A 72089-nucleotide genomic window follows, 5' to 3' on the forward strand; every position below is an offset into this window, starting at 1 on the left:
ACCCTCAGTAGCGGTAGACACCAGATCAGCCAGGCCGTCACCAAACAAGACACTACCTTTGAAGGGGAGAGCTTCCATGTTTTTCTTGGAGTCGGTATCAGCATTCCATTGATGGATCCACAGCGCCCTCCTGGCCGAGACCGCCATGGCATTGGCTCTTGATCCCAAGAGGCCAAAATCTCTCGCCGCATCCTTTAGGTAATCTGCAGCGTCCTTGATATAACCAAGAGTCAAAAGAATATTATCTTTATCAAGGGTATCCATATCAGAAGCTAAATTATCAGCCCATTTAGCAATAGCACTACTCACCCATACCGACGCCACAGCAGGTCTGAGCAATGCACCAGTATTAATGAAAATGGCCTTCAAAGACGTCTCCAGCTTACGATCCGCCGGATCCTTGAGAGCAGCTGTGACAAACGGGATAAAGCCTTGTCGACATTCGGAGACGACTCCCATTGTTCCCTGTCATCAGAGGGGAAAGGATACGCCATAAAAATTCTCTTGGGAATCTGCCACCTCTTGTCTGGCGACTCCCAAGCTTTTTCACAAAGAGCATTCATTTCATGAGAGGGGGGAAACTTCACCTCAGGTTTTTTCCCTTTAAATAAGCAAATCCTTGTTTCCTGAACAGCAGGATCGTCAGAGATAAGTAAAACATCTTTAATAGCCACAATCATGTACTGAATACTCTTAACTACCCTTGGGTGTAAAGTAGTCCCATTAAAATCGACATCGGAATCAGAGTCCGTGTCGGCATCTGTATCTACCATCTGGGTAAATGAACGTTTTTGTGGCCCTGAGGGGGTCTGCACCTGAGCCAAAGCATCCTCCATGGACTTTCTCCATGTTTGCATCTGAGAATCAGATTTATCAAGCCTCTTAGACAACAAAGCCACATTAGCATTAAGTGTACTCAACATAGCAACCCAATCAGCAGTCGGCTGTGCCGACAGAGCCAATTCCAGCTCCTTTTCTGCGCCCCTAGTAACTACCTCCGGGGAGGAACACTCAGCCTCAGACATGCCGACACGAAGTACCGACACCCCCACACACACACTGGCCAAATAAAGGGGACAGCCTACAGGAAAGCCTGGAGAGAGAAACACAGAGGGAGTATGCCAGCCCACCCCCAGTGCCCATATACTACACCACTATAATATATGTGAGCAGCGCTGTAATAATAAGAAAAGCACCAAATTATCTGCGCCCCCCGTTTTGCTCCTTTTTACTTGTGAGGAGCTTGGGGGTCCGGGCCAGCGTTCTCTGTGTGATGTTAGTGTATTAGAATGCTTAGATTTGTAGACACTCCCTTACTAATCTGTGTAAGCCTGAATCTTCAGTGATTGTCCCTGGGACCAGGGGGATGCTGGGAAGTGGGTGGTCCAGTGTGTGTGTGTCTGGAGTGGGTGATGGAATAAACAGCACAGCAGTGAACTCACATGTCTCTGTGTCCTGATGACTGGATTTACAAACATATGAACAAAACATGGTGTCAGAAGAAGTTTAACTTGGACTGCTAGTGCTCTCAGAGTGTGAAAGAATCTTGCAGAAGTCTGTAAGGCTGTAATAATCAGTGTCTGCAAAGGCTGCCATGTGCTCCTATCTTCAAACAGTGAGTAACCATGGATAAACTAGCTCATCCAACCGGCATGCTGATGTCTGGTAACTTGTCTGAAAACTGAAAAAGATTTAAGCAAAGGTTTAATATATATCTTGCTGCATGTGGAGCTGATTCAGAGGCTGACAAAACGAAGGCATCCATTTTCCTCCATGAGATAGGAGAGGATGTCCTGGACATTTATAATAGTTTTCAGTTTGCTGAGGGGCAGAATATGGTGCTATCTTATATAATGCAAAAGTTTTAAGATTACTTTGTGCCAAGGAAAAATGTGACATATGAAAGATATAAGTTTTTCACATGTGATCAGAAGTCTGTAGATGGATTTGATCAGTATGTTACAGAGCTGCAATCACTCAGTAAAACCTGTGAGTTTGGTTATTTAAAGGATTCACTGATTAGAGATCGTATTGTCTGTGGAATACCTGATAATGGACTCAGAGAGAGACTGCTGAGAGAGCAAGACCTAACACTAGAAAAGGCAGTGACTATGTGTAGATCTACAGAAATAACTACATTTCAAGTCAAAAAGTTACACAAGTGCGCTGATGCTGCTGTATATGTAGTGCAGAAAACAGAGCAAAGCAAACCTCCATTCTTAATAATGAAGCAGTCTAAGCCACAGTCTAATAAGGAAATGTGTAGTAGATGAGGAAATGCTCACAATCCTAAAATATGCCCTGCTTATGGTAAAACCTGCATGAAATGTGGTAGACTTAATCACTTTACCAAATGCTGTAAAATTAAAAGTAAAACAACCAAAGTGCATGCTGTTAAACAAACAGATGAATTCTTTGTGGATTGCATTGCAATTTGCAGTGCAGATAAGAAAGAATGGATTGTCCCTTTAACTGTGAACGAGATTGTCATTCCCTTTAAGCTTGATACTGGCGCGCAGGTGAATTTAATATAATTTCAAGACTATAAGACTTTTAGAGTAAAACCTAAAATTCATCCAGCCAAAGTGAAAGTTACAGGGTACACTGGGGAGGAAATTCCTGTGAAAGGTATATGCTTAGTGACACTGAAAAATAAGGGACAACAGTTTAAAACATCTCTACTGATTGTGGATAAAAATGTGCAACCGATTCTAGGATAAAGTTCCTGTGAGAAACTAAGCTTGCTAAAGAAAGTTTTTATGGTGACATCACAAGTAGAAGATGACTGCAAATCGATGTTTACAGAATACAGAGACTTGTTTGAAGGTCTAGGTTGTTTGCCTGAAGAGCATAAAATAAATGTAGACACGCAAGTTTCTTCAGTGATACACCCCTGTAGAAAAGTTCCGTTTGCGATGAGAGAAAAACTGAAACAAGAGTTAAATCGCATGGAAGCCTTGGGTGTGATACAGAAAGTTGATGAGCCTACTGAATGTGTATGCTCCTTAGTAATTGTTGAAAAGAAAAATGGACAACTCAGAATATGTCTAGACCCCAGAGATTTAAACAAAGCTATTAAACGAGAACATTTCAAACTACCAACCAGAGATGAAATCATGTCGCAATTTGCGGGTGCAAAATGATTCAGTAAATTGGACGCATCTTCAGGATTCTGGCAAATAAAGCTAGATGAGGCCAGCTCAAAGCTTTGTACATTTAATACACCAGAAGGTCGATACAGATTTCTTAGACTACCATATGGAATTTTGTCTGCTACAGAAGTATATCACTAAAAGATACACATGATTTTTGAACATATTCCAGGTGTTGAAACAATGATGGATGACATTATTGTCTGGGGATCTACAAAGGAAGAACATGATTTTAGATTGAGACAAGTAATGTAACTTGTCAAGAAAGTGAATCTAAAGCTAAACTAGGACAAATGTGAATTTTGCGTGAATACACTTACCTTTATGGGCGACGTGGTCTCGGATCAAGTGGTCGTGATCAAGTGGCGACGTTGTCTCGGATCGGTGTAAAACCAGACCCAAGGAAAATATCAGCCATAGTGAACATGGAACGTCCTAACAACAAAGACGACGTCAGAAGATTCCTAGGAGTGATTACATACTTAGGAAAGTTTATTTCTCAACTCTCTGAACGAACAGCCTCTCTTAGATGGTTGTTGGACAAAGATAACGAGTGGATGTGGTCACATGAACAAGGAGAAAGTTGGCAAAACTTGAAACACATTATTACAGAGCAACTAGTGCTAAAATTCTTTGATCCTGCGAAAAGAATAAGAATTTCAGCAGATGCTTTGCAATTTGGCCTAGGCTCAGTGCTGTTACAAGAACATGAGGATACATGGCAACCAGAAATCTATGCATCAAGAGCACTGACAAATGCTGAAACAAGGTATGCTCAGATAGAAAAAGAACTTCTAGCGATCACATATGCATGTGAGCGATTTCATCAGTTTGTGTATGGTCAAACATTTACAGTGGAAACTGACCACAAGCCATTGGTAGCTATCATGACTAAATCATTGCACGACTGTCCCATGAGAATTCAACGAATGCTTATCAGACTACAGAAATATGATGTACACTTGCTGTACTGTCCCAGCAAATACATGTACATTGCTGATACACTTTCTCGTGCTGTGGACAAAAGTGAAGGTTCCAAAAGTCTGATGGATGAAGAGATAGAAGCCTATGTTAATTTGATCGTAGCTTCTCTACCAGTGTCTCTTGCAAGACAAGAACAGATTAGGAAAGAAACTGAGACAGATGACACAATGAAAGTGTTGAAAGATATCATTCTGAAAGGTTGGCCAGCAGAAAAACATGCGTGCCCGCTGTCTATTCATGATTATTGGATGTACCGCAGTGACCTTACAGTTGTCGATGGTATTATTTACAAAGGCAATAGGTTTCTCATACCTGCACGACTAAGAAAAAATATGCTGTGCAAGATACATGAAGGCCACTTAGGAGAAGAAAAATGTAAGCGGAGAGCGCGTGAAGTTATGTATTGTCCAAGAATGAACCAAGACATAGCACAGACTACAGCTACATGTGAATTATGTCTTATGTATAGACCAAAACAACAAGTCAAGCCACTGAGTCCTCAAGCAGTGCCAGAGAGGCCGTATCAGAAAGTTGGCGCAGATTTGTTTGATTGTAATGGGAAAACGTACATTGTCATGACTGATTATTACTCTAACTACCCTGAGGTGAATACACTACATACAACTACTAGTAAAGCCGTAATCAATTGCATGAAGTCAATCTTTGCAAGGCATGGTGTTCCTATGGAAGTGTTCACTGACAATGGTCCTTAGTTTTCCAGTGCTGAATTTAGACAATTTGCTGATGAGTGGGAATTTGTCCATACTACATCAAGTCCCCACTATCCACGCTCAAATGGGTTGGTGAAAGTTCAGTAAAAACTGTTAAGAGTCTCATGAAAAAAGCTCAAGAAGGTAAAGAAGATTTCTACAAAAGTCTTTTAATCTACCACAGTACACCTTTACAGAATGGACTTTCTCCTGCACAAATGCTGATGGGAAGGAGGATTAGAGCAAATCTCCCAATACATGATGAACTGCTTAATACACATAACTCAGCGTTGGTCAGACTGAGTAAGGAACGTCAACAGGCGAAACAGAAACTGTTCCATGACAGGCGAGCAAAAAGCTTATCTGATCTAAAATCAAGTGACCAAGTCCGTCTCAGAGATCACGAAAAGGTATTTGGGTGCAGAAGGGTATTGTGCAAGCACAAGTAGCACCAAGATCTTATACTATACGTACAGAGCGTGGAACGGAAGTAAGAAGAACTCGGGTGGATTTAAGATCTCAACCTAACCATAATGAAGACAACATGACTGAAGAATACCCTTCATCTGACATGTATGATGATCCTCATAATGGTGAACAAACCACGATTCTAGAAAGGTCCAACATGGTAGATGAAACTACAGACTGTGTATGAAAGACCCAAAAGGGAAATACGCAGACCTGAGAGACTCATTGAAACGTGTTAGATGATGTTCTTAATATGACGTTGTTAATTGTTGCATTGAAGCGTACAGGGCTTATCTTTAAAGAAAAGAGGATGTGATGTTAGTGTATTAGAATGCTTATATTTGTAGACACTCCCTTACTAATCTGTGTAAGCCTGAATCTTCAGTGATGGTCCCTGGGACCAGGGGGATGCTGGGAAGTGGGTGGTCCAGTGTGTGTGTCTGGAGTGGGTGATGGAATAAACAGCACAGCAGTGAACTCACATGTCTCTGTGTCCTGATGACTGGATTTACAAACATATGAACAAAACACTCTGCAGCGGCTGTGGAGAGAAGAAAATGGCGCTGGTGAGCTGTGCGGCTAAGCCCCGCCCCTTCCCGGCGCACTTCACTCGCGCTCAAATTTTAATTCTTTATACTGGCGGGGGTATTATATAAGGTGCCTGGGCACCGAATAAGCCTTTTGCCAGTCCCAATGACCTCAGTAACTGCTGCCCAGGGCGCCCCCCCCCCCCAGCGCCCTGCACCCTGTAAGTGCCGTTGGTGATATGTGTGGGAGCATGGAGCGCAGCGCTACCGCTGCGCTGTACCTCCGTTACTGAAGTCTTCTGCCGTCTGAAGTCTTCGGTTCTTCTAATACTCACCTGGCTTCTGTGAGGGGGGTGACGGCGCGGCTCCTGGAACAAGCAGCTAGGCGAACCAAGTGATCGAACCCTCTGAAACTAATGGTGTCCAGTAGCCTAAGAAGCAGAGCCTTTAACTAAGAAGAAGTAGGTCTGACTTCTCTCCCCTCAGTCCCTCGATGCAGGGAGCCTGTAGCCAGCAGGTCTCCCTGAAAATAAAAAACCTACCAAAAGTCTTTCTAGAGAAACTCTGTAGAGCTCCCCTAGTGTGTGTCCAGTCACTCCTGGGCACAAAGTCTACCTGAGGTCTGGGGGAGGGGCATAGAGGGAGGAGCCAGTTCACACCCAGTCAAAGTCTCTTTAGTGTGCCCAAGCTCCTGCGGATCCCGTCTATACCCCATGGTCCTTTTGGAGTCCCCAGCATCCTCTAGGACGTAAGAGAAATACTGGCTGCTTTATTTTTACACTGCGATTTAGATTTCAGTTTGAACACGCCCCACTAACTCTCTCTGCACATGTTATATCTGCCCCCCCCCGCAGTTCAAATTTGCTGCTGCAATCAGGTTTGAATTGCCCCCTTAGTTCCTAAACTTATGTGAAACATGCTAATTAAAGGCTAATTCTATAAAGGGGGTACACACGGAGCGATTTTTACTTAATTTCTAAACAATCTGAGTAGAAATCCGCTGAGCGGAAGGAGAGATGCGTGCTGAGAGGTTTGTGATAGATAGCTCAGCACACATCTCTACATGTGTACCCCCTGTAACAGTCTCATTAATGTCAATTATGTCTAAGCATAGGCCATTTCAAGCTAGCACATACTTTACCAAACAAAAGTAATAAAATATACAATAAAGAAAAAGGTAAAGCAGAAAAAAACTAGTATTACATGTAAAAGGTTTCCTTCAATAAGAAAGACGCTTCGCTCAGGTTGCTCTGTCAGATGGCTTCTTTATTACACACAAATCTTGTCACATCACATTTGTTCAGCAAACATGGCTTCGCTGACCAATAGCTGAGCCTAAACCGGCCCTCTCTGTCATCTGGCCACTAACTGGTGTCAGACGCCCCGCCCACTGGTTACCACAAACCTTTCTTTCTTCACACAACTAATTTGTCATAGCCATGTAGTGCAGCTGAGTGTATTACCTTTGCTGTAGCAAGGAGCAGTATTCTTAACCGGGATGCAGTTAATATCACGATGGACAGGATCCCAGCGGTTGAAGTACCGACGCCAGAATCCCGAAGGACGCCAGAAGCCCAGCTGAGCTTGGTGTCATGATGATGTCATCTCCAAGCACTATGGTCCCCCGCTAGCCAGCTCCTTTTAGGTATGACCCGAGTCATAAATCTTAGGGGGAGATGTATCAAATCTTCTAAAGAGAACAAGTGGACAGGTTGTTGATAGCTACCATTTACCTACTACATTCTATAAAATGAAAAGTAGAATCTGATTGGCCGCTATGGGCAACACTTCCACTTGCCCACCTTCAAAGGTTTGATACAGCTCTCCCTTAAATATGCATTTAATTACAGTCTAGAATTGATTGAAACCTCTAATAAAGCACACCTATCTGAAGAACAAGCTTGCACAATGCATTTAGAGGTACAGTATATATCAGTAGGGAATATGACTTATTTACATTTCCTTATTTTGCCCAAGATAATTTGCATATATTAAAAAGATATTGGGTCTGGTTCTACATTTCTGGGACCATGAGTCTCAATTGGTCCTGTGTGAGTATTGGCATGGTGTGCTGCTCAGAGTCAGGCCATTATCTAGACAGTGACACAGAGGTACAGTCAGAACGCCACGCCAGGTACAGTCAAAACGCTATGAGGCCACGCCAAAAATATGGGCGTGGCCTCATAGGGAATGGGCGTGGCCACAGTTATGGCCCATGTAGCTGTGCCCCCAGTAGATTTGCCCTCAGTAGCTGTGCCCCCTGTAGTTGTGCCCCCTGTAGCTGTGCCCCTAGATGTGCCCCCAGTAGATTTGACCCCAGTAGTTGTGCCCCCAGTAGTTGTGCCCCCTGCAGCTGTGCCCCTAGATGTGCCCCCAGTAGATTTGACCCCAGTAGTTGTGCCCCCTGTAGTTGTACCCCCAGTAGCGCCGCTTACAAACACACAAAAAAACAACAACATACAATACTTACCAGCCTCGCTCCTGCTTCCCGACAGCTGCTGCGCTGCCCTCCGTCAATTATGACATCTTGCGTCTGACAGTGGCGCGTGCTGCAGTGGGCGACCACACAGCCCACGGGGCCTGCTGCAGCCAGGGAGCGGGATGCGGGAGGGCGGCGTGCGCCTGCAGGGTGACTGCGGCCACCCCGGGCGCCCGCCCTGCTTGCCCGTGCCTAGAACCGCTCCTGGGTACAGTATAGTAGCAACAGTTAAACGGACAATGAATACATTGCAAGCAATTTTATATGGCTCAAACATTTCTCATTGCAGAAACATGTGATCCCAGCAAAGTGACAGGAGAGTGACCTGAGGACGAGCAGCATTTGGGAAATGGGTCATATTATGTTATGATGATGAGAACGTTGTTACAGTATATCTCCTAGGGTGTAACATGGACAATTTCTGATCTAAATAAATATCTTTATAAAAAGTGACTGGAGTCTGTAAATAGTGTTAAAAGTCTTTTTATCATTGACTGAAAGTGTTCAGCTACTGTACACCCCAGGGGGGTAAGTTCATACTAGGAGGCCAGAGGCGAGATAGTTGTTGGTGCCCTCCCCTCCACTCATAGGGCCTAATTCAGACCTGATCGTAGCCCTGCAAAATTCTGCAGGGCTACGATCAGGCACACTGACATGCGGGGGGACGCCCAGCACAGGGCTAGTCCGCCCCTCATGTCAGGCCTGCTCCTCCCACAGAAGTACAAAAGCATTGCACAGCGGCGATACTTTTGCACTTCAGGAGTAGCTCCCGCCCAGCGCAGCTTTTGCGTGCTGGCCGGGAGCTCCTCGACGCTGCCCGGGTTGCGGTGGCTAAATGTGATGTCACGCAGCTGCTGCGGCCTGCCCTCCGCACGGTCCGGCCACGCCTGCATTGGCCGGACAGCACCCACAAAACGACAGCCAAACGCCGCCGTGCTGCCCCCTACCACCTATGTCTGTCAATCAGGCAAAGGCGAACGCTAGGCAATGACAGCCGTCGGCTGCCAGCCATGCGCCGGCGCATTGCGGCACCGGCGCATGTGCACTTCTGACCTGATCGCTGCAATGGACGTCAGCGTGCGATCAGGTCAGAACCCCCATAATCATTACCAACATAAGACACAGCAAAAACTCTAATCCATGCTCTCATTATCTCCCACATTGATTATTGCAATAGTCTGCTTATTGGGCTTACCAAAAAGAGACCATTACAATCCATTCTGAATGCAGCTGCGAGGCTAATCATAATCTGCTAATACTTTCTACCAGTCCCTCCATTGGTAACCTGTATTCTACCGTATTCAATATAAGATACTTTTACTCAAACACAAGGCCATTAACCAAACTACACCAACGTACATCACTTCATTTATCTCAAAATATCTCCCAACCCGACCTCTTCGTTCTTCACAAGATCTACGTCTCTCATCCACACTCATTTTTCCATCCCATTTACGAATGCAGGACTCTCCTCTAGTCACCAAACCTTCAAGCGTTCCCTAATGTTAGGATCTCCTGCCCTGTGCTGCCACGTCGTCATGGCAACCGGGAGACAAGTGCTAGCGGAGTGGCCTGAGCGCAGCTGATACTCCGGTTCGGGTCTTTTGCTGTGCAGTGGTTACAGGCTTTGTGCACGGCAGGGGATCCGGTGCTGGTTTTTGTGCTCACAGTCTGTGAGGTCTGAGTGGGGCGTGGACAGCACCTGCTATATAAGGCCTCTTCTCAGGTTAAGCAGATGCTGCTGAATCTTTGTTGGTTAGTGAGTTCCTGAAAGTTAGCCAGTACTGTGTAGCTTTGTATTTGTTGTTGCTTACTGCAAATAGGCCTTGGGGTTTGGTACTACACTCTGCCAATCCAGACCTAGCAGTAAAACTGGAGTCAGTCGTTTAACTTGCTGGTGTTCTTTTGCTACTCTGTGAACTTAGCAAGTTTGCGGCTGTATTCTCAGACTTGCCTGCCTAAATCCTTTCTCACTGTGCAAAGGTGTTCAGGTGTCAGTTTAGTGGCAGTAAGCTGAACCTGTGCACTGCAAGTGAGGATTAGGATTGTGGAGACTCTCCTTGTGTCTATTATTCCATCTCTGACCAAGGAGTTTACTGCCACACCCGTTGGTAACCCTTTAGGGTTTTGCTGTTGCCCTTAGCAACAGCATTTCGGGTTCTCTACGTATTAAAACACAACATCTTGCTTTTTCCATCTGAGCATTCCTAATACTAGGGAGACACCCAGTTTCTTAGCCTCTGGGCTTATCTGCTCACTTTGTGTTTATTTTGTTACCCTATCACCTTCTGTGTACGTAATGTCATATTCCCCAGTCTGTCTGTGAGTTCATTTATTTTGCATCCCTATCCGTTCAGACACCAGTACATTCCTGCAGGCACTGGTGTGCATAACAGTTCAGACACCAGTACATTCCTGCAGGCACTGGTGTGCATAACAGTTCAGACACCAGTACATTCCTGCAGGCACTGGTGTGCATAACATATTCAGCAGCCCAATACTCCTGTTGAAATTTTGTGGGAATATGGAGCATACCCCTCAAAATACGTTGCAACAGGTGGTCGATCAGGTGCAGGTTCTGACTCGACAATTTAATGATTTATCCATTAAAATGCACACCTCCCAGGCCGCAGGTGGAGCTCCCGCAGCAGCAGCACCTTCAGGGGTTAAGGAGCCGAAAGTAAATCTCCCGGATCGTTTTTCTGGAGATCGCTCGCAGTTCTTTTGTTTCAAGGAGAGCTGCAAGCTATACTTCCGGCTTAGGCCTCAGTCTTCTGGGTCGGAGATTCAGCGGGTGGGCATAGTGATTTTCTTGCTACAAGGAGACCCACAGGTCTGGGCATATGGGTTGCAGCCTGACTGTCCGTCGCTTAAAAGTGTTGATGCTTTTTTTACGGCACTGGGCATGTTGTATGATGACCCTGACAAGACGGCCTCAGCCGAGGCTCAAATTTCGATCCTTAAGCAAGGGCGAAGGCCAGTTGAGGTTTACTGTACGGAGTTTCGGAGGTTGGCCCATGATACCCAGTGGAATGACCCAGCCCTGAGACACCAGTACCGAAGAGGTCTTTCTAACCAGATAAAAGACCAACTGGTACAATATCCCTTGCCTGATAGCTTGGATCAGCTCATGCAGTTATCCATCCGGGTGGATAGACGGCTGAGAGAGCGTAGGCTTGAAAGGGAGACCGAGGTTTCCTTCTTTCCCAAGGGAACCTCAGACTCTGAGGAATTTTCCGAGGAGCCTATGCAGATTGGGGCTACCCGCCTCTCCTCGCGTGAGAAGACGCGGAGGAGACAGCAGGGGTTGTGTTTGTACTGTGGGAATAAAGGTCATGTGGTAGTATCATGCCCAGAAAAGCCGGAAAACTTCAGGGCCTGAGGGTGATGGGAAATATCCTGTCAGGCCAGAAGTCAGAATTTCCCAAGAAGACTTTTATCATTCCGGTGACCTTGAAGATCCTCGGTCAAACTGTCAAGACTGAGGCCTTTGTGGACAGTGGGGCCGACGGGGTTTTTATGGACCGCCAATTCGCCCTGAAACACTCTGTTCCCTTAGTACCCTTGGCATTGGAAATTGAGATTTGTGGGTTAAACGGGGAACCATTATCCCAAGGTAAAATTACCTCTTGCACTAGCCAGATTTCTTTGTTTATTGGATCCACACACTCTGAAAAATTGTCCTTTTATGTGACTGTCTGTACTTTTGCCCCATTGGTGTTGGGGTTACCCTGGTTAAGGGCCCACAATCCTCAATTTGACTGGGTCTCTGGGGAGATTCTTAGTTGGGGTACTGATTGTTTCAGGAGTTGCTTGAGCCTTCCAGTCAGGCTCTCGCAGCTAAGTTTGCCAGGATTGCCAGGGTGTTATGCAGATTTTGCGGACGTGTTCTCCAAAAAAGTTGCAGAGGTACTACCTCCCCATCGCCCCTATGACTGTGCCATTGATTTGTTGCTGAATGCTAAGCTTCCCAAGAGCAGGTTGTACTCCCTGTCACGTCCTGAGACTCAGGCTATGGCAGAGTACATTCAGGAGAACTTGGCTAAGGGATTTATCAGACCTTCACAGTCTCCAGTTGGGTCGGGGTTCTTCTTCGTGGGTAAAAAGGACGGTTTGTTGCGACCCTGCATCGACTTCAGGGAATTGAACCGTATCACGATTAAAAACTCATACCCACTGCCTCTCATTTCGGTCTTGTTTGACCAGCTTCGTACTGCCACCATTTTTTCTAAGATTGACCTACGCGGGGCGTACAATCTAATCCGAATAAGAGAGGGGGATGAATGGAAGACTGCCTTTAATACCCACTCAGGGCATTATGAATATTTGGTGATGCCTTTTGGGCTCTGTAATGCCCCGGCAGTCTTCCAGGATTTCATGAACGATGTACTCAGGGAATATTTGGATAGATTCTTAGTTGTTTACTTAGATGACATCCTAATCTTCTCCCATTCCCTGGAGGAACATCGGAAGCATGTATGCTTAGTCCTCCAGAAACTCAGAGACCACCGGCTTGGGGCGAAGCTGGAGAAGTGCGAATTTGAAGTTCAGCAAATCGCATTTCTAGGATATATTATCTCCCCAGAAGGTTTCCAAAGGGAGGGTTCCAAGGTACAGGCAGTCCTGGATTGGGTGCAGCCCACTAGTTTGAAGGCGCTTCAGCGTTTCCTGGGCTTTGCGAATTTTTATAGACGATTTATCGCTGGATTTTCGTCTATAGTGGCGCCCTTGGTGGCACTCACTAAGAAAGGGGCGGATGTTGCTTACTGGTCTTGTGAGGCTAAAGCGGCTTTTGCCCGTCTCAAAAGGGCATTTGTCTCGGCCAAGGTGCTGCGACACCCAGATCCAGAGCGTCCTTTTGTGGTGGAGGTGGATGCCTCTGAGATGGGTATTGGGGCAGTGCTCTCTCAGATGGGATTGTCTGATAATCGCCTTCATCCCTGTGCTTACTTTTCCCGTAAATTTTCGCCTGCCGAGATGAATTATGACGTGGGTAACCGGGAATTGTTGGCTATTAAGGATGCACTCGAGGAGTGGAGACACTGGCTTGAGGGGGCTAAGTTTGTGGTCTCAATTCTCACCGACCATAAGAATCTGGCATATTTAGAGTCAGCGAAGCGTCTCAATGCCAGGCAGGCACGATGGGCTTTGTTTTTTGCTCGCTTTAATTTTTTGATAACATATCGCCCTGGGTCAAAAAACATCAAGGCTGATGCGCTCTCGCGGAGTTTTGCTCCAATCCAGGAGACCACCGAGGAGCCGTTGCCCACTGTGTCCCCATCATGTATTAAAGTGGGCATTACCCAGGACCTCTTGTCATTAGTCCTTAGAGCACAGGAGCAGGCTCCTCCAGACCTTCCGGTAGGTCTTTTGTTTGTGCCTCCTAGGTTAAGACAGCGAGTGTTCCTGAAATTCCATGCCAAGAAGTCGGCAGGTCACCCGGGTATTGCCAGAACTCGGGAGTTGCTATCTAGGGCGGTGTGGTGGCCCTCGGTGGCTAAGGATGTGGATCAGTGGGTTCGGGCATGTGACATCTGTGCCCGAAATAAGACTCCTAGAGGGGTTCCTGTTGGCCCATTACATCCACTCTCTATTCCATCTAAGCCATGGACCCACATTTCAATGGATTTTGTGGTGGACTTGCCCAAATCCTCGGGGATGACAGCCATCTGGGTTGTCGTTGACAGGTTTTCGAAGATGGCGCACTTCGTTCCACTGGTTGGGCTGCCATCGGCCAGACGCCTGTCTGAATTATTTATGCTGCATGTTGTGCGTCTCCACGGGTTGCCACTTGATGTGGTCTCTGACCGCGGATCCCAGTTTGTGGCCAAATTCTGGAGGGCATTTTGTTCCGATCTCCAGATTTCTGTCAGCTTGTCGTCAGGCTACCATCCGCAGTCTAATGGGCAGACTGAAAGGGTGAACCAGTCCTTGGAGCAGTTCCTCAGGTGTTATGTCTCCAAGTGTCAGACTGACTGGGTTGCTCATCTGTCCATGGCGGAGTTTGCCTATAACAACGCGGCTCACTCTGCTACAGGGATCTCTCCCTTCCTTTGTGTGTATGGGCATCATCCTAAGGCCAATTCTTTTGACCCCCTGGACTCCACGCCTGGTGGTTCCTCTGTGGTTTCGGTCCTTAGAGGTATTTGGAGGAAAGTGAAGAAAGCCCTTGTGTCTGTGTCATTAGTGACCAAAAGGGTTTTTGACAAGCGGAAAAGACCCTGCAGCTTCAAATTAGGAGACTTCGTCTGGTTGTCTACCAAGAATTTGAAGTTGAGACAGCCATCTCATAAGTTAGGCCCCCGGTTCATCGGCCCTTATAAGATCACCAGGGTTATCAATCCGGTGGCATTTCAGTTAGATCTGCCCCGTTCTTTGGGTATCAATAAAACATTTCATTGTTCCCTTTTAAAACGGGCGATTAGTAATCCTTCTTCCAGTGGAAGACCTTCCCCTTTTCTGATACGTGGCCAGAGGGAGTTTGTTGTTGAAAGGATTCTTGACTCCAAGATGGTTCGGGGTCGGCTGTCATTTTTGGTGCACTGGAAGGGGTATGGCCCGGAGGAGCGGTCGTGGGTGCGCAGTTGTGATCTTCATGCCCCCAGAAAGATACGCTCTTTCTTCTCGCAGTTCCCCAATAAACCCGGTGGTAGGGGTTCTTTGACCCCTCGTCAGAGGGGGGGTACTGTTAGGGTCTCCTGCCCTGTGCTGCCACGTCGTCATGGCAACCGGGAGACAAGTGCTAGCGGAGTGGCCTGAGCACAGCTGATACTCCGGTTTGGGTCTTTTGCTGTGCAGTGGTTACAGGCTTTGTGCACGGCAGGGGATCCGGTGCTGGTTTTTGTGCTCACAGTCTGTGAGGTCTGAGTGGGGCGTGGACAGCACCTGCTATATAAGGCCTCTTCTCAGGTTAATCAGATGCTGCTGAATCTTTGTTGGTTAGTGAGTTCCTGAAAGTTAGCCAGTACTGTGTAGCTTTGTATTTGTTGTTGCTTACTGCAAATAGGCCTTGGGGTTTGGTACTACACTCTGCCAATCCAGACCTAGCAGTAAAACTGGAGTCAGTCGTTTAACTTGCTGGGGTTCTTTTGCTACTCTGTGAACTTAGCAAGTTTGCGGCTGTATTCTCAGACTTGCCTGCCTAAATCCTTTCTCACTGTGCAATGTGTTCAGGTGTCAGTTTAGTGGCAGTAAGCTGAACCTGTGCACTGCAAGTGAGGACTAGGATTGTGGAGACTCTCCTTGTGTCTATTATTCCATCTCTGACCAAGGAGTTTACTGCCACACCCGTTGGTAACCCTTTAGGGTTTTGCTGTTGCCCTTAGCAACAGCATTTCGGGTTCTCTACGTATTAAAACACAACATCTTGCTTTTTCCATCTGAGCATTCCTAATACTAGGGAGACACCCAGTTTCTTAGCCTCTGGGCTTATCTGCTCACTTTATGTTTATTTTGTTACCCTATCACCTTCTGTGTACGTAATGTCATATTCCCCAGTCTGTCTGTGAGTTCATTTGTTTTGCATCCCTATCCGTTCAGACACCAGTACATTCCTGCAGGCACTGGTGTGCATAACAGTTCAGACACCAGTACATTCCTGCAGGCACTGGTGTGCATAACAGTTCAGACACCAGTACATTCCTGCAGGCACTGGTGTGCATAACACCTAAAAACTCACCTCTTCAAGCAAGCTTATCATATTTTGGAACCGCCCACGTTACTTTAATAAACTTTCCTATCCAGTTACATCCTCCCTGTACAGTCCACACATATCCTCAAATTTTTTCTCTTTCTTCACTTTCCCACCCTCCTGACACCAGGCCACCATTGCTGTGTGACCATATCATACAGCCCAACAAGAACCTTTGCAATATGGTGGACAATCATGCAATAGATAGCAACTATCCTTGTGTATCAATGCCTATTGCCCTATAGATTGTAAGGTTGCGATCAGGGCCTTCCTACCTCTATGACTGTTTGTTATTATTACCCAGTTTTTATCACTGTTGTTTCCAACTTTAAAGCACAATGGAATTTGCTGCGCTTTATAAGAAACTGGTAATAAATAACACAAACACCCTGTTCCAGCAGCACCCAGGCACACACTGTCTCCAGGGGTTACGAAATGGGAGTGGCTGAGTACTAATTACCTGAGCCCAGGCTTGTTAGAGGGGTCTGGCCTGGGCCATCTGCTAATGAGGACATGGTCCCCCTGTGCAACTGCCTGTTCCCCCTGTACAGCTGTGAGGAGGAGGGGATGTTAGGGTGGGGGAAGTCTGCACTCAAGAGGAAGTTGCTCCACATAGGTGCCAGCTAGATCCCATTCACCCTCCACATACACCTTCACCACCCCAACAGCACCCAGACAGGGAGGACAGCGGCACATACCTCCTGGGCTCACTTATTACTCCTGCCCTGGTGCACAAAAAGCAGAACCTGGAGTAATGGAGGTCAGTGTGCCCCCTTCAGGGCTCTCTTCCATTGTCTCGTGTATACCCCTTTCACTCCGCACAAATAACCGGGTATCGACCCGGTATATTGCTGGGTCGACACGGGTAGCTATGCGGTGTGAAAGGGGCCATGATGAATTCCCGGGTCACCTGACCTGGTAATTCAACCCGGGAATAAAGCAGTGTTAATACCGGGTCAGGTGCAGTGTGAACGGGTTGCCGGGTCGATGCGACCCGGGACCCATTCACTGCATAGGGAGAAGTGGCGCGGAGATGATCTCATCTCCCAGCGCCGCTTCCGCATATTGCCGGATGGTCAGGAAAGCCAGTGTTAGCGTCCAATGCCGGGTCACACCCAGAAAGGACCCATTTCCATTTCCTGGATGCGACCTGGCATTTGAGATGTGAAAGGGGTAGTATTTACGCACCTGGTACACCCCACTAATAGAACCAAAACTCTAACCAAGCACTAGAAATGAAATTATATTTCATATAAAAGACTAACTAGCGGTATAAAATTATTAATTAGTGCAATTAGCTATTTATGGGATGCCATTATTTAAAAGGGGATCTAAAAATCATCCGAGTAACTACAGACCAGTTAGTTTGACATCTATAGTGGGGAAATTATTGGAGGGAATTTTAAAGCATAGCATACAGGGGTATCTGCATGCTGCTAAGTTTATTAGCAAGAACCAGCATGGGTTTGTGAGGGACAGATCATGCCATACTAGTCATACTAACTTAGTTAGCTTCTATGAGGAAGTGAGCGACAATCTTGACCAGGAAAAAGCAGTGGATGTGGTATACTTAGATGTTGCAAAAGCCTTCAATACAGTGCCTCACAGGAGACTGATCATCAAATTAAAGGAGCTTGGCCTAGGAAAAACTATATGACCATGGATAAGTAACTGGCTGGATAACTGGGTACAGCGAGTAGTGGTCAATGGGATGTCCTCCAGCTGGGCACCAGTAGTCAGCAGAATACCACAAGGGTCCGTACTTTGGCCACTACTGTTCAACATATTTATCAACGCCCTGGAAATAGGCCTGGAAAGCACAGAGTCAATCTTTGCAGATGATACTAAACTGTGTAAGGTAATTCATTCGGAAATAGATGTGGAGTCTCTACAGAATGACTTATCTAAACTTGAAATCGGGCGTCTAATGGAAAATGGGATTTAATACAGAAAAATGCAAAGTTATGCACTTCGGGACTAAAAACAAACTTGCAACCTACATATTAAATGGAGAAAATCTAGGGGTAACAGTATTGGAAAAAGATTTGGGGGTACTCATTGATAATAGGCTTAATAACCGTATACAATGTCAAACTGCAGAAAAGAAGGCAAGTAAGGTGCTAGCGCGCATAAAACGGGGAATTGAGACAAGGGACGAGAGTGTAATCCTGCCGCTGTAAAAATCATTGGTATGTCTGCACCTGGAATATTGTGTTCAGTTTTGGGCACCACATTATAAAAAAGATATCTGTGAACTCAAAAGGGTTCAAAGGCGAGCTACTAAATTGATTAAAGAGCTAGAAGGACTTGGAGTAGGGAGGCCAATCCCGGGCCGTTTTTTCAATCCTGGGATTCGGGATTGAAAAACGGTCAATCCCGGGATTGCAGTAGGGACCAGCGAAGGTTGTAGGGAGCAGCGCTGAAGGGAGGGTGTAGGTAGCGGTGCGGGAGGGAGGGTGTAGGTAGCGGTGCTGGAGGTAGGGAGGGTGTAGGTAGCGGCGCGGGAGGGGTGGTAGCGGCGAGGGAGGTAGGGAGGGAGGGTGGGTGTAAGTAATAACACTTACTATTAGGCGGGCGGCCGCGGCAGTCATGGGCACACTGAACACGGCGGCATTTCAAATGAAGCGCCGGCCACCAGCCAACCAGAGCTGGCGGACCGGCAGCCAATCAGGGAAGCGGCCGCAGCAGTGGCTCCTGATTGGCTGCCGCTGCTGCGGCAGCTTCCTGTTTGGCTGCCGGTCCGCCAGCTCTGATTGGCTGGCGGCCGGCGCTACATTTGAAGTGCCGCCCGTTCAGCTTGTCCATGGCCGCCCGCCTAATAGTAAGTGCTATTACTTACACCCACCCTCCCGCACATGCGCACTGTAATCCTTGAATCCCGGGATTGGAAGCTCCAATCCCGGGATTCAAATCCCGGCATTTTTGGGCCCAAATCCCGGGATCCCGCCGATCCCGATCCCGGGATTGGCCTCCCTAGACTGGAGTATGAGGAAAGGCTTACTAGGTTGAATTTGTATATACTAGAAAAGAGGCGCCTAAGAGGAGATATTATTAATATCTTCAAATATATAAAGGGACATCACAAAGAGTTATCAGAGGAATTGTTTATTAAAAGAACTCTGTATAAGACACAAGATCACTCGCTGAGGCTAGAGGAGAGGAAATTCCATACGCAACGTAGGAAAGGGTTCTTCACTGTTAGGGCAATAAGGATCTGGAATTCCCTGCCAGAGAAGGTGGTAATGGTGGACTGTATATATGCATTTAAAAACGGATTGACTAAATTTCTGACTGAAAAAGATATCCAAGGTTATAGCATTTAAAATACTGACATTGTTAATCTGGTAGGAACATGATTTACAGCTGATAACTAAACACAAAACATTATTTAAATTTGGACATTATAATGAACTCGGCTTAAGACAGATTACAGGTTGAACCCGATGGGCATTTTGCCTCTTTTCAACCTCATTAACTATGTTACTATTTGGTAAAAAAGAAAATTCTTGTTTGATTAACAGTGATGGCATTATATATTTTAATTTTTTATTGCCAATCTAATTACAGCCTGTGGGTGTTAAGGTAGGCGGAGTCATGGAGTTTACCCATCATCTATGCTACACTGAGATAGAATACCCCCAATACACTCAGTAGAGAGCTCTTAACAGGCCGGCTCCAGAATCTAGAACCAAGGCGCTGTGCGCAGGCTGTGTAAGGAGTAAGGTGGACAATTAGGTGCAGAAATGTACTATACTCCACAATATTTCCTATTTACCTTTACAAACATAGATTTATGGGATCGCAGCTATTGTAAGTGTGGCATATGGCCTTGCGGCTACTTGAATCGACCGCTTAGTGTCTATGTATCAGACGGTGAACTGAACATTATAGAAGTCATGCAGATGTACTGTATATATAATGTAGTGCTCTACTTTGTAGGAATAAATGTAAAATTGAATACCCTGAAATAAACCAAAAATACATAACTAAAACCTCCTGTGTAATGTGGTGAACTCTGATAATACGGATAAGCTGATACCTTCAGGTTAAAGTTGGACATTATTGACGTAATGTTGATATGGAGCATGTCAGCAGTCATCATTTCAACACTGATGAAATGTTGATTGATTAGAACAGAGGTTCTCAAACTTGGTCCTCGTGGGCCCACACAGTGCATGTTTTGCAGGTAACCCAGCAGGTGCACAGGTGTATTAATTACTCACTGACACGTTTTAAAAGGTCCACAGGTGGAGCTAATTATTTCACTTGTGATTCTGTGAGGAGACCTGCAAAACATGCACTGTGTGGGCCCACGAGGACCAAGTTTGAGAAACTCTGGATTAGAATGTCGACAAAAGTGTATCAACGGCCTCACTTACCTGGTAGCAGCTTGTGGCTCCGATGATACAGTTGTGTCTTTTGGGTCTGACGGTCATCTCATACTGTATACATACTTATATATATAATGAATTCTATTTGTTACCACAGTTTATTACCTGCACAATACTGGCACAGGGGGTGTTGGGAATAGCCCTAGTGCTGGTTGTCCCTAGGAAAGGAAGGGTGGGGGGCACATTTATTCTGCAGGCCCCTTTTCCTATGGATACTAGCCCTGTGGAGACCGGTCTCATGTCCCCCTGCTATAATGCCACCAGCACTGGCTAGTGAAGTCTAGTACTGGCTAGTGGAAATTCAGGAGGATGCCACTCTCCCCTCCATATTTTCACTACCAGTCTAGACTATGGCTGCTTAACATTTTGTGAATCTCCACAATGGAAAAGAACCCAGAATCCTGAAAAGATCCCTGGGCTCCATGCTGCTACTGGAAACTGCGGCGGGTTAGAGATTTATAAGCCGTCAGTGATCGACTGCGGGTTCTGTTGAGAATGTTGAAGTGCCCTTTAGTTAATGTTGTATTTTGCAAACCCCTGTTTAGTAAATGTAGTCGACCAATTAGCACACATAATGATATCTAACTTGTAGAAGGAATTGGGCATGACCTGCTTATGTGCACCAATACACACAGGAACAAACTGGCAAACCCACCATGAAAAGTGCATTATACTACATCCGAGTTTCCCGTCCTTGGTCCTCAAGGCACAGGCCAGGTTTTAAGTCTTGAGCACAGATGATTAAATCAAAATAACTGAGGTACGACCTGTGCTTCAGCATCCTTAAAGCCTGGACTGTTAGTGTGCCTGGAGTACTGAGAATGGGAAACACTGTCCTACACGGAAGACAGGTGGAACCGGAGCCAAAGTAGATAAACAGGTTGTCATAGCCTAGTGCTGGCAGTGGTGGAACCCAGATCCCCTTACTGTACATGGACCGAGTGAGAACACCCCTTCCCTCCCCTGCTCAGTCTCTCCTGGTGTGCAGGAGGTGTGACTGGGAGATGGTAGCCCTCTATATACCCACACATGCCTGTGGCCTATGACCCTGATTCAGCATGGGTTGTAGATGTGCAAAAAAATCGCACAACTACGACCCTTTACACTAACATGCGGGGGGACACCTAGCACATGGCAAGGCTGCCCCCCCCCCCCCCAAATCGCTCGTATGGTTAGTGTTGCCCTCTGCCTTCGTAGCCTAACTGCGAAGGGAGACAGCGGGCCGCCATGTTTCGGGTGGCAACGGCTACGCGTGACATCACACAGCCGCTGCAGTGGGCTCCGCAAATGGTCCGGACACGCCTGCGTTGTCCGGACTTCACCCCCCAATGCCTCCCCCAAAGAGTTGCGTTGACACCCCTCCCGCCCCGCAAATGCCTCTGCCTTTCAATCAGGCAGAGGCATTTGCAGATGTTAGATTCCGTTGCATCTCACTGCGAGTGCAGTGCGGCTTCTGAGCGTGCGCACACTCCAGAAGGGCTTCAGAATGCGAACGCATTGTAGATGCGTTCCATGCTGAATTAGGCCCTATGTGCACACACGATTAATGGCGCACACTAGTGCATTGCACACCTTGCACCAGGCCTCTAGTGCTAGCTGACTTCACAGCGATAAAAGCTCAGAACAAACGCTTATCACAATAAATGCAACATTTTTAATAGATTATGAGTAAAAACAGATTAAACAAAGTATATGTCAGAGACATACTACAAAGGTGAACCAGCAGGTTACTTGTCTTTATGAACTATTTACATTTTCAATAACTATCATAGAAAAACAAACACACTTTGTATAGGCACAATATCATATTGCAGTTTTCATATACTAGTCACTGTACTGTATGTGGGACTTTTTCCATGTAACACAATAAGGGCCTGATTCAGTGTTGCACGTAAAGTGCACTTTCCGTGCTTAGAAACGGATGCGAACTGTGTGCATCGATGCGACAGCACCATTTCCATGTATCAGCGTGTAATAGAAGATGCCGTCACTATCGGTGTGCATTTGCAGCGCTCCATCCATTGTGCAAGAGGTCCATGTAAAAGGGGAGTGACCTCTGAAAAAGCACTACTCCGAATTGCCTGCATATTATTTGCCTACACCCTTAGGCCACGCCCACTCCACTTACCCTACGTAGCTGCAACTGGAGATACGACTGAGATCCATGCACCTCTGAGCCTCCGACGCATGCATCACCCGCAGACAGACTTATGTGCAACTCAGAATCACATATGGGGTACATTTACTAAATCTACTGTAAAAAAAAAGTGAAAGTGTTGCCCGTGACAACCAATCAGATTCTAGCTATCCTTTCTCGAATGCATTGTAGAAAATAAGAGACATGGCCAGATGCATCATCACGTGGGAAGTGATAAAATCGAGAGTGCAAAAGTACCAGCCAATCAGATCCTAACTGCCATTTTTCAAACACAGGGGCAGATGTATTAACCTGGAGAAGGCATAAGGAAGTGATAAACCAGTGATATGTGCAAGGTGATAAAAGACACCAGCCAATCAGATCCTAACTGTTAATTTACATATGGGAGCTGATTGGCTGGTGCTTTTATTACCTTGCATTTATCACTGGTTTATCACTTCCTTATGCCTTCTCCAGGTTCATACATCTGCCCCACAGCCTGTGACATGGAAGTTAGGAGCTGATTGGCTGGTACTTTTTCACTCTCCATTTTGTCACTGTCCAAGTGATGATGCATCTTTTGATTGCTATGGGCAACAACAGCTGTTTTAGAAGCTTTAGTTAACTTACCCCTTATTCTCTCTGCAGCCATGATCAGTCAGAACATCAAGCCACCACGGGAAGCATTCAATATCCTGGCTGTCAGGATCTCAGCGCTCAGCATACCGGCGCTGGGATCCCGACCGCTGGGATACCGACAACTATTCTCCCTCTTGGGGTGTCCATGACATCCCTGGAGGGAGAATAAATAGCCCACGGTGCCCGCAGCGAACCCGCAAGGAGCTCTTTTGCACTCGCTCCATTACCGGCATTCCAGCGGTCGGGATATCGTAGTAGACCCGGCCGCTACATGTATGTTCTCTGAGCATGACCACCAAACATTGGGGCAGATGTATTAACCTGGAGAAGGGATAAAGAAGAGATAAAGCAGTGATAAGTGGAAGGTGATAACGCACCAGCCAATCCTTACGGATTTGAAAAATCTGTCTGGTGCGTTATCACCTTCCACTTATCACCGCTTCATCACTTCTTTATCCCTTCTCCAGGATAAATACATCTGTTATGGTAACTGACTATCAGGTAAATGTATTATAGCGGCCCGAATCGCTGTAACACTTCCTGCTTCGCCTCATTCCCGAGGCGAAGCAGGAACGGACATCGACAAGATGTATCAATATCTTGTCTGTCGAAGCGGGGGAGCGATATCCCCTTGAGCTCACTGCGCGTCAGCTCAGAGCTGACGCGCTGTGTCTCCCCTCGCGGCTGGCTCCCTCTGCGCATGCGCGGGATCTCGCTACTCCCGCGAGATACCCTGCGCAGTCCGGATCCGGCACCCACCACAGCCAGCGACAGCTCTATCCCTGTTGTGGTCTATGGGAATCGCCACCTGCTGCTGTTGAAATCGACAGCTGCAGGTGTCGGAACGGTTAGCGATGCTGACCGTTCATACAATGCCCTCCTATATCGGCCTGCTATCTTTTAGATAGCAGTTCCAATAAAGATAGGGGCGCATAGCGCCCTTGTCACTGTGCACTCTCCGCAGCCATCATACATGCGGGAGAAGCGGTATAGTGCACATAACGTGCGCTGATACCGCTTCTTCCCCACAGCGCCCGTTCTTACATTTACCCCATAGGGGCAAATGTATCAAAGCTTGGAGAGAGATAAAGTACCAAGCACCAGATACCAAGCAATCAGCTCCTGTCACAGTACAGGCTGTGGGATGTATTTACTAAGCGTTGGACGGAAGTAAAGTGGATGGAGATAAAGTACCAGCCAATCAGCTCCTAATGGTGTGTACACACGGTGAGATTTTTTCTTACGATTTTGACTGTTTGAAAAATTAGTTATACCCCATTCAAACCGAGGATTTGGCTCGGGAAATTGCAGCAGTAAACCCGGTCGTGTGTTGGTGTGAAAGGGTCAACCCAGGTTAAATTGTCTAGGGTCTGCGACCCTGGTCATGACCAGAATAATTTTCAGGTCCGAGCCGGATACACTGTGGGACCTATTCAATTATTGTTGGAAAACAGCATTTTCCGATTTTTTAATTCAAGTCCAGTGCCGTTTTTCCCACATGTCGGAAATTCCGACTTGTCGTAAAACACATGGATCGGTGGATTAGCCGCGGATCCACATATTTTGTTGAATTTCCAAGCGTTTCCGACAGGTTTTTGGCCTGTTTTCGACAATGCTGATTACACTTTAAAAAAAGTCGGAACGGCATTGTCGAGAACAGGCAAAGACCTGTCGAAAATGCCCGCATATTGAATACTGAAGTGTCGGATCCTCTCTGACGGCCACTGGTTTCCCTGTGGCGTGAAAGGGGAAATCAGAGTTATTCGACCCGTTATAATTAACAGGTGCTCATTGGTGCTCACTTTTCATGAATTATCTTTATCAGCCTGTAACAACCACTTTTAATGACTCACACAGCTTTGCAGGACAGACACAGGTGCAGTGTGAAAGGTGACGACCCGGGAATAACCTGGGTCCAACGTGCGATGTGAAAGGGATTTGAGCAGCTGTAACACAAGTCGAAACCATGAGGCAGATTTATAAAGCCTGGTGAAGTGATAAAGTGGAAGGTGATAACGCACCAGCCAATCAGCTCCTAACTTCCATGTCACAGGCTGGGTTTGAAAAATGACAGTTAGGAGCTGACTGGTTGGAGTGTTATCACCTTCCACTTTATCACTTCACCAAGCTTAATACATCTGCCCCCATGTTCATTAACCTGTCTCGGACCCGGGATTTAGATCTGTAAGGGGTATTAGGAGCTGATTGGTCGGTACTTTATCTCTCTCTTGAAGCTTTGATACATATGCCCCCTAAGAATGGGATGGAACCAAAACCAACAAAGCAAACTATACACAGAGAATTCTCTTACAGACCAGCTTTAACATTTGCCAACGGGTGACGAGTACCCTACGATTATTAACATAATGCATTACTGTTTTTTTATATTAGTTTCTCTTAACGCATACCTCCCAACATGACCCTCTCCAGGAGGGACACAATGCTCTGCTTCTGGACTTTTCTCTTAATTAATGATTGTCGACACCTGTGTTGAACAGGTTAATGGATTAGAAAGGTGGTTCACCACAGGTGATGGCAATCATACATTAAGAGGGAAGTCCAGGAGCAGAGCATTCTGTCCCTCCTGGAGAGGGTCATGTTGGGAGGTATGCTTAACGTGCTAAAGCAACCAGCAGTCAGCTTGGTACAGGGCCTAATTCTGAGTTGATCGCAGCTTCAGATTTGTTAGCATTTGTGCAAAACCATGTGCACTGCAGGGGGGGGGCAGATATAACATGTGCAGAGAGAGTTAGATTTGGGTGGGGGGTGTTCAAACTGAAATCTAAATTGCAGTGTAAAAATAAAGCAGCCAGTATTTACCCTGCACAGAAACAAAATAACCCACCCAAATCTAACTCTCTCTGCAAATGTTATATCTGCCCCCCTGCAGTGCACATGGGGGGTAATTCCAAGTTGATCGCAGCAGGAATTTAGTTAGCAATTGGGCAAAACCATGTGCACTGCAGGGGAGGCAGATGTAACATTTGCAGAGAGAGTTAGATTTGGGTGGGTTATTTTATTTCTGTGCAGGGTAAATACTGGCTGCTTTATTTTTACACTGCAAATTAGATTGCAGATTGAACACACCACACCCAAATCTAACTCTCTCTGCACATGTTATATCTGCCTCCCCTGCAGTGCACATGGTTTTGCCCAATTGCTAACTAAATTCCTGCTGCGATCAACTTGGAATTACCCCCATGGTTTTGCCCAATTGCTAACAAACTTGCTGCTGCGATCAACTCAGAATTACCCCCACAGTCAGAAAAGTGTCCCAAAAAACCATGAAAACAGTATTTCTATATAGGTGCACTCAATAATATTGGTATCACCATTCCATAAGTGCCTCTATAAAGGAATCCTTTGTTCTTGGTTTTGTTGGACAATTACATAATTGAGTGTACCTCTCCACTGTACTAATGGATATCAGAATCCAAATATGATGACATGGGAAGGAGAAGTAAATAGAACTGTCTGTGCTGACAACTCTCTTTTTTCGCTGCAGTCACAAAATGCCTGATAACATTGAACAATAGCTTGTGCACAACTGCGTTGCATATGTAAATACAACATACAGTATGAAGGGCCGTACTGACGGGGAGATTTCCCCAGAGATGTGTGCTGAGCGGTCTAGCACAGACCGCTCAGTACACATCTCTAGCACCGGCGATAGCGACACGCGGGACCGCGCCTCGCTGTCGCCGGCACCCCTACACATAGGGGGTCATTCCGAGTTGATCGCTAGCTGCCGTTGTTCGCAGCGCAGCGATCAGGCTAAAAATCGGCAGTTCTGCACATGCACCGCAATGCGCATGCGCGACATACGGGTACAAAGGCTTTTGTGGTTTTGCACAGGTTCTAGCGATGTTTTAATTCGCACTGGCGGCCGCAAGAATATTGACAGGAAAGCGTCGTTTCTGGGTATCAACTGACCGTTTTCAGGGAGTGCTTAGAAAAACGCAGGCATGCCAGGGAAAACGCAGGCGTGGCTGGGCGAACGCTGGGCGGGTGTGTGACGTCAAAAGCCAACCCTCCAACGTTAGAATCAACGCACACGAAGAGTAAGTCCAGGGCTGGTCTTGTTTTGCACAAAATGTTTTTGCAGCCGTTCTGCTGCACAGGTTCTAGCGATGTTTTCATTCGCACTGGCGGCCGCAAGAAGATTGACAGGAAAGCGGCGTTTCTGGGTGTCAACTGACCGTTTTCAGGGAGTGCGAAAGCGAAAATACACTCCCCGGTGGGTGGCGAGAATGCGTTTGCACGGCTGCTAAAAACTGCTAGCGATCGATCAACTCGGAATGACCCCCTTGGAGCGATGTTCAGCTAATTTCTAAGCAATCTAGTCAGATTGCTTAGAAATTAGCTAAACATCGTTAGTGTGTACCCCCCTTTAAATCCAGGTTCTGCCATGGTACAGGAACTTCTCACAGATCTGTGATTGTTATTAGCAGACTGTATATGTAAATAGATGGTATTTTAGATTGGGTGAGATTTATCAAATCTTGGAGAGAGCTTCTGCCATTTTTCTAGCACAGCCTCTAAAATGTCAGAAACGAATTGGTTGGTACTTTATCACTTTCTACTTTATCTCTCTCTAAGGTTTGCTAAATCTTCTCCTCAGTGATCTTTTAGAACAGTGGTGCTCAACTGTTTTTTGGTTTAAGCTGTAACCCCAGGTGACAATGGGGGTCATTCCGATCCGTTCGCTCGCTGCGTTTTAACGCAGCAGAGCGAACGGGTCCCTGCTGTGCATGCGCCGTAGTGCGCCTGCGGGACGGCCGAAGGCCGTAGCAGGACAGCGATTGCCTCTGCTTGATTGACAGGCAGAGGCGATGGATGGGTGGAAGGGGGCGAAGCAGCGGCGTTTGGCCGCCGTTTTGTAGGCGCGGTCCGGCCAACGCAGGCGTGGCCGGACCGAACGGGGGTGGGCCGCAGCAGCTGCGTGACATCACACGCAGCCGCTGCGGGCCGGGGAGCGAGGAGTAGCTCCCGGCCAGCACGCTAAAGCTGCGCTGGCCGGGAGTTACTCCTGAAGTGCAAAGGCATCGCCGCTGTGCGATGCCTTTGCACTTCTGCGAGGGGGGGCCGGACTGACATGCGGGGCGGACTAGCCCTGTGCTGGGCGTCCCCCCGCATGTCAGGAAAGATGATCGTAGCTGTGCTAAATTTAGCACAGCTACGATTAACTCAGAGTGACCCCCAATGTGCGAACACAAAAGCAGCCTTTCCCAAGAAAACATATTGCGTATCAGTAAGGAGCCCCCAAAATCACATTCTGGGACTCCATCTGGGGTCCGACCAACAGCAAGAGCATATCTCTAGTATTCTAAGGAAGTACGTTAGAAAAGAATAATATGACAGGGAAAAGGATTTCAAACATAAAACCATTCAGTTGTTTATATAAATGCTTTAAATGATAGCGATATATAGAAGTCTGGAATGAAGCAATAAAGCCAGTTCGTACATATCTAATTCCCGAGTAACACTCAGAGCAGTCACGGGTGGTCAGAGGAGGGAGTGGGGCCCTCACCTTCAGCTCATCAGCATAAATAACAGTAACAACAATTGTACTGCGCCCAGGTCCTGATGCAGACATATACACTGATGCTGTGTGAGAATATAGTAATTCTGCAGGAGATGTCCTGTGTAAATACCCACCTCCTGCCGGCTGCTGTGTCCTGGCTTCAGCACGCCTACAAAACAAGGACGACATGCCCTGCCCCCAGCTGCCACTACCTGTCACTCAGGTTGCAGCTTTGGGAGCACTGTGTCCAACAACGTGTGTAGAACGGGTCTTGCGCATACGCAGTTCACTAAACATCGGAGATGTACACAAACCATCACTTTGCGCACATCTAAAATCATCTCCTGGGAATGCCTCCTCATTCCATAATCACTCTGTTTTATGTGCAAAGGAAGGTCCCAGCGGTGCAGCTACAGAGTATTGCCATAAAGGCCCTCATTCCGAGTTGTTCGCTCGCTAGCAGATTTTAGCAGCATTGCACACGCTAGGCCGCCACCCTCTGGGAGTGTATCTTAGCTTAGCAGAATAGCGAACGAAAGATTAGCAGAATTGCGAATAGAAAATTCTTAGCAGTTTCTGAGTAGCTCGAGACTTACTCCTACACTGCGATCAGTTCAGTCAGTTTCGTTCCTGGTTTGACGTCACAAACGCCCTGCGTTCGGCCAGCCACTCCCCCGTTTCTCCAGACACTCCCTCGTTTTATCCTGGCACGCCTGCGTTTTTCCGCACACTCCCAGAAAACGGTCAGTTTCCGCCCAGAAACACCCACTTCCTGTCAATCACACTCCGATCACTTCAGCGATGAAAATTCTTCGTTCAGACGTGAGTAAATCTACTAAGTTTTGTGCTAAAATACTTAGCGCATGCGCACTGCGTACCATGCGCATTTTCGCCTTAATCGCTCCGTTGCGAAAATCGGCAACGAGCGAACAACTCGGAATGACCCCCAATGTTCCATAGGACAAGTTACGTAGAATCCCCTTGGTGTGGGACGATTGGTGTCAAAACCTCAGATCCAGCAATGTGCACCCAGAAGAGATCCCACTGTGTGCCGTGCAGTGTCCCCTTCCCATACCTGCTGTCAGCGGCCATCTTTTTGGTGGGAAATAAAGAAAAATGGCGCCTGTGCAGAAGTTTGCATACACTCTGGCACTGTGCCAGTGCCTTTGCAGATTTCCAAAAATGCCACAAGAAAGATGGCCACTGGCAGAAGGTATATGGGATGGGATGGCTCTGCTGTATGGAGAGGACGGGGCACTGAACACAATCCACCCCTCCCCCCACCCCCAAATCTGTAAGCATAACAGCTGTACTCCCATATTTTAGAACTAACCATCCTGACATGGATCTTCAATACAGAGGCCATGTGGCGGGCAAGTGATCTCTTCCCCTCCAGCACCCTCATGTATTCACTCTGCTCTTTTGTGTAGTATGCAAAGATATTAAATTTGTATTTGGCAAGATAACAAACAAAGGTTTCCTCAGCAACACTAGATGATGGGCATTTAGTCCATGATGCTTCTCCCATTCATGTAAGTATTAAGGCATGTGATTTACCGTTAGTCAATGGTGTAGTCACAATTAAAGAGTCACTATTTGGTTACTACATCTCATTGTGTCACTGCAGACACCAGATGTCGCAGGCATATTTGTCCTTCCCCAGGGAAAAGCAGGGGACACTGGCTGTAATGCTGGACCAGATCATGAATGCACAGGAAGGACGGACCACTGTCGCCGAGCATGAACTGACCAACTGGCGTGCCTGTCAGCTTCACGTGCAAGATGCTGTAGTGCCCCCTGTCAAACAAAGAGAAATGAATCAACAGCTGAGCTTAAGAACTGTCTATTTTAAACCTTGATAACAATGCACAATGGTATGCAGCTGTCAGCTTTGTAGAGTGATGTGTGTGTTCTGTTCTGCTGCTGTGTACAGGATACCTAGGGAATAATTCAGAGATGTACGGAAACCCGATGTTTATACACATCTCCGAAGCAGTGTTCCAGATACAGATGGTATGTCGGCTGCGTCGTCAGATTCAGTGTCACTTGCCCCAGCAGCGTGATTACACCGGTCATCTTGAGTAACCTGAGGGTTACTCAGATGTCTGAAGGTCACACAGGAGATCCGATACTACGTTCTCCACGCAACAGTTGATCACAGAAGCCGTCTGTGGGCGTCTTTTAACAACAAATGCCTCCTGCAGATTTTGCATATCTTCGCACTACTGCTGTGTACAAAGGGGTCATTTCGAGTTGATCGCTCGCTAGCTAGTTTTAGCAGCCGTGCAAACGCTATGCCGCCGCCCACTGGGGAGTGTATTTTAGCTTAGCAGAAGTGTGAACGCATGTGCAGCCGAGCTCTGCAAAAACAGTTTGTGCGGTTTCTGAGTAGCTCTGAACCTACTCAGCGCTTGCGATCACTTCAGCCTATTCGTGTCCGGATTTTACGTCATACACCCGCCCAGCGAATGCCCAGCGTTTTTTCAGACACGCCTGTGTTTTTGCAAATACTCCCTGAAAACGGTCAGTTGACACCCAGAAACGCCCCCTTCCTGTCAATCTTCTTGCGGCCGCCAGTGCGACTGAAAACTTCGCTAGAACCTGTGCACAACCACAACGGGCTTTGTACCCGAACGTCGCGCGTGCGCACTGCGGAGCATATGCAATGTGCAGAAATGCCGATTTTTAGCCTGATCGCTGCGCTGCGAACAACGGCATCTAGCGATCAACTCGGAATTACCTCCAAAGACCAATCAAGTTCAGCTTTTCCTAAATCCTAGGTGTGTGTAGGTAATAATCTGCAAGTTGCAGGCAGCCACGAGTTTTGTGCGATCTAGCCACTATAATTAACTCAGCAATGTTTTAAAATCCCTCGGTTTTGCCATTTGAAGAATTTCCAATTTAAATCAACAAGCTAAATATCTGAGATCTTGTGGCTGCCTGTAGCTCGCAGGCTGTTACATACACCCCACACATTTGTTAGTCCAGAGGAAGGCAGACAAAACCCTACAACCTTATCTGCCAATTAATTTACCTTGCTTATAATTTCCTATTCACTGCTTATATCTGGCACTGCTATTCCTTGTATAAAAGGCATTTAATCCATTTTCAAAATTTATTTCGTGTACCTGCCACCACCACCTATCTTTGTAGAGAATTCAATTAGACGACCCTACAGTGAGAAAATATTTCCGAAGCTGATGGTTAATACCCTTTCTTCTAGCGGTAGTGTGCTGGGCACACAAAGTGGGGGTATCCAATTATCCACAATAAAACATCGGGTGTGAAAAATGTCAGTTTCTTGCAATTCTTCCCGATGTTTCACCAAAATATTTTTTTACAGGCTATTCAATTTGGATCACCAGTAGAAAAAATAATTTTTCTCAGGTAAACACACAGGGGTAAATTTACTAAGGTGGGAGATTTTTAGAACTGGTGATGTTGCCCATAGCAACCAATCAGATTATATCTATTATCTGCTAGAAGCAGCTAGATAAATGGTAAGTAGAATCTGATTGGTTGCCATAGGCAACATTACCAGTTCTAAAAATCTCCCACCTTAGTAAATTTACCCCACAGTTTCAGTGAAACCTGTGATTTTTTCCGGCCACAGCCCCGTTTTCGCATGAAATCGGGGCTACTTTCAGGGATTTGGTTTTGCCTGCCTGAGGCAGGTGAAAAAAAAACCCTGAGAAGCCACAGAATGTGCTGGCTTATCGGGGCTAATTGGATAGCCCCCAGGGATATAATTACCCACGGAGGACGGGATATCCCCTAAAATGTTTGTTATTACAAAAGCTATAATAACATTTTCAGAAGTTATACAAATATGCAGTGACTATAAAGAGATTTCACCCTCTTTGAAATACTGTACTTACAAGTTACAGTCATGTGACCGCTGCTCGGGATCCCGGCAGTCACCATGCTGACGCCGGGATCCCGAACGATCAAAATGCTGGCATACAGAATGCCGACCCCAGGGACTATTCCCACTCGTGGGTGTCCACGACGCCCACAGAGTGGGAACAGAACCTGTGGTGAGCGCAGCGAGCCCGCAAGGGGCTTTGTTACACTTGCCCCCTCCGTCGGCATTCTGCTGCCGGGATCCCGCGGTCAGTCTGCTGACCGCTGGGATCCTCAGTACCGGTCTTCCAGCCCCAACCCGTACTTACATTTCATCCCTTGTAGGATTCATTTGTGAATTCCAACCATTGATCAACATCAAATGTAAACAAACCAAAACATTTTTTATTCATTAACTATAAATAAAAAAACAGCTAATAATTAATTATATGAGTGTTCACTACCCCTGTTATTAGAAGCATCTACCGATTTTAGGGTCTGATTCATGTCTGTAAATAAAGCAAAAAAGCAAGCAACTGGGAAAAACAATGGGGGTAATTCAGAGTTGATCGCAGCAGCAAATATGATAGCTATTGGGCAAAACCATGTACACTGCAGGGAGGGGGGGCAGATATAACATGTGCAGAAAGAGTTAGATTTGGGTGGGGTGTGTTCAAACTGAAATTGCAGTGTAAAAATAAAGCAGCCAGTATTTACCCTGCACAGAAACAACATAACCCACCCAAATCTAACTCTCTCTGAAGATGTTACATCTGCCACACCTGCAGTGCACATAGTTTTGCCCAACTGCTAACAAATTTGCTGCTGCGATCAACTCGGAATTATCCCCAATGTTTTCTTGTAGTGGAACAAAGACAAATTAAACAACCTTAAAATACACATAGAAAAATAAAATCTATAGTTTATCTTGCAAAAATGCAATAGCGTCAGCCTCTGTACTAATGACACACTGGGCAGGACTCAGGAAGACTCTTTGTGTCTCTCTCTCTAGACACAAATGCTCTCATTAGATTACAGGTTACACAGCACCCAGACACCCAGGCGGGGAGGAGGAGAAGCTGGGATCCCTGTGTTATTTACAGCTCTCTCCCCCATCCTATCTATCCTCTGATTGGGAAGCTCCATAGGTAGTACATAATACCTGATACTCATGCGTCTCTCCTGCACTGCAAACTGTCCTGCTCACATTCTGGCTGCCTGGGTGTGCTGCTGCACAAGAGGGAGAGCTACTGATGCCTGTTTCTCTGGCTGGGGGTGGGGGGGGGGCTCCTTACAGATGGGGGCCAGGGGTACAGTATGCATTGCGCCCCCTCCTTAATCTAGCTATGTGTCCAGAGATTTAGATTTGGGTGGGTGATATTTTTTCTGTGCAGGGTACATACTGGCTACTTTTGCATTTAGCCAACAAATACTGGACAGCTTTATTTTTACACTGCAATAAAAATTTAAGTTTGAACACACCCCACCCAAATCTAACTCTCTCTTCACCTGTCACATCTAACCCACCTGCAGTGCAGCATGGTTTTGCCCAGTTGCTTGCTTTTTTGCTTCACTCACAAACATGAATCCGGCCCTTAGTTAATTTGCTTAAATCTCTACCAGCTTGGAACCAGCAACTTTCATCCAACACATGGCCTTCTTACTCGTTTTTGACAGCCTGTACTAGACAAATTCACAGTTAAACCATTCTCTATCCATCATGATGACCTTAAAATGTTCTCTGGGGGGATATTAAAAGTCTTCATACATATAACCTCCGGTTTGGTCCTTTTCAATATCCTTTTCTTGTCACTGTTTTTTGTTTACTGATCTTCATGATGAAGCTCTTGTTTGAAAATGCCCACTCAAAATATTAAATAAACAGCGATATTAGAATATTTTTTATAGCAACTGTATATAAGAAAGTGGATATGTTTTCTGCTGTTTGTTCATAAGCTAGTAGCAGCTCGTATTACGGTGGTCATTCAGAGTTGATCGCAGCCAGCAACTTTTTGCTGCTGGTGCGATCAACTAGTCCATGCCTATGGGGGAGTGTATTTTAGCTTAGCAGGGTTGCGATCGCTTGTGCAGCCCTGCTAAGCTAAAAAAAAATTGTGTAAAAGAAGACTAGCCCTAGACCTATTTACCCTGTGTGACGGCTCCAGCGATGCAGGTCCTGGCTTAGACGTCAGACATCCGCCCTCTGTTCTTCTGACCACGCCTGCGTTTTCTCCACCACTCCCCGAAAACGGCCGCTAACGGTCTGGTGACGCCCAGGAATGCCTTCTTTCTGTCACTCTTCTTGCGGCCGCCGCTGCGACCGCTTTCTTCGTAATCCGAGTCGTAACCCGGTGACCCCAGTCGCCGGGCAACGACGCGCATGTGCATTCCGGCCCCGTTTGCTCCGCAGCGACAAACCGCTGTGTACGAACGGGTCGGAATGACCCCCTACAGCTCGTATTACAGTCTTGTGGCATTGGGATTGCTGCTCCAGAGACATAAGGCTTGTGAACATTTGATTAGTGAATAATTTCACTGGTCAGATTTATTGACCTTGAATATATTTTTTAACTAACAGTGGACCATTTTTCCCCCTCAAAGCAAACAATGGGGGTAATTCTGAGTTGATCGCAGCAGGAATTTTGTTAGCAGTTGGGCAAAACCATGTGTACTGCAGGGGGGGCAGATATAACATTTGCAGAGAGAGTTAGATTTGGGTGGGTTATTTTGTTTCTGTGCAGGGTAAATACTGGCTGCATTATTTTTACACTGCAATTTAGATTGCAGATTGAACACACCCCAGCCAAATCTAACTCTCTCTGCACATGTTATATCTGCCCCCCCCTGCAGTGCACATGGGGGGTAATTCCAAGTTGATCGCAGCAGGAAATTTTTTAGCAGTTGGTCAAAACCATGTGCACTGCAGGGAGGACAGATATAACATGTGCAGAGAGAGTTAGATTTGGGTGGGGTGAGTTCAAACTGAAATCTAAATTGCAGTGTAAAAATAAAGCAGCCAGTATTTACCCTGCACAGAAACAAAATAACCCACCCAAATCTAACTCTCTCTGCACATGTTATATCTGCCTCCCCTGCAGTGCACATGGTTTTGCCCAACTGCTAACTAAAATCCTGCTGCGATCAACTTGGAATTACCCCCAATAGTAAATCACTTTATGTAGCAGAATTGAAACCATTTGCATTAACTGACTTTTTTCTTTTTTTGACTATTTACTTGTACAAGGGTCTGATTCAGAGATAGACACAAAACCGATGATTTATGTACATCTCCGATGGTTGTTGATCTGCACATGCACAGGATCTGTACTGCGCATGTGTAGATCACTGGATATGGCAATGGTTGCAGTTTCCCCTAAGACGCATGTCTGACATGATGTGGACCGCTTGGGGGCTTTTTACAAAGGGATGGCGTGTCGGCCCAGTTTTGTCGTTGTGCCAAGGCCAGGGTACATACATCCTCCAACGCAGATTTCCTGGCCACGGCTGTGTGAAAACACCGGACTGAGGGTTACTCAGATGTCCAATGTTCTCACAGACAATGTGATGCTGCGTCTTTGGATGCAACTGCAGATCAGAGAAGCCGTCAGGAGGCGTCTATTTACACAAGATGCCTCCTGTGGCATTATCATATTTTCGCACAGCAGCTGCACCCAAAGACGCAGCTGCTGTGTGAACTGCGTCCACATCTAAATAAGCCAACAAGTCATTCTTAAGGGCCCCATACACTAAAACGATATTGCCCGATTTCATCCAATTTCGGGCCGAAATATCGGGTGAAATCGGGCATTTTGGAGGTGTTTCCGATCCGATGTGCGTTCCCGTGAGGGTCGGATCGGCTCCCTTAGATTGTTAGTTCTGCACTCGTGGTATGTTGGTTCCTGCAGGCGTGGCTGGGATGGCATACGATATATTGCATGGAAAATTTACCAAATCGTTTGGAATCGTATGGAACCACTCCCGGGAAGCTCCCGGGAGAGTTCAAGGGAAATCGCCTCTGACTTCAGCCTCAGACATATCGTTCTAGTGTATGGGGCCCTTTAGGTGGCAATTCAATGTTCTGTGATACACCAAACGTAGTATTGATTTTCCTCCTGTATGAATTACTAGTCTAGTGCCATATGAAAATATGGATATTTCACTCTCTAGGTCATCCCAAGGACATTACTAAGTGATAGAACGGAACAAGGCCTAATACTGATCCAGCGGTTCTCACCTAACGGACAGGAAATACATGCTCTCAGCCTCTGTGCGCACCAAGAAGCTCCCTGCTTCACTCTTGTGTAAGCGCCTTTCTGCATCTGTGCAGCTCATCGCACCATGGAACCACCTGCGGAGTGAATAGAGCGTGAGAAACCAAAAACATCACCTTCCTTTGTCACCCTCATTTACAGAAGGACTCACCCTTGTCTTTGTAGCTCTCCACAATTTGCCTTCCGCACTCTTAGGGCATCTGGTAGATCTTTAGGAGGGGACCCGTGATCTCGTTGGTTACCAGAAAGCTCCGGAGTAGAGGGTCGAAGGTTTACCGGGCTCCTGGGAGTGGACTGCAGAAGCCGTGCTCTTGAATGGGGGGAATCACAAGGCCATCCTGAGCCCTCAAACTGAACTGTGAGAGACCGGACAAAGCAGAGCTATATGTATTAGTAGCGTTTCTCTATAACTCCCTGACTCCAGGTGAAGCCACATGAGCTAGAAAATGGCTGAAAGTTTTTGAGGTGGAATTATGGAAACTGAAGATGGGCAGAGGAATCACGTATATTTGCCTATTCTGGAATGTATGAGACAGAGCTGTAACTATGGGGTGTATGTGTAGTGCTGTCGGGCAGGGCACAATTTCTGTCCCATGGCATTGAAGATTTTTCCTATCTGCACCAGGCAAGGTGGTCCACAATTCTTGCGACGCAAGGGGTTGGAAGTGGTCATCGCTGACGTCAGAGGCTCTTCTTAAAAACTGCCTAGGCACACCTGCGTTTTTTCAGACACACCTCAGAATTACCCCCTTGGGCCCTCATTCCGAGTTGTTCGCTCGCTAGCTGCTTTTAGCAGCTTTGCACACGCTAAGCCGCCGCCCTCTGGGAGTGAATCTTAGCTTAGCAGAATTGCGAACGAAAGATTAGCAGAATTGCGAATAGAAATTTCTTAGCAGTTTCTGAGTAGCTCCAGACTTACTCCTACACTGCGATCAGTTCAGTCAGTTTCGTTCCTGGTTTGACGTCACAAACACACCCAGCGTTCGCCCAGCCACTCCCCCGTTTCTCCAGACACTCCCGCGTTTTTCCCTGACACGCCGGCATTTTTTCGCACACTCCCAGAAAACGGTCAGTTTCCGCCAAGAAACACCCACTTCCTGTCAATCACACTACGATCAGCAGAACGATGAAAAAACCTCGTTAGGCCGTGAGTAAAATACCAAACTTTTGTGCAAATTTACTTGGCACAGGCGCACTGCGAACATTGCGCAGGCGCAGTTTGCGACTTATCGCACCGATTCGAAGAAAAAGAACGAGCGAACAACTCGGAATGAGGGCCTTGGTGCAGTTAAGTCACAAAGTCTGTGGCACACTAGATGGGGCTCTTTGGCCTGATTAGATAAGTGTAGAAGTTGGGCTATAGGTAGTACCGGATTACCAAATAGGCAGAGTAGGCAACAGCATATAGGCCCAGCACATATTAGGGGCCCCGCAAAAACAGATCAAAATAATCTTGATTTGATCTTGAAAGAAAATTACAATCAAGCAATCTTAAATTGTTTCCAAAAGATAGAAAAAAATAATCAACTCAAAGAAACAAAAATTTTAAATTAAAGACTATAGAGAAAATATTGTATTAATGTAATTAACACATTAACAACTAAAGTACATAAACCATAGACATCAGAGTCATATTATAGTTTCCAGATTGCAGACTGTTGAATGGTAAAATTAAAAATGTATTAGGAGATAATTTGCGAGGGAGTCCCCAAGATTTCAACTGCCTACGAGCCTCCACAAGGTTAAATCCAGCACTGGCTATAGATGAAGCTTATACGGTATCCGGACTGTATATCTACACTAAAAAGGACCTATTGACTGTAGACCTTTTTAATGTAGATTTAATAATCCACAGCCGCTTGTACAACTTTTCATTGTAAACCTAGCAATACTTAAAAACTTTGGTAAGCACCAAATACACTACAATGGACTTTGGGCCTAATTCAGAGTTGATCGCAGCAGCAAATTTGTTAGCAGTTGGGCAAAACCATGGGGCTCATTCCGACACGATCGCTCACTGCAGTTGTTCGCAGCGGTGCAATCGGGTCAGAACTGCTTTGCCTAGAGATTGCCTCTGCCTGATTGACAGGCAGAGGCAGTCGCTGGGCGGTAGGGGGCTAGACGGCGGCGTAATGCCGCCGTTTAGAGGAACACAGGCATGGCTGGACCATTGGGGGGGCGGGCTGCGGCAGCTGCATGACGTCACACGCAGCCGCTGCGACCCGGGCAGCGAAGAGGTTCTCCCGGACAGCCGCAGAAGCTGCGCTGGCCGGGAGGTACTCCTGAAATGCAGAAGCATCGCCACTGTGCGATGCTTTTGCACTTCTGCAGAGGGGTAGGGGGGGGGCGTCACTGACATGCAGGGCGGACTAGCACTGTGCTGGGCGTCCCCCCGCATGTCTGAGTGCCTGATCGTAGCTGTGCTAAATTTAGCACAGCTACGATCAACTCGGAATGATTCCCCCATGTGCACTGCAGGTGGGGCAGATATAACATGTGCAGAGAGAGAGAGATTTGGGTGGGGTGTGGTCAAACTGAAATCTAAATTGCAATGTATACATAAAGCAGACAGTATTTACCCTGCACAGAAACAAAATAACCCACCCAAATCTAACTCTCTCTGCACATGTTACATCTGCCTCCCCTGCAGTGCACATGGTTTTGCCCAACTGCTAACAAATTTGCTGCTGCGATCAACTCTGAATTACCCTCTTCATGTAAGCAACACAGCATTTGTGTGTACATGAAGAAGAAATAAAAACAACAAAAGGTGGACACAGCATTTGTGTGTACGCAGCCTTCCAACCAGAATGAAAGGTAAACTACATTGTCTATGCTAATTTTCCGCGAAGGTCTTGTTCTGATGTCAGCTATCCTTCTACAATGTCTCCTTCTCCTGCTGCTCTACCTGCAAAGGCTCGGCTGATGTTATCTTTCTTCCACTCCCAGGGCTGGTCATACTCATCTGCTGGTCTCTCATCCTCAGAGGGCTGGCACCTTTCATGAGGGATGGTCCGGTATTTATCATTATATGGAGAGTCATACAGCTGGAGAACCTTGTCAGACTCCTTCTCCCCTGGGCTGTGCTGATCTTAAGGGAGTTGAGAGAATAGTATAGTTAATTATATATATAAAAAAGAAAATTAAGATGTATAATTTTCTTTTCAAAGCCCCCCCCCCCCCCCCCCCCCACCCAACCATACACGGAGGCCCGCGCTAGGCACACATCATTACGTATTCACTGCAAGGTCCTTTTCATGCAAATGAGTTCCCATTCTATCACTAAGAATAGGACAACATGCTTCATTTAATAAAACTAACTTAAACATATAGATATTAGAAATTCAATCACAACATAAACTGCCTGAATAGTTCACACACCATTTTTGTCCAAGCTGTGCTTTATGATCTGCACATCTGTATATATTACTAAAAAGACAACACATTTTTCAAATGCAATGTAACGTTAGGAAGATCCATTTGCCCTTGGTTTCTGTCATTACAGCCATGTCTGTCTTCCATCTTGGCCCCCTTCCTTACTGAAATAAGACTGGTTGGGACAACATGGCTGCCAAGGAGAGCTGATCTGTACATAGTTACAGTATATATATATATATATATATATATATATATATTACAGTCCTATGGATCTCCTGCTAAATACTTCTATGAACAATATACAGTATACAATTCATACAGTATATGAGGGCAGTTCAATAAGTTAAAGTAACAAGAACTCTCACATGTGTAATGTTCTCTCTTTCATTCTAATCTCCCGCCAGGCCAGAGCAGGTAAACCACGTGAGATGTCTTGTTACCTTACTTATTGAACCGCCCTCGTATACTGTATGAATAAGTGGTAAGTTTCAAACTAAAATTGCATCGACGATATAAAAGGTTTTTTATAAACTCTCAGTGTTGCCTCCTAAACTAAGTACAGTGAATAAAATATAGACAGACATTTTGAATGACTGCAACAAAATGTCTCCTTAGAATTGTGGCTGGTTATGTCAGAAACTTTTTCCAACACATTTATTACGTTAACAAATTATAACGAGTGCTGGAAAAACCAAGATCAAGGGGTGAAAACAATATGGGCCACCAGAAGTTATCTGCTCTATGGGGGTAATTCCAAGTTGATCGCAGCAGGAATTTTTTTAGCAGTTGGTCAAAACAATGTGCACTGGAGGGGAGGCAGATATAACATGTGCAGAGAGAGTTAGATTTGGGTGGGTTATTTTGTTTCTGTGCAGGGTAAATAATGGCTGCTTTATTTTTACACTGCAATTTAGATTGCAGATTGAACACACCGCACCCAAATCTAACTCTCTCTGCACATGTTATATCTGTCCCCCCTGCAGTGCACATGGTTTTACCCAACTGCTAAAAAACTTGCTGCTGCGATCAACTCAGAATTACCCCCTACATACAGTACATATCCAGCATTATTGATAATAGTTATATTTTCACAGATCATTTTTTTCAGCTTGATGAACATATTGCATGACTTGAACATTAAACATACTGTAATCTTAACATCCATTGTTACAGGTCATTCCTATATTGTACACTTATAAAGTATCCCAGTGCTTTCACCTTCCGGTGGTCTCTGACTGTTATATGGTTCCATGTAACTGGTATCTTCCATTTCCTCATGATCATACGGATTGTTCTTCAAATCAAATGGGTTAGAATAATCATAGACACTGGGGACCTGTGTTAAGAATGACAAAGGACATAATCTAAATCCTTATGAACTTTATAACTTTGTGCTGTCAGGGTTTCAGCAATCAGTTACACCACCCACCCTATGTTATATCTTAACTACCAAGACTGACAAGCAGGGGAAGATGTATCAAACCTTGCAGAGAGACCAATCGGTTGTCATGTTACAGGCTGTTTTTGAAAAATTACAAGTAGGAGCTGATTGGTTGTGGTACTTTAGGGCAGATTTAACAACCAGTGATATTCCTGTTATCACTATAAAAGAATGCTAAATGGTGCTCCAGGCAATCCGCTCCTGTCATGTGTTTGACAAATGACACAAGCTGATTGGCTGGAGCAGGGCCATAACTAGGTATGTGCGGAGGTGGCACCGCACATATCACTGCAGGGTAGGCGGCACTTGTCGATTATCTGTTTTAATTACTTTCACTTGCAGCTTCCCCCCTTTTTGAAGCACAGCATCTCCAGACCGCGCCTGTCTCCTACTCTGACCCCTTTTTTCGCTAATACCTATAGAACATTCATGAATGTAACTTGAGATGTATTGGTTATTCAGTCACACTGTCCTTTATTACATTTCAAGATGCTGACATACCCAGGATTCGAACCCATTGCCTGTGACATTACAATCAGACAATCTATTCATTGTGCTATCTGCCCTTGCATAGAAAGGTAGGTAATTCTAAGCTAAAGAATTTAAATATTTGAAGCTTACCTTGTACTTTGTGAAAAAATGATCAGCATTGTAGCTGAGCAGATCTATGTAGTGTGTGGCTGCAAGGGATTGGATATGTGGCTGCACACTACATAGATCTGCTCAATTGCAATGCTGATTATTTTTTACAAAATACCAGTAGCTTCATATAGTGTTCATAGTTTTTATGCAGGATCCAATAGCTCAATCAGTAAGGTGTTCGATTAAAATTCAACAGGTTATAGGTTTGAATCCTGGGTATGGGCAGTATATTGAAATGTGTTATTTTATAAAGGGTATTTTTACTGAATAACAACGAGCTCTCAAGTTAAGTGCATGAATGCTGTATAAAGAGGATTTGTGTGCAAATCATTTTCTTGCAGTGGTCCGTAAATGTCTGTTTTATATATATATATATATATATATATATATATATCAAACTGACAACCGGCACTCTCACTTCAATTTCATCCTGCCGCGGTGCACCTTAATACAGTGTATGCAATCCTCCAGGCTATGGCACTCAGCGGAGTCCGCTGAGTGCCATAGCCTGGAGGATTTTATATATATATATATATATATATATATATATAAAGGGAAAGGGGTATATAAGCGACCAGTGGTGTAATAATGATAAATTTGGCTAATAAGGAATCAATACCCAATGTATATAAAAATATATATACAATTTATTGTAACAACAGGATCATAAAAATAATATTAAAAAAGATAGAAAATATTTACATCTGACATATATTCATTAAAAAATCATTTTTAAGAACACAAATAATATTTAAAATAAGAATAATAAATGAGCATATATATATATATATATATATATAAATATAAAAATAAGAATGTATGTAAAAATAGGAGATATATATATAGCTTATCTCAAATAGAGGTCATCTAGGGTTATCCCATCGCATTTCGTCTCACTTGACTTCATCAAGGGGTCTGACCCCATAGACTGCACTTAATGGGACGATGGGAAAACAGAAACCATTGTTGAAGGAAAATCCTATGATATCTCACCAATAGTTTCCCAGAAAGCAGGTGTGCTTCCCTCAGTCCGAGTAATGGAAGATTCTTTTGTTTGTAGAGGCACAAATTCAGTTTCTGGACTTAGGGGGTAATTCAGGTCTAAATTTAGCACATCTACGATCAGTTACTCTGACATGCGGGGGGGACGCCCAGCACAGGGGTAGTCCACCCCGCATGTGAGGCCCTAACTCCCCCCCCCCCCTCCACAAGGGTGCAAAAGCATTGCACGGTGGCTACCCTCCGCGTCCCGGGTCGCAGCAGCTGCGCGTGACTTCACGCAGCTGCCACGGCCCGCCCTCGCAACGGTCTGGACACACCTGCATTATCCGGACTGCGCCCCACCAATGGCGTTTTAGTGCCGTTAGCACGCCCCCTCCTGCCCCGCGACCACCCACTCCACAAAGGGCTTTAGATTGCGATCGCTGCCGCTGCAGCAATCCAGTCTGAATCACATCCTTAGGTGGAAGCCTAACACAGCGCATCATCCCAAGAAATCTATCCCTAGCAATACACTGATGAATCTGAGAGGAACCGCTGCTGTAGTCTGCTTCAGACCTAGTACTGGGCAGACTTATATACCTGCAGGTCAATGACCCAAAGCATCAAGGTAAGTCCATATTGAGGTGGTTTAAAACATCCCATTGATAATGATTGGAAAACTGTTGTACATCCGAGTTCCCCAGATTGAAATGGAACACCACTGCAAGGACTAGTGGGTAACAATTGCAGTGTACAGATGTGGAAAGTGCTTTTTGCTGAAAGCAGATGGACATCAGGTGGGCAGCCACTGGAAACTTCCTGGCCCAGATCCAGGATATGTTCTTCTAGGTGAAGATAATGAGGCCATTGGCGTATCCATCGTGAGAGATGTCTAGAGCATCCGACTCAATCCCAGGCTCGATCTTCTTGGCCAATTGCTTCCCAATAAGTATTTGGCATTACAGAGTTTTTGGGGGAGATGTATCGAGCCATGGAGAAAGATAAAGTGGAGAGAGATAAAGTACCAACCAATCAGCTCCTGTCATTTTTCTAGCACAGCCTGTTAAATGCCAGTTACAAGCGGACTGGTTGGCACTTTATCTCTTTCCACTTTATCAAGCTCCACGGCTTGATACATCTACCAATTTATGTCTTGATACGTAATAAGATTTCCTAAATGAATGTATTCTTATTCACAAAATAAAATGTAAAAAATGACAATGGGTAGGAAACACTCCTTACGGAAACACAGTGGCAGAACTAATGCCGGTGCAGCTGGTGCAATGCCTGGGGCCCACCGCAATGAAGGGGTCTGCAGTCATTGGTATCATGCAGGCCAGCCAGTTACTAAGTATACTGCCACATTACACACTTGGAGGAGGCAGTCTGGTCGGCCACAGGAGAAGAGGAGGCCCCTCCCTACTCGCTGCTCCCAGCCCTCCTTCTCTCTTTCACTCAGTCTACTGCTATGCGCATGGCACAGCCACAAACTGACTCCATGACCGCAGCTCCCGTTCCAGCCGCGATGGCTCCTGGAGCTAGTCACTGCCAGCGTGGCGGTAAGTGTCTGAGTGCTTCTCCAGTGTAGCAGGACAGGATAGAACTACATGGCTGGGAGGGAGAGGAAGGCAGAATCCCACCAATCTTGTGAGTGCAGCAGCAGGAGGAGATTGCCTCTTCAACTCCTCTGAATAGTGAAAAGCTGCTACCCTGACTGAAGGTAACCCCCTGCTTCTCCCTGTCATCTTCTACCCACTAACCCCTGCCTCACCCCATCAGCCTCTACTTCTGCCTACCACCCTCTGCCCCTCTTGTCATCATCCTCTGCCCATTTTATTCTGCCTATCCAGGATACTCTCTCTCCATCACCCTCTGCCTCTATTCTCTGCCCACTGCCTCTACCCATCACTCTCTGCCTTTCCTTATAACGCCTATCACCGTCTGCCTCTCCACCATTATTCGCTGCCTATCACATTCTGCCTCTCCACCATCACTCTCTGCCTCTCCCTACCATAACGCTCTGCCCATCTCCCTCGGCCTCTCCCTGTCACTGTCTGCCTCTCCCCTGTCACCCTCTGCCCATCTCCCTTTGCCTCTGCCTATCACCATCTGCCTCTCCTCTTTGCCCACTGCCTCTGCCCATCACCCTCTGCCTATCCCTATCACTCACTCCCCCATCTCCCTCTGCTTCTCGCATTATGCTCTGTCCATCTCCTTCTGCTACTCCCTCATCACCCTCTGCCTCTCCTCACTGCCCCCTGCCTCTGCCTCTCCTCATTGCCCCCTGCCTCTGCCCGTCACCTTCTGAATTTCCCCATCACTCACTGCCCATCACCATCTGCTTCTCCCCCATCACCCTTTGTTACTTCCCCCTGCCTCTCCTCCATTACCCTCTGCCCATTAACCCCTGCCTCTCTCCATCACCCACTGCCAATATTCCTCTGCCCCATCACCCTCTGCATCACTCGCCGTGAACCTCTGCCTCTCCTTCCTTCTCCCTCTGCCTATTTTACTCTGCCTCTTCGGATCACCCTCCCTCTCAACATCCTCTGCCTCCCTCACTGGCCCATGCCACTGCCTGTCACCCTCTGTCTCTCCCCATCACCCTATGCCTATCCCACTCTGCCTCTCCCCATCACCTTCTGGCTCTCCCCATCACCCTCTCCCCATCTTCCTCTGCCTTAGCCTTAAATCCTCTGCCCATCTCTTTCTGCTTGTCACCCTCTGCCTCCCCCTCATTACCCCCTGCCTCTGTCTGTCACCTCTGACTCTCCTCTTCTCATTGCCACCTGCCTCTGCCCGTCACCCTCTGCCTTTCTCTATTACCTTCTCTCTGTCGCCCTCTGCCTGCAATCCTCTGCCTATCATCATCTCCCCATCACCATTTGCCTCTCCCTATCACCCTTTGCCAGAAGACCCACCTGTGGAGCCTCCAAGCAGCGCTGCTGACATCATCACTGGTGAGTGTAAAGGGGGCACAGATTATTACTATTTGGTTAAAGGAGGCACTGAAATGGTGTATGTATTGTTAGGCACTGGAATGGTGTATGTATTGTTTGGTGGGGCCTAGAAAGGTGGGGGGCCCAAAGCATTTATTTGAACCTGGGCCCACCACTTGCAAGATCCGCCACTGTGGCCACTCTATATAAAGCAACTAGCCAACATAAAAAAATAAAGTACATCCTAATATAAACATGAACATGCATTTCTATGGTATACAGTAATGCAAAATAGCCTAACCAGAAATGGATTAGGTCCGCTAGTGACAGTAGACATAAATATAGAAGCTTGACTGAACAACCCTAAATTCCACCCCCAAAAATCAGGATGACCAGATCCTCAGTGAAGTTGTCTTCAATAGAGACACAGAAGCAGTATTAGCGTGTTTCACCCAACTTAGTCACTTACCTTTCCTCCAGTATCCTCCTCTGATCCCAGGTGAGGTTTCCGTTTACATTCCGATGGCTCCACTTTGATAAGACGGTGCCTGGGAGACACTATGGTCAGTTGCAGCTCATCAAGCCTGGGCTGGGATCCCTGTTCATTGTCCTTCTCCTCATATGGGTCCTCAAAATCTAGACTCTTCTGAGCCCTGTAGGCCCGTAGGATTTCACTTTCCGTGTAGTCGGGCTTGGGAGGCTGAGGTGGAGACCTCTTACTCCCAAAATTTAAGTAATCCCTCAGCCACCGTGCCATTAGAAAACTGGCCTAGAAAAAGGAGACAAAGGGTGTCAGTAATACTGCATTATACAAAAAAAAAAGTTCTGTCATTAGGCTCCCCACACAGACATAGAGGTGTGATTCAGAGATGGACGCAGAAGCGGCGGCGTGTTTTGGTGGTCACCTGTCTGTGACTTTATGCAATGCCCTTCCCTGGTGTACATCCGTGTGTATGGATGTGCCAGAACTGAGATACCTACATTAGCGTCTGTAGGTGCTGTAATACCGCCTGGTGAGTTTTTTTACGCCACATCAGCCCGATGACAAGTGCAGACTCTCCATCTGAGTACCGCCTCTAATGTGAATGATTGAGCATCTCTGTGGAAGCAAACACTTCAGCAACATACCCATAACACGCCCATAAGGCGGACTTTCTCCGTGTGTCTGTTTAGCCACCTCCCAGTCCCCGCCCACCACATTTCTAAGACATTTCACAGACAGTGCACCTGTGCATTCACACTGCATGCATGCGCCAAAGGAGTTTTTAGGGATCTTTGCGCATACACAGCAGCACAAAATATTGCTCAGCCCCGTGAACATCAGCATTGAGCGCAGTTCTGACTAAGCCCTACGATGTGTTCACTGGACGCAAATTTCTCAAAGGACCAGATAAACTAAAACTTTCCCACACATGTTGGTAGAAAGATCTTTCACTTTAGAGTCTAGACACAATCGTGATCTGTAAGAAACTTATCTCACTACACAGTCAAGAGTAGAACATATTGTTGGTTGCTCTGATTACCTCTAATGGCACCCATACACTGACAGCAGCGTCAGGGAATCTGGAATATTAAACATGTTTAAAAACTTGATTCCACGATTCCAACAGAAAATTGTTGAGTTTGGCAAATTTGAGGGTTTTTTTTTAATGAAGAGTTTTCCTGATTCCCCGATCATTAATGGCCGCCAAATGGTGTTGGGGAATCTACAAAATGGACTTTAGATGTATGGGGCCTTTAGACAAGTCAAAGGACAAGTTATATACATCTCAGGTGTATTATACAGGTCGGGTATCCATTATCCAGATACCCGAAAACCGAAATATTCCGAAAACCGTAATATGTTGGTCCTGTAGTGATGTCATGACGCGGCCTACATTATGACATCACTGGAGCCCGCGGTCAATCGCAAACAGGTGGGGGAGTGGCTTTGCAGCCATTCCCTCACCACCACTGCTGCCAGGACCCGCCAAGGACACGCCGGACCCCCATCCGCTGATGTGCTGGACCCACCGCAGACCCCTGGAACCACCCACCAATGCGCCGGACCTACTGCGGACCCCCTGCCAACACCCTGGACCTGCTGCAGGTATTCTTTTATCCGGAAAAATCCCATATCCGGAATACTCCTGGTCCCGAGCATTCCAGATATGGGATACTTATCCTGTACTACGCTACAGCTGATAATCTAAATAAAAGCTGCATAAATTATCAGTGACTAATCAGTGAAGGCCATAGACTATCTAGACTCTTGGATATCAATAGAAGAAGCAGACAAAGCCACCACACTTGAAAAAATGTAACCGATATTATATTTTAGTTATAGATAAAATTTAAAAAATTATAACACGGGGGTGTCTGTATACCATTAATGTCAGGAACTTTAACTATAATAATAGTTAAAGGTACAAAGACATGTTATCCTATTATCCCACTATTATTCATATATTTTATTTATATGGCGTCCCAAAGAGTCTGCGGCGCCATACAAGGGAGTAAAACATTAAAATGGAATAGATACGGGTGACCGGCTGACGGCTGGCACTATACTGACAGCAGCATCCCGTCAGCCGGAATCCCAGCAGCGACTCCCCAATCGGATTCGCTGTGCTCGCTGCTGTTCGGGCCTGGTGGCGAGCTTTGCTCACCAAAGGTTATATTCCCATTCAGGTGGTCTCGTGGACCCACAACCCGAGTGGGAATATGTGGCTGCGGTCAGGATTCTGAACGCCGGCAATCGCCCCGCATAGTTTCTGTACATAAAACCAAGTAAAAAACACAGCTATAACACCATAAATGGGTGGCTAGTAACAAGTGCAATGGTAGTACAACTTACTGTGAAAATATAAGCAAATGTTTTTGACTAATACACATAATAAACTTAAACTGTCCATTTAGCCAGAGCATATGGTACATTGGCCATCTCCGTTCTGAAGCGCTTATACGGGATGCTGTAGGGATCCTGGTGTTCAGGAGACCGACGCCTGGAATCCCAACAGCCAGCTTTACACCGACGGGCGGAAGCCTAAAGGTGGGTACACACTGGAAAGATATATCTGCAGATCAATTGATCGGCAGATATATCTATGGACGGATCGGGCAGTGTGTTGAGCATACACACTGCCCGATCCGTCGGGGACTGACGTCATGAACTGGGCGGGCGTGTAAACATGCCCGCCCAGTTCAGCTGTCAATCACCGCCGGCCACCGCAGCATGTGTACGGGCGGTCGGCCGACCGCCGTACACACACAGCGACACGCCAATATATCGGTAGATATATTGGCCGTCGGCTGTGCTGCGGGGCCGACGTGATACGTCTGTGAACGACTGAGTTCACAGACGTATCGGCCGTACACACTGGCCGACAGACCCGCGATATATCGGCATTCAAGAGAACGGACGATATATCGGCCAGTGTGTACGGGCCTTAACACTTGCCCGCTATTCCCACTCTGTCAGTGGTTCCACACCACCAATCAAGTGAGAATAGAACCTGTCGAAAGTGCAGTGAGTACACTTCTATGTACTAATCTAGGGTTGGGAAAAAGTTCTGAACATCCACAATGTGAAAATAAATAGGGTGATTTCTGCATTGTAATCTAGAAATGCCCCAAGCTACAAACATTTCACAGATCAATAGAAGATGGCGTCTGTAATTCAGTAGTACGCGTGTCTAGTTCTGACAACCAGAAAGGGTCCCACTGGTCTCTCCTTAGTAAATAATCTTATTAATTTAGTATTTCATCCTTTACCCTATTATCCCTAGCTAGTTTTTATTGCCAGAACAGGGATTGCAAGTGACCCTCCTTGTTTAAACAAATGGATCATATTTCCGGTCATCGAACCTGCAGGTGAAAAGAAGATCAAATAAACCAGACTAGGTCGTACGAATGTATAATAATAGTTATCTTTATATGCCATCAAATTTTAGGTACTTATTATTGCTTTATTTACATATAAGCTTTTGATTATTTGTTTTTTATGCTGATGGATTTGAGTTATATTATTGTTTATTCATGTATGTTGCCATATTTATGTTTTTTACTTAAATATTGAATGAAAAAAAAAAAAAGTTCAGGCAGTGCACCAGCATTTACACCGCGGCATATGGCAGTAAGTCTGGCTGCTGCTGTCTTCTGCACTTGCGGCTGCTTTGTGTTAAGTCTAGAAATCAGGCTCAATGTGCCGGCGACATTCTTGTCACTCACATAGGTATGTCACTAGACGATACATAAAGGGTTTACATCTATTTCATTAACTCAATAAAAGCCATACATATTTTGCTGGCCATCCTTGAGAGGAGACACAGTATAGGGTTAACTTAAAAGCAAAAATCTTTGCAAGGAAAACTTTGGGGGAGATTTATCAAAGCTTGGAGAGAGATAACAAGGACAAAGGTGAAGCTCCTAGCTGTCATTTTATAAGCTGTATTTAAAAATGACAGTTAGGGGCTGATTGTTTGTACTTTATCTCTCTCCAAGTTTGGCATTATTTCACCCAATGACTGGTAAGAAAACAAAGGGTAAATGTAATAGCCTGCAACTTAAAGGATTCAAGTTTGGCTGATGTTTTAAAGATGCAATCATTTAAAAGGCAAAACAAGGTGGGAGCACATTTTGAGTAACTAATATTCACCCAACAGAGAAAGTGCGTAGGACCAGGGTCCCAGAGGCTTCCAATGGACCTGGGGGCTGGGGAAGGTGTGGTCACAGGAGTGCCTGTGGCTACAGCCCCTAATGCTATACCTATCTAGGGTAGGTGGCAGGGGCGTTTTCATGGCATCATGGGATACACTCCCAGGCATACTTGCCTGGGTGAAGTACGGCTAACCGGCGGTCTCCTGACCGCCGGTCAGCTTACCGACGCTGGCATCCCGGCAGCATACCGACGCCGGGATCCCGGCAGCTTACCGACGCCGGCATCCCGGCAGCATACCGACGCCGGGATACCGGCGGGGAGGGGCGAGTGCAGCAAGCTCCTTGCGGGCTCGCTGCGCTCGCCACGCTGCGCTCGCCACGCTGCGGGCTCGGTGGCGACCTGCGGCCGCCACGGGTTCTATTCCCACTCTATGGGTGTTGTGGACACCCACGAGTGGAAATAGTCCCTGTTGGTCGGCATGCCGACCATCGGGATAGTGACCCGTCGGGCTGGTGGAGGAGGTCATGAGACTGTCGGTCAGCTGACCGGCGGTCACATGAATACCACCCACTTGCCTACCTGACCCTCTCCATGAGGGAGAAAATGCTCTGTTCCTGGACTTTCCTGGTAATGTATGATTGCCATCACCTGTGGTGAAACACCTTTCTTATCAATGAACTAGCTCACTACAGGTGATGGCAATCATACATTACCAAGAAAGTCCAGGAACAGAGCATTCTCTCCCTCATGGAGAGGGTCAGGTAGGCAAGTATGCTCCCAGGTCTCCACAGAGTAATCTGTCCCCACACCATACTTGCCTACCTGACCCTCTCCATGAGGGAGAAAATGCTCTGTTCCTGGACTTTCCTGGTAATGTGTGATTGCCATCACCTGTGGTGAGCTAGTTAATTGATAAGAACGGTGTTTCACCACAGGTGATGGCAATCATACATTACCAGGAAAGTCCAGGAACAGAGCATTTTCTCCCTCATGGAGAGGGACAGGTAGGCAAGTATGCCCCACACTCACCCTCTCTGCATTTCTGGGTAGGACTACCACCATCATTAGTTCACTGTTTAGTTGCTGTAATGTCCTTTTTGACATAGAGTTCAGAATGAGAGGGGTGTGTTTGAGTGACCATTTGCAAACAGGCAGATGGTTTGTGGTCGGACAGATGAAACTATGGAGGTTGGTCACAGTGATTGAGTAAGGCCTGGAGGGTAAACTACGGAGGTAATTCATTCATTAACACTACTTTTGTTTGTATGGAAACCATAAGGATGGCAGTAATTAACCAAGCTGTGCGTCTGTCAATCAGCTCCAATAGATCACCCACTGTCATGCTAGCTACTATTTAATGGCTACTACACATGGTGCAACATAGCTGTAGGCAAAGGGGGAGGTTCTTTTTCCCCTGCAGAAAAAAAGTAACATATAAATTAAATAGTGACATAAAAAAAAAATACTGAAAAAGCTGGTCATTCCTCAATGCCTAACCCCAGCTCTCCAAGATTGTGTCATCAATTCTGTGTGACCCAGAAGGGGTTTAAAGGGGTTCCTTTCTCCCTCTGTTCTGTACACCTATCACAGTGCATATTTGTTATTAACGCGTTACAAAAAATAATAATAATTTAAAGGTAACTAAAACCTTTTGTTCATATGCACACAGCCCTGGGGAGGGGGATGAGTAAATTATGCTGCTTTCACATCGCAAAACCTGCTTTTGAAATGGTTCTTTAAACGGGTCTGAGCAGTTAAACCCCCTTCACATCGCATGTTGTAACCAGTATATTACCATTTCATTACCGTTTTGGTACCTTTCACACTGAACCCGTTTCACCCATACAAAACAGAGGTTGTCATTTTAAATGTTTATTTCCTGCTTCTGCCTGGTGACATCACACATGGAGACAGCCTATCACCTTCTGGGGCTTGCAAATACCGTTTCAGACCCTTTCACACTGCACAATGAAACGGGTCTGAAACGGGTAGGACCCTGCTTTTTTACCGTTTAAAAATAACGGTAAATTGAAGGTGACCCTTTCACATCGCAGCTCGAACCGTTTAGGAAGCCTTAAAAATCGGCAATTTACCGGGTTCAAGCTGCGGTGTGAAAGGGGTATTACTGGTCTGTAGTTGCCAGTCCAGTTTTCCACCCATCTATAATTTGGCTAGAGCTGAGGACCTGCTTATGGCCCCCATCAACCACCATTAAAATCCACAGCTGCTGGGCCAACAAGGCAAGTCCATCAGAAAAAGAAGAGAATTGGGTGGAGATTTAGCAAAGATTGGACATTGATAAAGTACCAACCAATCAGCTTCTGTTACAGGCTCTCTACTACGCATCGCACCGTGAATACGATACATCCCTCCACTTATCGGGTACATACTGGTGTTGATAGGTAGAGAGTATGAGCAACATAAACCTCCAGGGCTTTTGGGGTGAAACAAAGAGTTTCAGAGAGTTAATAACACCGGTATGTACCAAACCTCCCAACATGACCCTTTCCAGGAGGGACAAAATACTCTCTTCCAGGACTTCTGTCTTAATTTATGTTTGTTGTCACCTGTGTTGAAGTTGAATTACTTATTTGATAAGAAAGGTTTCATCATAGGTGATTGCAATCATAAATAAAGAGGGAAGTCCAGAAATAGAGCATTTTGTCCCTCCTGAAAAGGTTCATGTTGGGCGGTATGCGTACCTAGAAATGTGATTTCCACCCGATAACTGTCCTGGTTTATGACCCGGGAGTCGTATTATGCATGTGTCGGATGGTATGCACACTGCAGGGGACACTGGGAGGTATCCGATTGGATCCCTCGCAGAGTAGAACATGAGAAGAAGCCTATAGGATTCTATTAGGCCACAGGTTCTCAAACTCGGTCCTCAGGACCCCACACAGTGCATGTTTTGCAGGTAACCTAGCAGGTGCACAGGTGTGTTAATTGCTCACTGACACATTTTAAAAGGCCCACAGGGGCAGCTAATTATTTCACTTGTGATTCTGCGTGGTCCTGAGGACCGAGTTTGAGAACCTATGCATTAGGCCATAGGTCTGCAAACTCAGTCCTAAATACCCCACACAGTGCATGTTTTGCAGGTCTCCTCACAGAATTGCAAGTGAAATAATTAGCTCCACCTGTGAACCTTTTAAAATGTGTCTGTGAGTAATTAATACACCTGTGCACCTGCTGGGTTACCTGCAAAGCATGCACTGTGTGGGGGAAATGACGACCGAGTTTGCAGACCAATGTATTAGGTCAGGCATTCCCAACCACGGTCCTCAAGGCACACCAACAGTGCAGGTTTTAGTGATATCCAGACTTCAGCACAGGTGACTTAATTAGTAGCTCAGTTATTTTGATTTAACCATCTGTGCTGCAGCCTGGATATCACTAAAACCTGCACTGTTGGTGTGCCTTGAGGACCGTGGTTGGGAATGCCTGTATTAGGTAATGCCATCTACAAATGGAGTTTGCCTACAGGAGTTTTGTCTACTTGGTGCATATGGAAAATGTGGCAAAAAATTTAAAAAACTGCATTTGTGGCGTTTTGCTTGCATTTATGATATTAATACATCCCGCCACATTTGAAAAACAGGCAGTTACAGGCTAACTGGTTGGTGTGTTTTATTTGTCCACTTTATCTCTCTGTAAGCTTTGATAAATCTCCCCCTTGGTCTCGCCAATCTGCCACCGCAGTGATGGCCGTTATGCTGCTAAAGCATACTTGCCTACCTGACCCTCTCCATGAGGGAGAAAATGCTCTGTTCCTGGACTTTCCTGGTAATGTATGATTGCCATCACCTGTGGTGAAACACCTTTCTTATCAATTAACTAGCCCACCACAGGTGATGGCAATCATACATTACCAGGAAAGTCCAGGAACAGAGCATTTTCTCCCTTATGGAGAGGGTTAGGTAGGCAAGTATGTGCTAAAGTGCCCCCTGAAAGTCCCGGAGGTCTATGCAGAGCCCCATCCATGCTCTATTTTCATGTGTTTCTGGTGTGTCCTATCCTGCATTACTGTTCCCGAAAAGGATTGATGATCCCCAGCTATACGTGTATTTTAGTTGTGTACCCATGCAGAGGAATGCACAATTATCTACCTGTTTATAGAAAGTGTCTGTTTTCTGAACGGTCACTTCATTATAGTATTCAAGCAGCATCATTTAATTACAACAAATTACTACAAGCGGAACAGCCAACAGAATTCCTGTCTGGAACCATGACAGCTGTACTCCAGTAATCCAGGTCTGATATACTGTAGAGTTGGGTGGTTGCAAGAGAATTTTTGCATTATTATTTTAGTCACTGTGACACTGGACTTGAACCATTCTTTACAGCTGCTGCTGCTGTTCATTACATTGTGAGGCAGATGAGGGGCAATCGTATGCCAGTGTAGTACAGCAAGTGAATCATGCCTGCATGAGCTGCGCACGTATTTCAGGTTAGAGTTCCACCTGCCGAGTGTTGTATTGGTGTCATTTTTGCACTTACACAAGTGTACTTACACTGTTATAGGGAAGATGTGCTGCACCACAATGTAACTATAAATACATTATAAAGCTTTATTTTATGTGCATCCATTCTGTGCCTATCTGTGCAGGTGCAATCCTGCAAACCTATGTGTGTGCTATACAAAAGGATGCACATGAATACATGGAATGCATTAATTACATTTCTCAAGTTCAAGCACCATGACAAGGTTTTAAAACAGTCACATTTTGCAGCAGCACATAACAAGCATCTGACAAACACTTTGCAAACACTCATGGGTGTATACATTACCAGGAGAAAAGTCTTTCTTCAGAGGTAAGGCTTCAGCCTAGTTATTAAAGGGGGTGGTCTTCAGGTTGCCGGCAGCCGGGCTCCCGGCGACCACCATACCAGTGCCGGAATCCCGACTGCCGGCATACCGACATCTTTTTTCCCTCTTGGGGGTCCACGACCCCCCTGGAGGGAGAATAGATAGCGTGGTGCGCTTAGCGTGCCACCGTGCCTACAGCGTGGCAAGCGCAGCGAGCCTGCAAGGCGTTCATTTGCGCTCGCCCAGCTGTCGGTATGCCGGCGGTCGGGATTCCGGCGCCGGTATGCTGGTCGCCGGGACCCCGACCGCCGGCAAACCATACTACACCCACCAAAGGGTTATAGCCAGTATTACATTATAGTTGCTGGAGAAATGTTTGTGACAGGTTTCTACGCCTAAATCTTTTATGTAACTAGGATGGCAGGAGTACATGTACGGCCGCTGTCCTCCATCCGCTATCACCATTAGAGGCTGTCAACAGCAGAGGATATTAATATAAAAAATATATATTTAATTTTCTAAAAAAAAGTTTATGTATATATTGATATATAGTATGGAAAAGTCCAGCACTTTCATCTTTATATGCATCTGTGGTGTGCACTATACAGATGATCCCCATACACTGCTCAACTCCGGTATATATACAATGTTCACAAAATAGCAAGTTTAGATATGCTTCAGGATGATTTAGGGGCCTACTTATCACCATCCACATCCAGGATGCGGATGACAGGTGATAAAATTGCCCAAACTCGCACTGCGATAATTGATTACATTGCAGGGATATATCAATTACCGCGTGCAGGAACAGAGCTTGCGGTCAAGCTCTGTCCCTGCGATGCCTCTTCGCAGCATCATCAGGGTATTTTTCTTAAAAAATACCCCGATATCCTGCTGCGCATGCGACGCCCCCCACCGACATCGCCGCTACCGCCGCCGCCCGGTCAACCCCCCGACGCGACAACCCCTGCGCGCCACGGACCCTTCCCCCCAGAAGATCAATATACTTACCTGTCCAGGGAGCCGGTCCGCGCTGCTTCAGGAGGCTGCCGGGCGCCGGGTTCTTCTCCTGCTCAGTGTCCCCGGCACTGCCATTTTGCAGCGTCACTTTACTGCACTGGGGTCACAGCGCAGCATATGGGGGACCCAGCGACCGGCAGCGGTCACCTGAGCAGCGGACACCGGCTCCCTGGACAGGTGAGTATGTTTTTGTTTTGTTTTTACTTTTTATTTTTACACTGTGATCAGCTTGTGTGTCCATCGGACACACATAGCTGATCACTCTGCCGGGTCCCCGCTCAGCTTTCTCTGCCAGGGGCAGAGAAAGCTGGGCAAAAGGATGCAGATCGCAGTGCTGCCCTGTGATCTCGCCAACCTGAGCTGGTGAGATTATCACAGGGCACACTGCAGTGTTTTTTCACTTTTTTTTTTTTTTTAGTAAATTTCGCATTTCCCATTATAAGTATGGGGAATGCGATGTGGGTTACTAAAAAAAAGTGACTTAAAGGGTTTGGAGCAGTTTTTCATGAAAACTGCTCCAAATGCCCTTTAATACATTCAGGTGATACTAAAATATTGTGCAAAGGGTGTGAAAACACCCTTTTTCACATTATTTTAGTAAAAATAATGTTAATAAATAGATCCCTTAATCTCATACGCACAAACGATATACATGCAAGGCTTCTCAGTATTTGCGCTGAAGTAATATAGCAACGTTTCGGTCCATCTGCACCTTTGTCAAGCTTCCCATCTTATTAAGCCATCAGCAAACACAAAAACAGCAGAGCTACTCGCAGCGGAAGTCAAGTGAGTGAGTATGAGATTAAATCATCCTGAAGCATATCTAAACTTGGAGAGTGCCTATTTTGTGAACACATGTATGTATATGTATATATATATATATAAAACTGAACGCGCACACCAGAGCTTCAAGTTCCACTGGGAATCTGATAACTGGCAAAGCCCATCAGTGCACAGTCCCTTCAACGCAGGCTGGCGACGCGATAAGACCCCTCTTACTCTTAAGGGGGAATTCAAATGTCTGAAAAGTCGGTTGGGTGTCTTTTTTTTCCTGTCTATTAGATAGTAAAATACAGACACCCAACTGACTTCAAACAATTGAATACCCCCCTTAGAGTATTACTCAATTGCTGTGGTGATATTTTAAATTATAAATTGCAACGCTAGTAGGTTTTCTATTACTGCTACAAGCGGCAATCTCTAAGTTATTGCCGCACACTGAGAAACAGAAACAATAAAGCGGATAATTGTTTTCATCTGTGTCTAAGGGGGGTATTTATCAAAGTATGGAGCGATACAGAGTGGAGAGAAATAACGCAGTAACCAATCAGCTCCTAGCTGTAATATTTCAAACACAGCCAAAAAAATGAGGGAAACTCATTGATTAGTGCTTTATATCTCTCCTCTCTTATATCTCTTCATGCTTTCATAACTACCTCCCCATGTAGTAAATGCATGAGGAAGAAAAGGAAGAAAGTATTTATTATTTTCGTATAAACTGAAATTATTCATGGCCGTCTCATCTTTTTGTTCAGCTAAGTAGTAAGAGTAGTAAGTGGGCAGTCAGAATTGGGAAAGTGGGATAGGATGGTGAGAGAGAGAGAGAGAGAGAGAGAGAGAGAGAGAGAGAGAGAGAGAGAGAGAGAGAGAGAGAGAGAGAGGGGGGGGGGCTTACCCTGCAGCCACAATGTGAAACCCAAACTCAGCTTCTGCTATCTGGACCACTTCTAGGTTAGTGCATGGTGGTCAGCACACTGCTCTCTTGTATAAGGAGATGGGAACCTGTGACAAAATGAACAGAAATAAGTGACACTGTTAATAAGATGGAACTACCCCATCCTAACCTCTTTCTATCAGCAGACTTTGGCAAGCAGTGATCAGTTCTTGTAGGGTGTGGAACCACAAGTCCCAGCAAGTCATCTGGGATAAGCCATGTGAAAGCATGCTGGAGCATGTAGTGCAGCAAGAGCTGGAAAGTCTCAGCCACAGGTTGGCCCCTTCTGTCGCACAGCCTGTAAGCCACTCGCTGTATTGTCCGCATCACACAAAGGATGAAGGGAGTGGGGGAGTAGTCGGAGGAGGGGTGCACGGAATGCACGCAGGATCCCACTAACTCTCAGAAGTTGTGGCCCCCTGGACCAGCGGGAGCCCCCTGCCACAGATAGCCCCAGCACCCCACTGTAACTTCACCTGAGCGGGAGGACCGGTTCCCTTGTTGCAGCACATCAATCCAGTTACAGTACAGAAGTAGCTTATTATTGTCTCTGTGGGTTGGAGGATGGAGGAGGTGGCAGCAGCAGCAGATGTATAGAGGAGGGGCTGTCCTGGCTCCTTGTTACACTGGGGGGAGAGGAGAAAGTCTGTATCTGATTGAACGAGACTGCAAATTGCATCGCACACTGGGGGAACTATTTGGGGGGAGGCAAGAGGTGAGATGTTGCCGGGGAAGAGGCAGGAGGTGAGGGATGGGGGAGAGGCTGGAAGTGTGAGTTGATAGAGAGGCAGGAGCGAGGTGAAAGATGGGGAGAGACAGGAGGTGAGAGTTGGGGGAGAGGTTGTAAATGAGAGGTGTGGAGAGGCATGAGGTGAGAGATAGGGAGAGGCAGGAGGTGAAAGTTGGGAGAGAGGCTGGAGGTGAGAGGCAGAAGCAGGAGGTGAGAGATGGGCAGAGGTAGGAGGTGAGAGTTGGGGGAGAGACAGGAGGTGAGAGATGGGGAGAGGCAGGAGGAGGTGCATATCTCCCAACATGACCCTCTCCGGGGAGGACACAATGCTCTGCTCCTGGACTTCCCTCTTAATGTATGATTGCCAACACCTGTGTTGAACAGGGTAATGGATAAGAAAGGTGTTTCACCACAGGCTCCAGCCGTCGTCAGCTGCATAAACACAGGGCAATATAGTAAACTATGGAGGTAATTCAGACCTGATCGTTAGGCTGCGTTTCTCACAGCCTGCGATCAGGTCCTAACTGCGTCTGCATATGCACCGCAATACGCAGGCGCGTCGGACGCCTTCACCGGGCATCGGTGCATAGCAACTGAATGGTGCGAAAAAAGTAGAGGGCGTTTGTGGGTGACAACTGACCGTTTTATGGGAGTGTCTGGAAAAACGCAGGCGTGTACAAGCATTTTCAGGGAGGGTGTCTGACGTCAATTCCAGTCCCAGACACAGGCTGAGGTGATCACAGCGGCTGAGTAAGTCCTGGGCTGCGCAGAGACTGCACAAAATCAGTTTGTGCCGCTCTGCTACACATGCAGTCACACACTAGCAACGCTCAAATACCCTCCCCCTGTAGGCGGCGACTATCTGATCACAGGACAGCAAAAATCTCTTCCCGGCGATCAGGTCTGAATTAGTACTACTCAGGAGGGGGAAAATGAGCTGCAAACGCTATGCCGCCGCCCTCTGGGAGTGTATTTTAGCTTAGCAGAAGTGTGAACGAATGCATCGCAGAACGGCTACAAAAAAATATTGTGCAGTTTCTGAGTAGTTTCAGACCTACTCAGCGCTTGCGATCACTTCAGACCATTCCGTTCCGGATTTGAAGTCACAAACACGCCCTGCGTTCGCCCAGCCAAGCTTGCGTCTTTCCTGGCACGCCTGCGTTTTTTCGATCACTCCCTGAAAACGGTCAGTTGACACCCAGAAACGCCCACTTCATGTCAATCACTCTGCGGCGGCCATTGCGACTGAAAAGCTTCGCTAGACCTTGTGTGAAAATACATCAACCCTTGTGAATGTACGTGCACACTGCGCCGCATACGCATGTACAAAAGTGCATTTTTTTTACTTAATCGCAGCGCAGCAAACATTTTCAGCTAGCGATCAACTTGGAATGACCCCCATTTTTTACTACATTGCTAAGTGTGTATGCACCTTTAGGGGACAGGCAGGAAGTGAGAGTTGAGGATGAGGCAGGAGGTGAGAGTTACTGGAGAGTCAGTGATGGGGAGAGACAGGAGGTGACGCACCATGGCAGTTTGCACCACCCTATGGCCCTCATTCCGAGTCGTTCGCTCGGTAAATTTCTTCGCATCGCAGTGAATTTCCGCTTAGTGCGCATGCGCAATATCCGCACTGCGACTGCACCAAGTAAATTTGCTATGAAGATAGTATTTTTACTCACGGCTTTTTCTTCGCACCGGCGATCGTAGTGTGATTGACAGGAAATGGGTGTTACTGGGCGGAAACAGGCCGTTTTAAGGGCGTGTGGGAAAAAACGCTACCGTTTCCGGAAAAAACGCGGGAGTGGCTGGAGAAACGGGGGAGTGTCTGGGCGAACGCTGGGTGTGTTTGTGACGTCAAACCAGGAACGACAAGCACTGAACTGATCGCAGATGCCGAGTAAGTATGAAGCTACTCTGAAACTGCTAAGAAGTTTGTAATCGCAATATTGCGAATCTTTCGTTCGCAATTTTAAGATGCTAAGATTCACTCCCAGTAGGCGGCGGCTTAGCGTGTGCAATACTGCTAAAATCGCCTTGCGAGCGAACAACTCGGAATGAGGGCCTATGACCGGTTCAGTTTCTCCATGTGTATATGGCCTCCTATGTGAACTGTGTACACAACTACTTTCATGGACATGCTGGTGACACTCACATAACACGCCCATAAGATGGACCATCTCCGTGAGTGCGCTAAGCCACCTCCCAGTTGCTGCTCAGGAACACCCAACACTTTTCCAAGACATTTTTGATACCGTGCATCCTGATCGCATCAGCCCCTTTGTAACTACACTGTGTAATGCATACGCCATAGGAGTTTTTAGGTATTTGTGCGTACGCGCAGTAGTCACACAACTACATGAACGAAGGCATTGCGTGTGGCTTTCAATCAGGCCCTATGAATTCAAAGACCAACCAAGGCCTATCTGTGCAGAGTTTGTGTGTTCTCCTCATACTTGCTTAGGTCTCTCTGTGTACTCGTTTCATCCAACACCCCAAAAACGCACTGGTAGGTTAATTGGCCACTGACACTGACTGTTTGCGCTTGTAAATTAGGGAATTCACACTGTCAGCTCCAATGGGGCTGGGGAGAATGACACATTTTCTCTGTACGGTGCTGCACAAATAGCGGTGATATATAAATAAACAGTAATAATCCTACATAAGAAAAGGCTAACGCTGCTCCTCACCCCTATGGGGGGAATTTAAGTGTTTTGTATGACGGTGGCCACTAGAAGCAGCTAGCGAGCGATCAACTCGGAATGAGGGCCATGGGGCCTAATTCTGAGTTGATCACAGCAGCAAATTTGTTAGCAGTTGGGCAAAACCATGGGGGTCATTCCGAGTTGTTCGCTCACTAGCAGATTTTAGCAGCATTGCACACGCTAGGCCGTCGCCCTCTGGGATTGTATCTTAGCATAGCAGAATTGCGAACGAAAGATTAGCAGAATTGCAAATAGAAAATTGTTAGCAGTTTCTGAGTAGCTCGAGACTTACTCCTACACAGCGATCAGCTCAGCCCGTTTCGTTCCTGGTTTGACGTCACAAACACGCCCTGCGTTCGGCCAGCCACTCCCCCATTTCTCCAGACACTCCTGCGTTTTATCCTGGCACGCCTGCGTTTTTCCGCACACTCCCAGAAAACGGTCAGTTTCGCCCAGAAACACCCACTTCCTGTCAATCACACTCCGATCACTTCAACAATGAAAATTCTTCGTTCGGACGTGATTAAATCTACTAAGCTTTGTGCTAAATTACTTAGCGCATGCGCACTGCGTACCATGCGCATGCACATTTTTGCCTTAATCGCTCCGTTGAGAAAATCGGCAACGAGCGAACAACTCGGAATGACCCCCCATGTGCACTGCAGGGGGGACAGATATAACATGTGCAGAGAGAGTTAGATTTGAGTGGGGTGTATTCAAACTGAAATCTAAATTGCAGTGTAAAAATAAAGCAGCCAGTATTTACCCTGCACAGAAACAAAATACCAGGAACGACAAGCACTGAACTGATCGCAGATGCCGAGTAAGTCTGGAGCTACTCAGAAACTGCACAGAGATGTCTTTTCGCAATATTGCGAATCTTTCGTTCGCAATTTTAAGAAGCTAGGGCCCTCATTCCGAGTTGTTCGCTCGCAAGCTGCTTTTAGCAGCTTTGCACACGCTAAGTCGCCGCCTACTGGGAGTGAAACTTAGCTTCTTAAAATTGCGAACGAAAGATTCGCAATATTGCGAAAAGACATCTCTGTGCAGTTTCTGAGTAGCTCCAGACTTACTCGGCATCTGCGATCAGTTCAGTGCTTGTCGTTCCTGGTTTGACGTCACAAACACACCCAGCGTTCGCCCAGACACTCCTCCGTTTCTCCAGCCACTCCCGCGTTTTTCCCAGAAACGGTAGCGTTTTTTCGCACACACCCATAAAACGGCCAGTTTCCGCCCAGTAACACCCACTTCCTGTCAATCACATTACGATCACCAGAACGAAGAAAAAACCTTGTAATGCAGTGAGTAAAATACCTAACTGCATAGCAAATTTACTTGGCGCAGTCGCACTGCGGACATTGCGCATGCGCGTTAGCGATTGTTCGCTCCGTTGCGAAAAAAACAACAACGAGCGATCAACTCGGAATGACCCCCATGGATGTTCCATTTTGCAGCTACATGCAAAAATGATTTAAGAGCTGAAAGGGTACATGTCAGGGGGGGTTCCTACTGACCAGGATGCTGTGGAACATTTACTAAAAAGCATAGGAGTTGTACAGTAATTAACATATCCTTGAAGGTGGTGGCACATTTTCATAGGTTGGTTTTGTACATTACAGGTGTTTTTTTTTTTTTTTAAGAAAAAACTATTTCTAGACACATTTCAAACAGCAGAACAAAGACATAGAAACATTTTATGAAGGTGCCCCTTCCTCTGCCTGGCTGCCTGGTTCTGGGCTTCAACATGTAGATATTTGTGCGGGGCTCTGCCAGCAAGTCAAGCGAGATCACTAGTAGCGCATGACGAAAACCGCTAAGACTAGTACTGTATATAGTGAGAATTAAGCAAACTTTTGTTACCAGTTGTTATGGAATTCTAAACGCTGCCATTGGTTGATAAAGCATGCTACTGTAGTTTCAATACACCTAGACAGTGTACATTTGTCATAGACAGAAAGGCACAGCATGTCCTGCCAACACATGATAGACAGGGAATGCTGAAATTCCATAACAGCTGGGAGCTAAGTAGTGTCTAGGGACCTGATTTAGACCTGATCACTGCTGTGCGTTTTCGCACAGTAGTGAGCAGGTCTGAACTGCCCATGTGCCAGCTCCGTAGTGCGCCGATGCATGCCATACAGCCGATGACCATCTCAGCCCTGCGATCGCCTCTGCCTGATTGACAGGCAGAGGCGGGAGGGGGTGGGCCGGCGGTGTTTGGCCCCTGTTTTAGGGGCGCGGTCCGAGCAATGTAGGCGTGCCCGGACCATAGGGGGAGGGGGGACGGGCTGCGGCGGCTGTGTGACGTCACACACAGCCGCTGCAACCCAGACAGCGACGAGTAGCTCCCTGCCAGTGCGCAGGAGCTGCGCTTGCTGGGAGCTACTCGTAAAGTACAAAAGCATCGCCGCTGTGCGATGCTTTTGTACTTGTGCATGGGGGGGAGGGCCTGACATTCAGGGCGGACTAGCCCCGTGCTGGGCGTCCCCCCGCATGTCAGAGTAAATGATCGTAGCCATGTGCTACGATCAACTCTGAATTAGGCCCAATGTCAGTGGAGGCCACTACTCAGAATCCCCCCCACCACATCCCACCCTACATTGGGTTATTCATGGGGAAGCAGCAGGAGCTACTATATAGTAGAGATGAGCGGGTTCGGTTTCTCTGAATCCGAACCCGCACGAACTTCATGTTTTTTTCACGGGTCCGAGCAGACTCGGATCCTCCCGCCTTGCTCGGTTAACCCGAGCGCGCCCGAACGTCATCATGACGCTGTCGGATTCTCGCGAGACTCGGATTCTATATAAGGAGCCGCGCGTCGCCGCCATTTTCACACGTGCATTGAGATTGATAGGGAGAGGACGTGGCTGGCGTCCTCTCCATTTAGATTAGGGTTGAGAGAGAGAGAGAGAGATTGACCTGAGGCTGTGATACTGTAGAAGAGAGTGCAGAGTTTAGTGACTGACGACCACAGTGACCACCAGACAGTGCAGTTGTTTGTTTTTATTTAATATATCCGTTCTCTGCCTGAAAAAAACGATACACACAGTGACTCAGTCACATACCATATCTGTGTGCACTGCTCAGCCCAGTGTGCTGCATCAATGTATATATATATCTGACTGTGCTCAGCTCACACAGCTTATAATTGTGGGGGAGACTGGGGAGCACTGCAGTGCCAGTTATAGGTTATAGCAGGAGCCAGGAGTACATAATATTATATTAAAATTAAACAGTGCACACTTTTGCAGCAGGAGTGCCACTGCCAGTGTGACTAGTGACCAGTGACCTGACCACCAGTATATATAATATTAGTAGTATACTATCTCTTTATCAACCAGTCTATATTAGCAGCAGACACAGTACAGTGCGGTAGTTCACGGCTGTGGCTACCTCTGTGTCGGCACTCGGCAGCCCGTCCATAATTGTATATACCACCTAACCGTGGTTTTTTTTTCTTTCTTTATAGTCATACTAGTTACGAGTATACTATCTCTTTATCAACCAGTCTATATTAGCAGCAGACACAGTACAGTGCGGTAGTTCACGGCTGTGGCTACCTCTGTGTCGGCACTCGGCAGCCCGTCCATAATTGTATATACCACCTAACCGTGGTTTTTTTTTCTTTCTTTATACATACATACTAGTTACGAGTATACTATCTCTTTATCAACCAGTCTATATTAGCAGCAGACACAGTACAGTGCGGTAGTTCACGGCTGTGGCTACCTCTGTGTCGGCACTCGGCAGCCCGTCCATAATTGTATATACCACCTAACCGTGGTTTTTTTTTCTTTCTTTATACATACATACTAGTTACGAGTATACTATATCTTTATCAACCAGTCTATATTAGCAGCAGACACAGTACAGTGCGGTAGTTCACGGCTGTGGCTACCTCTGTGTCGGCACTCGGCAGCCCGTCCATAATTGTATATACCACCTAACCGTGGTTTTTCTTTCTTTCTTTATACATACATACTAGTTACGAGTATACTATCTCTTTATCAACCAGTCTATATATTAGCAGCAGACACAGTACAGTGCGGTAGTTCACGGCTGTGGCTACCTCTGTGTCGGCACTCGGCAGCCCGTCCATAATTGTATATACCACCTAACCGTGGTTTTTTTTTCTTTCTTTATACATACATACTAGTTACGAGTATACTATCTCTTTATCAACCAGTCTATATATTAGCAGCAGACACAGTACAGTGCGGTAGTTCACGGCTGTGGCTACCTCTGTGTCGGCACTCGGCAGCCCGTCCATAATTGTATATACCACCTAACCGTGGTTTTTTTTTCTTTCTTTATACATACATACTAGTTACGAGTATACTATCTCTTTATCAACCAGTCTATATTAGCAGCAGACACAGTACAGTGCGGTAGTTCACGGCTGTGGCTACCTCTGTGTCGGCACTCGGCAGCCCGTCCATAATTGTATATACCACCTAACCGTGGTTTTTTTTTCTTTCTTTATACATACATACTAGTTACGAGTATACTATCTCTTTATCAACCAGTCTATATATTAGCAGCAGACACAGTACAGTGCGGTAGTTCACGGCTGTGGCTACCTCTGTGTCGGCACTCGGCAGCCCGTCCATAATTGTATATACCACCTAACCGTGGTTTTTCTTTCTTTCTTTATACATACATACTAGTTACGAGTATACTATCTCTTTATCAACCAGTCTATATTAGCAGCAGACACAGTACAGTACGGTAGTTCACGGCTGTGGCTACCTCTGTGTCTGCACTCGGCAGGCAGTCCATAATTGTATACTAGTATCCATCTCCATTGTTTACCTGAGGTGCCTTTTAGTTGTGCCTATTAAAATATGGAGAACAAAAATGTTGAGGTTCCAAAATTAGGGAAAGATCAAGATCCACTTCCACCTCGTGCTGATGCTGCTGCCACTAGTCATGGCCGAGACGATGAAATGCCAGCAACGTCGTCTGCCAAGGCCGATGCCCAATGTCATAGTACAGAGCATGTCAAATCCAAAACACCAAATATCAGAAAAAAAAGGACTCCAAAACCTAAAATAAAATTGTCGGAGGAGAAGCGTAAACTTGCCAATATGCCATTTACGACACGGAGTGGCAAGGAACGGCTGAGGCCCTGGCCTATGTTCATGGCTAGTGGTTCAGCTTCACATGAGGATGGAAGCACTCAGCCTCTCGCTAGAAAAATGAAAAGACTCAAGCTGGCAAAAGCAGCACAGCAAAGAACTGTGCATTCTTCGAAATCCCAAATCCACAAGGAGAGTCCAATTGTGTCGGTTGCGATGCCTGACCTTCCCAACACTGGACGTGAAGAGCATGCGCCTTCCACCATTTGCACGCCCCCTGCAAGTGCTGGAAGGAGCACCCGCAGTCCAGTTCCTGATAGTCAGATTGAAGATGTCAGTGTTGAAGTACACCAGGATGAGGAGGATATGGGTGTTGCTGGCGCTGGGGAGGAAATTGACCAGGAGGATTCTGATGGTGAGGTGGTTTGTTTAAGTCAGGCACCCGGGGAGACACCTGTTGTCCGTGGGAGGAATATGGCCGTTGACATGCCAGGTGAAAATACCAAAAAAATCAGCTCTTCGGTGTGGAGGTATTTCACCAGAAATGCGGACAACAGGTGTCAAGCCGTGTGTTCCCTTTGTCAAGCTGTAATAAGTAGGGGTAAGGACGTTAACCACCTCGGAACATCCTCCCTTATACGTCACCTGCAGCGCATTCATAATAAGTCAGTGACAAGTTCAAAAACTTTGGGTGACAGCGGAAGCAGTCCACTGACCAGTAAATCCCTTCCTCTTGTAACCAAGCTCACGCAAACCACCCCACCAACTCCCTCAGTGTCAATTTCCTCCTTCCCCAGGAATGCCAATAGTCCTGCAGGCCATGTCACTGGCAATTCTGACGAGTCCTCTCCTGCCTGGGATTCCTCCGATGCATCCTTGCGTGTAACGCCTACTGCTGCTGGCGCTGCTGTTGTTGCCGCTGGGAGTCGATGGTCATCCCAGAGGGGAAGTCGTAAGCCCACTTGTACTACTTCCAGTAAGCAATTGACTGTTCAACAGTCCTTTGCGAGGAAGATGAAATATCACAGCAGTCATCCTACTGCAAAGCGGATAACTGAGGCCTTGACAACTATGTTGGTGTTAGACGTGCGTCCGGTATCCGCCGTTAGTTCACAGGGAACTAGACAATTTATTGAGGCAGTGTGCCCCCGTTACCAAATACCATCTAGGTTCCACTTCTCTAGGCAGGCGATACCGAGAATGTACACGGACGTCAGAAAAAGACTCACCAGTGTCCTAAAAAATGCAGTTGTACCCAATGTCCACTTAACCACGGACATGTGGACAAGTGGAGCAGGGCAGGGTCAGGACTATATGACTGTGACAGCCCACTGGGTAGATGTATGGACTCCCGCCGCAAGAACAGCAGCGGCGGCACCAGTAGCAGCATCTCGCAAACGCCAACTCTTTCCTAGGCAGGCTACGCTTTGTATCACCGCTTTCCAGAATACGCACACAGCTGAAAACCTCTTACGGCAACTGAGGAAGATCATCGCGGAATGGCTTACCCCAATTGGACTCTCCTGTGGATTTGTGGCATCGGACAACGCCAGCAATATTGTGTGTGCATTAAATATGGGCAAATTCCAGCACGTCCCATGTTTTGCACATACCTTGAATTTGGTGGTGCAGAATTTTTTAAAAAACGACAGGGGCGTGCAAGAGATGCTGTCGGTGGCCTGAAGAATTGCGGGACACTTTCGGCGTACAGGCACCACGTACAGAAGACTGGAGCACCACCAAAAACGCCTGAACCTGCCCTGCCATCATCTGAAGCAAGAAGTGGTAACGAGGTGGAATTCAACCCTCTATATGCTTCAGAGGTTGGAGGAGCAGCAAAAGGCCATTCAAGCCTATACAATTGAGCACGATATAGTAGGTGGAATGCACCTGTCTCAAGCGCAGTGGAGAATGATTTCAACGTTGTGCAAGGTTCTGATGCCCTTTGAACTTGCCACACGTGAAGTCAGTTCAGACACTGCCAGCCTGAGTCAGGTCATTCCCCTCATCAGGCTTTTGCAGAAGAAGCTGGAGACATTGAAGGAGGAGCTAACACGGAGCGATTCCGCTAGGCATGTGGGACTTGTGGATGGAGCCCTTAATTCGCTTAACAAGGATTCACGGGTGGTCAATCTGTTGAAATCAGAGCACTACATTTTGGCCACCGTGCTCGATCCTAGATTTAAAGCCTACCTTGGATCTCTCTTTCCGGCAGACACAAGTCTGCTGGGGTTGAAAGACCTGCTGGTGACAAAATTGTCAAGTCAAGCGGAACGCGACCTGTCAACATCTCCTCCTTCACATTCTCCCGCAACTGGGGGTGCGAGGAAAAGGCTCAGAATTCCGAGCCCACCCGCTGGCGGTGATGCAGGGCAGTCTGGAGCGACTGCTGATGCTGACATCTGGTCCGGACTGAAGGACCTGACAACGATTACGGACATGTCGTCTACTGTCACTGCATATGATTCTCTCAACATTGATAGAATGGTGGAGGATTATATGAGTGACCGCATCCAAGTAGGCACGTCACACAGTCCGTACTTATACTGGCAGGAAAAAGAGGCAATTTGGAGGCCCTTGCACAAACTGGCTTTATTCTACCTAAGTTGCCCTCCCACAAGTGTGTACTCCGAAAGAGTGTTTAGTGCCGCCGCTCACCTTGTCAGCAATCGGCGTACGAGGTTACATCCAGAAAATGTGGAGAAGATGATGTTCATTAAAATGAATTATAATCAATTCCTCCGCGGAGACATTGACCAGCAGCAATTGCCTCCACAAAGTACACAGGGAGCTGAGATGGTGGATTCCAGTGGGGACGAATTGATAATCTGTGAGGAGGGGGATGTACACGGTGATATATCGGAGGGTGATGATGAGGTGGACATCTTGCCTCTGTAGAGCCAGTTTGTGCAAGGAGAGATTAATTGCTTCTTTTTTGGGGGGGTCCAAACCAACCCGTCATATCAGTCACAGTCGTGTGGCAGACCCTGTCACTGAAATGATGGGTTGGTTAAAGTGTGCATGTCCTGTTTTGTTTATACAACATAAGGGTGGGTGGGAGGGCCCAAGGACAATTCCATCTTGCACCTCTTTTTTCTTTTCTTTTTCTTTGCATCATGTGCTGATTGGGGAGGGTTTTTTGGAAGGGACATCCTGCGTGACACTGCAGTGCCACTCCTAAATGGGCCCGGTGTTTGTGTCGGCCACTAGGGTCGCTAATCTTACTCACACAGTCAGCTACCTCATTGCGCCTCTTTTTTTCTTTGCGTCATGTGCTGTTTGGGGAGGGTTTTTTGGAAGGGACATCCTGCGTGACACTGCAGTGCCACTCCTAGATGGGCCCGGTGTTTGTGTCGGCCACTAGGGTCGCTAATCTTACTCACACAGCTACCTCATTGCGCCTCTTTTTTTCTTTGCGTCATGTGCTGTTTGGGGAGGGTTTTTTGGAAGGGACATCCTGCGTGACACTGCAGTGCCACTCCTAGATGGGCCCGGTGTTTGTGTCGGCCACTAGGGTCGCTAATCTTACTCACACAGCTACCTCATTGCGCCTCTTTTTTTCTTTGCGTCATGTGCTGTTTGGGGAGGGTTTTTTGGAAGGGCCATCCTGCGTGACACTGCAGTGCCACTCCTAGATGGGCCCGGTGTTTGTGTCGGCCACTAGGGTCGCTAATCTTACTCACACAGCTACCTCATTGCGCCTCTTTTTTTCTTTGCGTCATGTGCTGTTTGGGGAGGGTTTTTTGGAAGGGACATCCTGCGTGACACTGCAGTGCCACTCCTAGATGGGCCCGGTGTTTGTGTCGGCCACTAGGGTCGCTTATCTTACTCACACAGCGACCTCGGTGCAAATTTTAGGACTAAAAATAATATTGTGAGGTGTGAGGTATTCAGAATAGACTGAAAATGAGTGTAAATTATGGTTTTTGAGGTTAATAATACTTTGGGATCAAAATGACCCCCAAATTCTATGATTTAAGCTGTTTTTTAGTGTTTTTTGAAAAAAACACCCGAATCCAAAACACACCCGAATCCGACAAAAAAAATTCGGTGAGGTTTTGCCAAAACGCGTTCGAACCCAAAACACGGACGCGGAACCGAACCCAAAACCAAAACACAAAACCCGAAAAATTTCAGGCGCTCATCTCTACTATATAGCCCCCAGCTTCTGTTCCAGTTGACAAGCAGTTGACTGGAGGCTGTTCTTATAATGGACAGCAATTACAAGCTGACATCAATTGTAGAAGCATCTTGCACAAGTGTGCCTGGCATGGCACTGTACAATGAAAAAAATCCTCAGTACGTGGATCTCCAAAATGGGTTGTGTTCTCTGGGCATTTGCCTTTCCCAAACTGCTGCAGTTGGCAGACTTAGGTGGCTGCTCAGCTCTTCATGCATGATAAGGCGTTGCGCATGAAAATGCCAGGGCGTTCCCCTTTTGTGTTCTTGTATGAGATTAAAATGACTATTGGTGAACTTGCAGAGAGATAAAGTAGTGAGAGATAAAGGGATCTATTCATGAAGCAGTGAAACGTGGAGAAGTGAGCCAGTGGTGAAGTTGCCCATGACAACCAATCAGCTGCTACATATAATTTAATAGAATGCACTTTAGAAATGTTACCTCAACACCGATTGGTTGTCATGGGCAACTTCTCCACTGGCTCACGTCTTCACCTTTTTTTTACTGCTTTATGAATAGACCCCAAAGTACCAATCAATCAGCTTCTGGTCTTTCCACTTTATCTTTATCCAAGGCTTGACACATCTTCCCCCCTGGAGAGTACAGTACAGCAACCAGGCGACGCTTAAGAATTGAGTATCTTGGTAACAGTAGACACCTCGGGGAAGGAGCTCTGACTTTCAGTTAGGTGGCTGCTGGGAGGAGTATTTATGTAAAATTAGAAGAGACACAAACTGCAGTTCTTATTTACAGTAGCTTGTTAAATTGGTACCATCCCAAAGAAACCATCTGGAGATGTATTAAACCTTCTTAAGAATAGAGAACTGGAAAGGCTGCCTATAGCTATCAATCAGCTCCTACAGTACCTATCATTTTAATGAACGTACTAGATAAACGCTAGCTAGAAATGGATTGGTTGCTATGGGCAACTTCTCCACTCTTTATAAGGTGTAATATATCTCTCCTCAATATATTATGAGCTGTTCCTTCCTACATGCTTTACTATTACAGTATCCT

General features: G+C 46.5%; 2 protein-coding genes across 14 annotated transcripts in view; one reads left to right on the forward strand and one right to left on the reverse strand.

The window, feature by feature from the left end:
- The window catches only part of LOC134981001 (zinc finger CCCH domain-containing protein 11A-like), a 144063-nt gene extending 135290 nt beyond the window's left edge, over positions 1-8773 (forward strand). For 9 of the 13 annotated variants that reach the window (XM_063948069.1, XM_063948073.1, XM_063948071.1 and 6 more), the window contains 2 exons: positions 7316-7486; positions 8610-8773. In XM_063948069.1, the coding sequence (XP_063804139.1) occupies positions 7316-7437 (122 nt within the window). In that variant the 3' untranslated portion in view covers positions 7438-7486; positions 8610-8773. The remainder of the gene's footprint in view (positions 1-7315; positions 7487-8609) is intronic. The other 4 variants (XM_063948074.1, XM_063948080.1, XM_063948081.1 and 1 more) reach the window with 1 other exon arrangement.
- Positions 8774-28359: 19586 nt separating this feature from the next.
- LOC134981005 (SH2 domain-containing adapter protein D-like) lies at positions 28360-59380 on the reverse strand. Its single transcript, XM_063948085.1, has 8 exons — positions 58856-59380; positions 58341-58447; positions 46666-46965; positions 41412-41529; positions 39724-39906; positions 36967-37171; positions 36779-36892; positions 28360-30498 (listed from the first exon to the last, which is right to left on the reverse strand). Exons 3-8 carry the CDS (start codon positions 46951-46953, stop codon positions 30312-30314), a joined length of 1095 nt encoding a protein of 364 aa, XP_063804155.1. The 5' UTR covers positions 46954-46965; positions 58341-58447; positions 58856-59380; the 3' UTR covers positions 28360-30311.
- Between the last annotated feature and the right edge of the window lie 12709 nt (positions 59381-72089).

This window comes from Pseudophryne corroboree, chromosome 12, assembly GCF_028390025.1.
Source record: "Pseudophryne corroboree isolate aPseCor3 chromosome 12, aPseCor3.hap2, whole genome shotgun sequence".
Lineage (NCBI taxonomy): Eukaryota > Metazoa > Chordata > Amphibia > Anura > Myobatrachidae > Pseudophryne > Pseudophryne corroboree.

What these genes read in the sequence shown, in the direction of transcription:
- LOC134981005 (XM_063948085.1), bottom strand. Translation starts at nt 46,953, where the DNA reads ATGGCACGGTGGCTGAGGGATTACTTAAATTTTGGGAGTAAGAGGTCT. An exon ending in CAGTCAGAGACCACCGGAAG is followed by an intron (nt 39,907 to 41,411) that starts GTGAAAGCACTG and finishes AACTCCCTTAAG; the next exon opens with ATCAGCACAGCCCAGGGGAG. An exon ending in GGAGAGCTACAAAGACAAGG is followed by an intron (nt 36,893 to 36,966) that starts GTGAGTCCTTCT and finishes TTCACTCCGCAG; the next exon opens with GTGGTTCCATGGTGCGATGA.